Consider the following 53,756-nt stretch of genomic DNA (forward strand, 5'->3'; position numbering starts at 1 on the left):
TTACTCCATCATGGTCAATGAAAGTGAAATAGTCCCGAAGTTTAGACTTAGTTAAATGAAGACTCAGTGTTGTCAAAATCATGAAGCAAATATTGTAGATCAAGCTACAGGAATGAGGACTAATACAATCCCCCTGGCACCATCTGTTGCTTTCTGAGGCCACCTCAGACGCGTTCTGAAACCTGACTACTTGAGCTTCCCCATTAGGTCCTCTGCCATAGTGGGGCAGTCGCCCACTCTTTGATGGTGGAGCTTGGAGACAGTTCAACACACTTTCAGACTCACACTAGCCAGTTGGGGGGGCAGTTACTCCTCCCCAGGAAGCAGCTTCACTCCTGAGGCATCTCTGCCCTACCTCTTCCAACCTCCAGGGGGCACTAAGTGCTCTGTTCTGGAACAGCAATAGGGCAGCCTGTCACCACCAGAGGCAGAAAAGTGAGGCTGTTTTCTCTTATAGGAGTTTCCAGGGATGGTACAATCAGGGTTCCTTCTCTTCCCGTCCCATCCTGTGCTGACCTACTTAGCAGGCAACTCATCCACAGGTTCCCCAGAGGTGTTTAAGATATCCTGGCAAGCAGAGACAAAGATGAATCAAAAGCAGGGTTTATTTTTCTACCAAATCCCCAATCCATGTTCCAGCCAATGGATGAAGGGTTAATCAAGCCCCACATAGACTCTTAGTATAAACAACTAGAACTTTCTACAAGGAAAAAGAGTTCTGCTTTTAAAAAAAAAGTTACTAGGCATTTGGGAGATGAAAAATTTTCACAGAATGGTCTGTGCTCTCTTTTGTGTATTCAAATATCCCCTCCCCCCACTGCCCTGTCTGCAGATGGGTCCTGCTAACAGCTGCGCAGCTGCGCCAACAGTCCTCTCTGCATGTAACCCTGGTTTTGTGACCTAGTACCACGGTATGCTTCCGATTTACACTGCTCTAAGAATGGCTGAAAAGATCTGAATTAAATTCTTCACACCTTGAGCGCCTATTATTTGCTGGGCACAGACTGGGTGGTGGGCAGTGGTTCTGCTGGTTTGGAGAAACATCAACGGTGCTAGAGAGTTGAGTTTTCCTCCCAAGGGGCAGGAGGGTGTGTGCTGGGGATTAAGAGGACCAGTTTCTCCTTTACTTCCACCACTTGCGGCAGGTACGGAACTCAGGCCCTGGAAGCAGATGCTGTGTCTCTTCTGACAGATGCTGCCAAGGAAGAACCAAAAGCAGTTTCTAAACAGCTGAGGAATTTTTTCCGCAATCCACATAGTGATGTGTCTCCAAGGAGCTCTCAGTCATGTGGCCAATGTATGAAATCTTCACTGAAGTTCTAGGAAAAAGAAACCAAGAATTCTGTTTTTGAGTAGAAATAAGAAAAATTGCTCAAATAATGTCTTGCACACTCAGTCAACAATATCCAAGTGTATATATCCAATATCCAATACACGTATCTTCATGGTTATGCAAGAAAACCTTTCTACATACACAGACATGCTGTGCCATCTACTGATTTTCTAAATAAGCCTTAATTCTTGACTGCGGACGATTTTGCCCCACCGCGGACCTGACACTGTCTGGATACATCCTGGTTTGTTACAACCGAGGAGAGGAGGAGGTGAGTGTGACTGGCACCTGGTGCGCAGAGGCCAGGGAGCTGCTAGGGATCTTACAACGCACAGGAAAGCACCCTACAACAAATAACTGTCTGTGTCAAAATGTCAACCGTGCCGAGGCTGGGAAACTTTGCTCTACACCCTCACATTTCATGCGTCCACAGCAGATCCCTGTCACCTGCAAATGTAACAGTCATGGTTCTAGGAGTGCCCCTAGAGGTCTGTGACGTGTTATTTGTGTGGCTGGAAAGTCAGTCTGGCCAAAGAGTTGATAAAGCTTTTTGTTCTTTACTAGTCTCATTAGGATTCTAAGGGGATCACAAAACCAGACCCTGTTTCATGGAAAACATTCTCAAACATCTCAATTCTGGAACAATTCAATTCTTGATCAAGTTGTTCATGGAAAAAATATATTGGCTGTCCAACAAAAATTCAGTTTTCGATTCTCCACCTCACAATCTTTTTATACTGATACCTGTATGATCAGTCACACACACGTCTCTCAGGCAATAAATAAAGGAGATGTGGTTTTCAAACAAATCGGCTCCTTAAACAGTTTTCTGGAATGGATTAAGCTTGAGAACTGAGGTTCCATTGTATATCTAACTTCACTGTGACTCTGGTGATTTGTGAAGGGGGTTTGGACCCTGCCTGTAGAGGACACCAAGGGTTTACTGTATCTGGGCCTGGAGGCAGCGGGCGCCCCCTCTCTGGCTGTGTGCCCCTGTGGGTCCCGCAGGATCTCCTGTGCAGAGATGGCAAGCTCACATAGCCTGACGGTCCAGGCTCAAACACAAAGGCCATGGAACAGGGAGAGTGACATACCTCATGAAGATCACTATGTTGTGCACCTTGATATCAGGCAATGTGCAGAAGAAGCTACCAAACAGCAAATATGGAAATAGTTTAGTTCCAAAAAAAAAAAAAAGGAGAAATCAGCAGGAGATTGCTGAATTAAACTGTTAAATGGAGGAGCAATCAGCCTGTTTGGGACACCTCCCCCTCGCCACACCGAGTCTCCTGACCTCAGCACTGCCATGGCTCCCTGGTCCCCAAACCCCGGTGCCCTCTCCTCTCCCACACCATGATTCTTTCTGTTCTTTCACACCCATCATATAAATGCTGGAGCTTAGAAATGTTTCTAGTGGCTTAATGCTCTCTTTCAGATATGTCAGCACTTCAGTCCCATTATCAAAACACACATTTGCCAAATAAGGCTCAAGAGAGCCAAAGCTAGGAAACCTAAAGGTCAAAGGCTGGAACTTCAGGCAGGATCAGCCCGTCAACTGAGTACAATTCCACATCCCCTTCATCCAGTGGAGAGTACACATAGAGAGAATGGTGTCCTTACTACACATAGGAAAATGGTCCTCCCATCTCCGCCTGCACAGTATAATTGACCTGAAAAGAAAACACCAGAGTTGGTCTGTGGCCAGGTAGGAGTGACATTACTATCATTAGCATCCAAAGACCTGGGAGCATTCTTCCATCACACACAAAACATTTCCCCCAGATGGTCTCTCATACAGACTGCAGGCCTCTAAAAAATTCTTCTAACCTCTTCCCTTTTGAGAGGCCAGTGGACCTCAGACTATCATTCTGCCTCTACTTGATTTGTACCAAGTTGCTTTCTTTTACATGTTCTTTTGTTCCCCTCATACTTAAGTGCTAGTTGATTTACCCCCCTTTTTTTCTCATAATTACAGAGCCCATCAGCTCTTTCTCATCAACCAGTTCTTATAAGGGGAAATGAAAGGAAAAGGAAAGTAAAGAGGCAATGGCATTCCCACAGCCCCCTCTCTACTCTTAGGCCTATGGGGCGAGGATCCTAAAAACCCCCCAGCCTACCAGTTGCTCGCTCCGAGGTGGAATGAGGGAGGTGTTAGTTGTCACATATGACCCAACCACTGTATTCATGTACTGAACTTGGCTGGACAGGCTGGTCACTGCCACAGAGTAGAAGTTGGAGTTCCTGATTTTCAGGGTGGCCTGCATCAGGGCAAGTGAGGAAACGTGTAAGTTTCCTAGACCCAAGATTGGCAGGTGCACAACCCTGGAAGGGAGGCCATAAGTCTTACCTTGATGGCAAGGATTACAAGGGAGTCCCGATTATTAAATGTGACTTTCAGCACTCTGATGCCATCATCATCCACAAGGACTGAATGTGGGAACAGGAAGAAAGCCACCAAACCAAATGCCAGGAGACACAGTAGGACAGACAGGAGGACATACTGTTTACTGCAAATGACAGAGCACATGACCAACTCGGGTAGTCAGATATCAAAGTTCAATCAGGTATGGTTAACTGCAAAACCGGGAATGACGGGGAGGGACAGGAAAGTACAAAAGGCTAGGAACCATCAACCAGGCAGGAGTGAGTGGAATGGCAGAAGCCCCCGCTGTTTGCAGTCTGGTAAGGGGAGGTGACGAGAGGAGATGTGTGGACAGAAACATCTCCTAACCTCCCAGGACACTTCCCTTCTCCAATTCATTCCAACTCAATTCCTTCACTTGGTTCTCAGAATGTTCCTAGCTTCAAGTTTCCTCCCCCAGATAGTGATGGGGGAAAAGACATCCTTCTTGAGTAAATAGTATTAAGGAAATGGAGCAATTTACATGAACAAATCAAAGTTTTCCGAAAGTTAACTGGTATTCATATGTATAAAAAGGGACTAGGAATAGAAGTAGGTATTAATAGAAGACAGGCAGGTAACTCACGTTCTCTGAGGGCGCAATCTCTGATCACTGTGAGGGATCAAAGCCACCAACTCATTTACTTGCTCTAGAAAAGAACCAAACAATTATTTTGGTCAAATAAATGCTGTATATTGGTAGTACTTTCATTCACATTGCACATCAGCCTGCCACAACATATACTTGTTTGGAATTAGACATTTTGAAAATAGTCGTTTCACATTTTGGGTCTAATAAACAATAAACAAGCAAATCTATAGAGAGTGCCACAAATTATAAAATATCTTGTTCTGGCTTTCTTGTATGGCCTTGGGGAAGGCATTGCCTCTCTAGGCCACTGTCTCCTCATCTCTATTATGAAAGCTTTGGAGTAGGTGGTTCTTACAGCCCTAAACCTTTGTGACTTTCTATCTAAACTGTTATAACTTCTGGAGGACTGACTTCGTGATAGATGATTCTGCACCTAATCCAGGCTCCACTTCTGAGCATTTGTTTTTCTCTCCCCACTTGATATACATATTTTCCAGATCTTGGGTTGTTAATGATTCACCATCTGCTTCCTTTGAACAGAAGCTTTCTAGGTGGTCCCCCACCTCCCACCAACCAAAGCTGCGCCAGGTCTTTTAAGTGACAGGAATAAAGAAATGTGCTGGTCCACAAATCTACAGCAAACTGTTAAAGAGATAAACAGAGGCTCAAAACAGAGTCACCTGTACTGAAGCCCATGACAGTAAACCTAAACTTAATACCTGACCTAACTGGAGTTTCAATCTTCTCTAGAAATGTAATCCTAATCAGTCAGCCTGGAAATTTTTGGTCACTACCAATGATGTAATCTGTCCTGTGGACCCTCCCCACCCAGCCAAGGACAATCCCTTTTGCCTAAAACAATTCTTTCCTTTTGCTAACAACTTTCATGTCCCACCCAAGTTTCTGCCTATAAAAGCCTTCCACACTGAAGACTTCCTTGGGGCTCCTCTATGTCTGCTAAATGGGATGCTGTTAAATTTATGAATCACTCACTAAAGCCAATTAGATCTTCAAATTTACTCGACTGAATTTTTGTTCTTTAATAAGACCAAATGTTCCAAACCAAGGAACCAACAAAAGAGTGGAAGTGAAGAAAAGAAAGGCTTTCAAATATAAGGGAACCAAGAGAAATTGTGGAACCTGTCCAAATTTATCAAGTCAGCTGAGCTGGCTCCTGTTCAGGGCACTATCTATGACAACGATATTGTGCTAGAATAAGAGAGCCCTGTTTCAAAGACAGAAACCCTGTGGGTACCTGGGAACTCTCTCTGGGAAATCATCCTTCCCATGACTAAAGATCCTCACCTGTTGGAATGTAGCCTGTCCCTTGGCACGTGAGACAGGTGATGCTGTCCCGCCCGGTGAATTCCACATATGGGAACTGGGCAATGGCTTCTTCCTGCTCCCGTTCATCCAGTGTATCCTCTCTGTCATCTTTCTTTCGCTTGTAGGAAAAAGGGCGAGTGAAGGCGGAATGCTGGGATCCCATGGCCGAGATGTGCCACCTGTGTCATGTCCTAGGATGCGGAGTCAAGTGAGTTCATGTTAGTGGCCGCACTGCACAAGGAGCGAAGAATTAACAGCAGTGAGAAAAGTGAAAACACAGAAGTGACTCAACTGCCTCTCCGAGTGTCATCCCAAAGACCCGCACAACTTCCACTAGGACTTCGTTTTGTAGCACTGCTCCCCATCCCCCTCCTACGGTAGGAGGAACAGGGCCGCTTCCGCCAACCTGCCCAGGTTCTCACCGCCCCAGGACTTGGGACATCCCAGCCCCCACCTGGTCCAGCTTTGCCCCTTCCTGTCCACTATTCGCAAACTCTGCGACCTCCTCAAGAAACAACAGACACCAAACTGGTAGCAGGCCTTAGAGATCCTCCCACTCGCCTCTCAGCCCCGGGAGGCGGACTCAGGTCACGCCCCCCCCCCCCCCCCCCCCCCCCGCGCCCCCGGCAAAAAGCGACGCCCCGAGCCCACCACACTCGCCCGGGGAGGAGCGAAAGCCGGAATCCCTGGACCTGCAAGGCGCGAGCCCCCAGCAGCTCCTTTCTGGCCGCAGCCCCGTCCGTCCCCGCCACCTGCCCACTTCAGCGCATTTACCTGCCTCTAGAGTCCTCGGAGCTGCCCGCACTCGGTGCGCACGCGCCAAATGGCCAGCTATCCGGGGACGCCTGCGCGCGCGCGCGTGCGCTCTTCGCAGCCCGGCAGTCGGCGCCACTAGAGGGCGGCAGAGTGCGGGAGAGGCAAACGCGCAGAGAGAGCAACGCTCCGCGGTTCCTCAGAAACGCTGGGAAAGGCTCCAGTCAAATTTCCGGAGCAGAATGTCTCTAAAACCGGGGAGGAGTAAGGAGGCTCCCGCGGTCACAGCTATTCTCAATTTTTTCTTTTTTGAGCACAGGAGCTGTGTAGACACGCTGAAGGTACAAAGCTGCAGAAGACACCAAACCGTCCCTCGTCCTGCCCTCCACACGCAAAAAAAGCACACGCTTAGGGATTCAAGTGTGGTTTCTCTGTAGGTGCTGTCACCTTGAGCTTAGCCTGCAGCAGAAGGAAGCAAGGGTGGACACTAGTCAGGTGAAGTGGCTCAATGCTTGGGGAGAGGACAGACTCTCAACTGAGTGAATGAGAGTCCTGCTTGGCAATGGACAGCGAGGCTGGATCCCTCCAGGTCTTTGCCTCCTCCATCTCTCTCTCATGCTCCTGAGGGTCAGTAATGGAAAACTACTAAGAGGAAACATTAGGAGTAAGGGGAATTCTGACTAATAGGATTCTTGATGAAGACAGGCAGGAATGGTCAGACATCCCTTGGCAGACGGTGGAAACTGAGGAACCCGATTAGGTTTGAAGGTAATCAGATAGCGAGGGTTGGGAATTCTTGCTAAAACTGGGTTTTACAGTAAGTGCACAGAGGAGCCTAGGAGAAGGGTCAGGAACCTGACTAAAGTTTGGCCAAGCAAGAAATCTTTGTCAGAAGCAACAGGGCCATTGCTCCTCCTTTTTCTACCTCTGCCCACACATTCTCTTTCCTGAAATCTGGTCTTCACCTTTCTCCTTGAAAGCGCTATACCAGCTAATATTCCTTATCTGTACAAAATGATTTTTGGGGAGACAGTAATATGCTCAAGTAAAAATATATTTCCCAGCCTTTCTTACCAATTCAAGCCAATAAGATGTAAGCAGAAGTTGTGTGTGACTTCCAGGAAAGCTTCTTAAAAGGGATGGAGAATCAACAAGTCCTTTGACCTTCCCCGTCCTGGTTGAAATTTGGATTTGATGCTGGAGGTGGGGCAGCCATCTTGTAACCATGAGGCAAGAAGTGCATGTTAAGAAAGGCTGGGTAGAAGGATAAAAGGAACCTGGGTTCCTGATGGCGTTTGGAGCCACGTTCCTGGACTCCCTATCTTGTGACTTCTTATTACATGAGAAAAATAACCACCCCCTCAAAATTGTGGGGTTATTTGGTTGTCTCTTTCTCACAGTGGAATGCAGTCCTGAAGGAGACAGGTACAGAGTAAAGGGGAAAGCCTGAATTTTAACACAAGCAGTCTACTTTAACCACACACCATGGGAGACCACACAAGAATAGGGGTTCCTATTCTTGTTTAATGTCTTCCCTTAGGGTACATGTCTCTAGAGAGAGGAAGTCCCCTTGCTTGATTGAGGCCTGTTTCCTGTTCAGTTTTATCGTCCTGAATTCACTTTTGATAGGGAATTTGTGTAGAGAATCTCGGGAATGAGCCTATCCTTTAGTAACACAGATGTCGCTGCACATTGTGGCCTCTTCCGGAACCCTGCCAAGGACAGGGTACAATCAGCCTAATGTCCGTACTGTGGGCGGACATTACAGAGAGTTGTCCAGGCTGTCCCAGAAGCAGGGAAGGTGAGGAGACGGCAGTCTGATTCATACCAGCGTAAGAGGAAGAGCAGGCCAGAGGAAAGTCAAGGGCCATGGTTGTTTTGGAAGAAAGAGGAAGAGGCTTAGAGCTGGGGCCTGTGGGGAGGAAAATATGGAGCTTTGGTTGGTGGGGACTAAAAAGAGGCCCTGGGGGCTTAACCAGCAGAACCTTTGAGGCTTTCTGACAGTCTGCTTCCAAAAGTGAGTCTAGGACAGATGTACTGTGCTCTCTGGTGTGGCTCTTATTTTTCCTTGTCTCCCCAGCACCCTACTGGACACCTGGTGTGTACTAGGCCCTCAGTAAATTCTTGCAGACTGACTCAGCCTGGAGGCTGGCCAGCATGGCCCGGGGGAGTAGCCCCAGCATCCACCTGAGCCATCCAGAAGGCAGTTTTAATTGGGTACCACATTCCTAAAGAGGCACCCATCACTTCTCACCTATGCCTGGCTTCCAGCTTTATCTCATCATCCTGATTATGAGCAGCGAGGTTACTGCAGACATGAGCTCACTGGGGCTCTCCGGGTGGGCTGGGGCACAGTGGGGCCAGCAGGGGGTCCCTGCACCACCAGTATCCTCAGTTTCTCCATATGCACTATGTCCCCCTGGCCCTACAAGTCAAGCGGAGTAAAGACCTTAAAGGGCTGCTGTACTGATGGGCTCTGAGGGGTCAAGTACTTAGCTCTGCACCCTCCCTGCTCACACACAGGACAGGACTGGGCGGGGAATGTCTAGGACTTTGTTAACCTCCCTCTGCACTGACAGGGAAACTGAGGGCTTTGAGTTGGAAGCTCTGTTCATGTTCTTCATTCTGCCCCCTTTATTATTCCACAGTTGGGAAAACATGCTTGACGTGAAATGACACCCAATAAATGAAAGAATCAGGACTAGAACCAAACATTTCCTTGTTTGGTATACTTTCCAAAGAGATCAGAGACTCACCAGAGCTTGGAGAGGTAGGGGCGGAGCTAGGTCTTAGCCCCACTGCAGCAGCCACTGTGGTATAACAGGTAGATGTTAGGGCCACACAACCCTTTTTATGTAATGGATTCCGTGTTTATTCTAATGTGAATCAGAGATCTCAGTGTGCAAAGCTCTGGACCATGTGTTGTCCAGATAAAGATGAAACAGTCACATGCTCTGAAGCTCCAGGTTTAGTTCTTTAAAGGGAAGACTAAAGAGAGAAGGGGGAGAAGCTGGTCCCTTGCATTGAAGAATCCCTTACAGCAGTACAGCATTTTGTCACTTACCTGGTACTTCCTTTGCTGTGAAGTGGCTCTCATTTCCGTGTTACACAGAGACACAATCAGGGAAGCAGAATGCCCCAGCTCTAGCGATAAGGTCAGAACTGGATCTGGGTTTTCTGCTCCCAAGTCCTGTCTCTCTTTACTATGCCATTTCCTATGAAGAAAGGTCACAGGAAGAAAGTTTACTGAGCCTTTCTAGGAAGAGGAGTGGCACACAGGGTGCTCATATAGGTGGGGGCTGTCCCTGCGTGCTGTGCCCACAGCAGCTGTAGGCAGGTGGCTCTGCTCAGAGAGATCACCTGTGAAGGAGAACATGGTGGGGGTGCAGGGGCTTTATTGTTCAAGGAGCTGACAATTCACCACAGCCTGGTAAAGGGAAGCCCTGAAGCCACTGTCAATCAAAGTGGTCTGCAAGGCTGGGGCCTCCTCAACTCCTTCCTGAGGGGCACAAAGGAAGCTGATTGTGGGTTTCACAGTTACTTGGCTCAGGGATGCGCCCTGGAACAGCCCATGCAGTGTTCTGAGTGCTGGCTGCAGCAGGCAGTAGGAGTCTTCCTGCATAAACCCAGGTGGACAAAAGATGTTCTATTTTTTAAAAATGGAAACCAGATGAGATCGGGTCCATTTAAATCCAACTCAGAGCCCTATCCTGACCAGCTGGCAGGGAATTTAATCTTCTCAATGATCAAGGCTGCCTTCCCTTCCCCAAGGTCACTCAAGAGTCCTAGCGACTTCCTTCCTAGAGCCCAGGAAGTTAGGGGAGGAAGGGCCTCTTAGCCCACCCGTCATACTCTCTTCTCTTTGTCCAACACCCCGCAGGCCTCTGGTCTGGGTGTAGTTTCTGCTACCTCAGGGCCCAGGAATCTTTGCCCAGGCTGGCAGAGCTGGTGCCCAGAGCACAGGGCAGCCATTCCCCTCACCATGCCAAGGACGGGTCTCCGCCCTCATGGCCTGCCAGAAGGCTCCGTACTGGAGGTCCCCTCCTCACCTGACCAGGCTCCATCTCTCCCTGCTCTCCTCATGTTTTCCTTCCTCTCTTCAATGGCAACTCAGCAATACCTTGTATTGCTTCTCCAACAAACCAAACCACTGATGAAAGATGGTTCAAGTGAGTCTTAAAGTAGCCTTTTAAGAAATATTTCTACCCCACAGCAATCGAAGTAACTCAAAGGGCTGTTATGTCCTTGGAATAGGGGACGGAAGAATAGGGGAAACTCAAACACAAGCTAACAACCAAAGAACACCTAAACCAGGCTCACATAGGGGAACTTGCAGACTGGGGAGACTAATACCTGGCCCTAAACACTATAAACAACTGCCCCCAGGCTCTGTGTGATGGTTGTTGGGGACTTGGTCCTTAATAATTGCCCCAAATCCATGCACTGCTGGTTACCTGAGATGAACGCACACTCTAAGTCACATCAGTATGCCTACCATACACATGGTCGGGGGGAGGGTGTCCTCCCCTCACCAACTGCCCCCCTAAATGTCCCTGCCTAAAAGTTCTGGACCACCTCCTGAGGGGAAATCTGCGAGGAGGGGGCATCCTCAGGGCAGGTGTTGCAGGAAGGCTACCTGTGCTGGAGAATTTGGGAAGCTATGCCTGACAGCTAGGCCAGGGGTGGGCTTGCTGGATTTTAACTCTGAAGTAAATGTTTGATGAAATCCAGGCAACAGTCAGCCAGTCTTTGTGGTCGACCTCCCCCAGCACTGCCTTTCTCACCCTCTGTGCCAGCATCAGGCACAAACCAGGTGGCTGAACAGATCCACATGTGCCTGTCTTCAGAAACCGCCGCGAAACTCCTGTCTGTGTCTGCTGCAGCGCTGGGCGCTGTGCCTGGGGCCTCCGCCAGGGGAGCCTCTGCTTCACCCCACGCAGCCTCTGCCTGAGATCCAGCCAGACAAATGGAAGAGGGACAAGCACTGAACAAAGGAACACCCTGTACAGAGCACGCTGTGAAAACAGGGGAGGATGACAGGAGTGAGGGACCCGCAGGGCAGAGCCTGAGGACAGAAGGCAGTGCTGAACTCCAAGAGGCTTTCAGGAAAACAAAGTCCAAATCTAGCCCCATCCCAAAGTCAACAGCCTGAAATAGCTCTTGGTGTCTCCTGTCCGTCCACAGTCACTGTTAAATTCAGGCCCCCTACGTTGTTTGCCTGGGCAAAGGCAGTAGCTTTTTGAGTAGGCTTTTTGGTTTAAAAAATTATAATTTACTGAGTATCTGTTTTGTTTCAGGTACTGCAGTAGGTACTTCCTGAACATTATCTCATGGAGTCGTCTCAACAGCCCTCCAGCCTGGGTGTCAACCCCCCCCTTGGGTGCAGCATCTGTGGCTCAGAGAAGTGAAGTACCCAGTGTCTCACAGCTGGGATACAAACGCTATGTCATTTCCAGCCACGAGCCTTTCCTCCACACTCCTCTGGTCTAGTGGTCTAGCCTCGTGGTCCTTTCCTAAAATGCAAATGTGGTCATATCATTCTGTCTCTTAAAACCTTCAGTGCCTTCTCGCAGGCTGCAGGAAAAGACTCAACCCCCTCCCCAGCCTGCAAGGCCCTTTCCCACTGTCCCGCTGCCCTCTTCCCACTAACCACACACTCTTACCACACAAGACTATTTGCAGCTCTCTCCAGTACTTCCTGTGCGTGCTTGCTGTGTCCTCTGTGCACAGGGTATTCTTTTCTCCCTGCTCCACCCGATTCCACAGCCCATTTCCTGTGCCCAGAGAGATCCTACACAACTATCCAAGCCCAGTCCAGATGACACTCCGAAATCTTCCATGCAAACCTGTCTCCTGCTGCCCCTGCACCCCCCACGCACTGCTCAGCGGCAGAGCCGCTATCCTCGTGCCTGTCTTTGTCTGCTCCTCTGAACTCTTCTCTAGCATCTGTGCTTTCCCCAGTCCATTGTCATTGTCTGTGAACCTGCCTGGATGTCCCGTTAGATTGTAAACCCCCTTGAGGGCTGGTGTGCTGTCCCTGGAGACCAAAGGAGAGCCTGGCAAAGAGTAGGAGCTTCATAAATATTTTATTGAGTGAGGGAGCTGAGTGAATGAATGGGAACACCTTGGGGCTGGGACAGTGTCCTAGTGACAGGACACAGTATGTGTTCCCATCTCATGGTATGTTCCTGGCCCCCAGTGGACGTGCAGTGAGCGTGAATGAATAGAGACAGAAGGAGTACAGAGGGTGGAGGGGAGGAGAGGAAGGGAAGATTGGAATCGGACAGCAGTGCAGGCCTGGGCGCAGCTCTGTTTCTCCACCAGGGGGCGCTGGAGGCCCTGGAGTTGTGGCATTCAGATTGGTAGTTGTCTTCTCCCTGAGGCTCAGGCCTAAAACCCACAGAGGTGTGGGTTGGTTGTTCCTCTCCATGGAAGGATTCAGGAGGCAGCCAGGATCCGAGGGAAAGAGCCCACCCAAAGCTAGGTTACTGCAGCAGCAGGCACGGGACTGGCCTCACTTGCCCTTGCCTGGTGGGATAGAAAGGAGCCAGCGCCCTGTTTCGTGATCAGGGTTCATCCAGGTATTGCCCACTTTGGGACAGATAAGTCCTTGCCGCCGAAGGCTCTGGCTAGAGTTGAATACACCTGGAGTTGGGAAGAGGCTGAAAGCCCTTTCCATCATGGGGCGAGGAAGTTGGCACAAATTCCTGGACACCGGTAACTCATTAGAACTCACAGCTTTGTCTCCTCACTCCACCCCACGCCAGTCGAGGCCAGCCCAAACTTCCCGGAGGTTGGGGCCTAGGAGACGTCAGAGGTTGGGGCCTAGGAGACATCAGGAGCAGGACATAGTCCCTGCCCTCCAGGAGCACCCCCTTCCGGCAGCCCTGCGCCTGTGTCCTCCCGGTGGCTGCTGGGGCCAGGCAGCCTGCATGGGAAGCCTGGCTCAGCATCTCACTTGTGACCTTGGACACTGTTTTTAACCCCTTCTTTACCTCAGTTTCTTCAATATATAATGCTGTTAGGATGATGAAATAAGTTATTCCATGAGAGCCACTTAGAACTGTGCCTGTCAAGCAGCAAACATTCAATAAACAGAAGTTATCATCACAAAAATGGTTCTCTAGCAGCAGGTCCTTAGGAGCTTGCAGGTAAAGACATGCAGGACACCAGCTGGACCTGTATCCTGACAGTATTGCCACCATCTTTGGATTAGCCTTGAGCTTCTACCAGCTGGTTATTCTATGGCAAATCCTTAGCTGTGCAGAAGAAGTCTCAGTAGTCTGAGCTCACGGGGCTTTTGGACCCGAAAGGGAGCACACCAAACAGATCCATGGGCAGGAAGGTATCGGAGGGAGGAGAGAAAGCAGCTCAGGGTGCTGGGAGATGGAGCGTGGACAGTGCTGGCCCTGGCCTGGCTATGGATCCTTTCCCCTGGGCGCAGGGTTACTGTGAGAACAGTCTTTTTTTTTTTTTGGCATCCTTTTTAAAAATATTTTATTGTTTATGCTATTACAGTTGTCCCAGTTTTTCACCTTTTACCCGCCTCCACCCAGCCTCTCCCCCCACCTCCCTCAGGCAGTTCCCATGTCATTGTCCATGTCCGTAGGTCATGCATATACATTCTTTGGCTAATCCCTTCACCTTCTTTCAACCAGTCCCCACCTCCCCCCTTTACTCTTAAAGCTGTCAGTCCATCCCATGTTTCTATGCCTCTGATTCTACTTTGCTGGTTAGTTTATATTGTTCATTAGATTCCATATATAAGTGAGATCATATGATAAGGGATACAGTAGTACCTTCCTTACAGGGTTGATAGGGCTTTAAATGAGTTCATGACCCTGTATGTAGGAAACACTTTCTAAGCATGTGCTATTATTGTCGTTGGAGTGTTTGTGCCTGTCTGTGTCTTGTTTCTTAACGAGGCTCATAACTTCTTGGGGAGAAGATCAGTCTCTTTCTTAAACCGGTTTGTGTCCCCCTGTGGTCTCAGCTCAGGGCCTGGCTGTGGGGAGTCCTCGCTGACCCTCTGTGGAATGATGATGGGACCCGAGTGCCCTTCTCTGCTGTCCCTGCTTCGGTCCCCTGCAGAGCAGGGCTGTCTCCGTGGCCGTGGTCCGTCCTCCCACAGCCCCGCCTGAACTCCAGCAATTTCCCCTGGCAGCTCCCACGTTCTGGACTAACTTTAGGGTTGGTTTCCAGCTGTGGTTGGATTTTTCTGTTTGAAAAATATTTTAAGCGGCTGGTGGGGAAGAGGTGGAGAGGTGGGAAAAGAATAATAAATAAGCTAGTGAAAGGAAGATTGTCTAAATGGCTTGGAGCTGTTGTGGCCTACAGCTTGGCTCTGGGTCATGCCAAGGACAGGGGAGGTATCAGGTGGTCAAAGGTGGGGAGGGGACACATTGGTGGCTTCAGACCAAGGAGAACGGTTGCCCTCATAGGCACCTCCTGTGCACGTTCCACTTTATGCCCTGCATGGATGTGAGGATGCAAGATTTAAATGGATGCAAAAGAGTTAGTTTTGCAACAAGCAGGACTGAGATTAGACACTGAAAAGAATTTCATATCAGAACCTCTCCCAGGATCCCACCTTTATGTCACCCAAGACTCTATTTTTCTCCAGAACTCAACTTCCTTCTTCGCTGTCGTTACATAATACCTCAGACAGCCTACCCCCCAGCTGCGCGTCCAGACCAACACAGTCCCCAGCACCTCAGGTTTCATCAGCTTCCTCTTCCCTTTGAGTTCTACTCTGCCACTGAGGCCCTTAGGCTTTTTTGGAAATCTTCACCTCAGTCACCTCCCTGGGCAAGGGTGGGTCCTGAAGAGGGGGAGGCCTCCCCAGCTGGAACAGGCAGTGCCCAGGCTGACAGCCAGGGCCAGAGGCCCGAGGGCCACCCCACAGGCCGCCATGGAAGGTTCCTGCTGCCCCTGTGCGGGCTGGGGAGGACTGTAGAGACAGAGACGCACAGAAAACCAGGGAAGGGAGAGAAACTAAATCACAGAGTCCAACAGAAGCTGACTCAGAAAGAGACAGGGAGCAAGGCAGATGTGGGGGGAGGGAGCAGACTGTCATCAGGCAGTGCCCCTGGCCAGGGCCACATGGAAATTCCTGTGGCCTCTGATGGCAGGGTGGGCTCAGCCCTGAAGGCTGCCTGGTGCCTGCGGGGCCAGGGCCCAGCATGGGGTCTCAGGCCTGGGCCGACAGGAAAGCCCTGCCCTCCACACCCAGTTCTCCTGAGGGCTCCCTCCACTGGAGTCAGAGGTGGCAATAGGGTGGTGCCTGGAAAGGCTATGGGTGCCAGCGAGTGCCTCACAGTCTAGGGGAGCCAGCAGCGGGGGGCGGGGAGCAGAGAAGGCTGGGAAGTGGGGAGCCGACCTTCCAGGCACAAGGTGGGATGCCAGTGCAACAGGTAAGTGCTGGGCCTGAGGACCAACAGAGGGGCTGCGCTGTTGAGGGTTAAGGGATGGTGGGCGGGGCTGTAAAGGAGGTGGTTGGGGCTCAGGGAGCTTTGCAGGCGTGAGTACACACTAGCCAGGAGGTCGGGGTGGAAGGCGTGCCTGCAGCTCTCAGCAGTCTGTGGTGGGGAAGGAACTGTGGGGCCGGGGAAAGCTCGCTCCGTTTTGAGTGGGTTGACAGCTTTCTCCAAGGCCTCCCCCATAGCTACCTGTACCTCTTAGGCACCTCTGCCCTCCAAGGCCCCCGCCAGCAAGGAGAACAGCACTGGTCTGCATTTATAACTGAAATCTCTACTTATTACCTGATCCTTGCCACTGGCTAACTTGGACCACAGCAAAATTTAAGAGGCCCAGAAGCTACTCAGAGGGTGGGGAGATGGGAATTGGCACCTCCTAATACCATTTTACATTTATATGGAACATGAACATTTCGAAAGCATTTTTTTCTTACTTTGAAACAGAACATATATAAAAATATATATTACAGTTTAACAAATAATTATAAATCAAACACTCATGTTTCTATTGCCCAGGTCAAGAAATCCTGCCAGCACCCCAAAATTTCCTGTATCTTTCCCTGATCACAACCTCGTTTCTCCTCCCTGGAAGTAACTAGCATCCTGACTTTTGCGATCGTCATTTCCTTGTTTGTCTTCCAAAGCATTTAGTCTCTTAGATATTATCATCTCTGAGTTTCACAGTAACCTTATTATTCCCATTTCACACATGAGGAAACTGAGGCTCAGGAAGGTTAAGTAACTAGTTCAAGGACACCCAACCTGTATGCATCAGAACGAGAACCATATTTGGATAGGCTGATTGCCCCCAGGAAAGTTTCTCAGTCAAACCAAGGTCCACAGGAAGTGCAGGGGCAGCCCCAGCATTGGAGACAGGTACTCCAGTGCCCCAGAGAAGGCGGAGGCATCTTCATAACCAGGCCAGGTACTCCCCTCCTGGATGGGTTGACTCTTGACTCCCGAGGCTCCTGCTTTCTGAGCACCTGGAAGGAAATGATAGAGCAACTGGAGGTCTGGGAAGCAAGAGGAGCTGGGAGCTGATGTGGGATGGGACCTATGCCTGGAGAGGAGCTTCGGGCCCTGCCTGACACATGCCGAGGGCACTCAGGACTGTGGGGATGTGCACGTGCCAGGTGTGCGCCCAAGTGGTTGCCAGATTTACCAGGTGTGCCCTCCTTGGTGGGCCAGGTATGTGTGGTGTGAGCATGTGTGTGCGCACGTGCACCTGGCTTGTCCTTGTGCACATCCAGCTCTGCCTGCACCCTCGGATCACTCTGAAGCACTCCCCCACCCGCATTTTTTCCTTTTCATTCTAATATTATACCTGCTCGTTATAAAAAAAAAAATCAAATACAAGAATCCGTCCTCTAATTCTAATCCAAATGATCCCAGACATAATTTCCAAATGCAGTAGTTTTAGGTTTAACTTTTTTTTTTTAACCAAAGAGTATCAGAATCTAATTATTTTTCACCTTCTTTTTTACCTTAATATACCTTTGCCATCTTTCCTGTCAGTATGTATGGGTTTATTTCACTTTTTTTTTTTTTTAACAGCTGAAAAGTACTCCATTCAATAGATGTACCATCATGAGTTTAACTGGGTGGCCGCCTGTGCGTCCAGCTCCCCTCGTCCCCGAGGAGCTGAGAGAGCAGGGTGCAAGGGGAGCAGGGAGGCAAGGAGACGGCTCCTCAACGGTCAGCCCTGCCCTGGGAGGTAGCCCAGTCCCAGCTGCCCTTTGATCTCCTGCAAACAGATTCTCCTACTACCCCACCCACCCAAAGTCCACCCTGTCTTCTCCTGTCCTCTGTCCCCTTCCCTTGCTTCTCCAGCCCCCTTCCCCTTCTCCCTCCTGGCCCTGGGCGTCTGTGCAGCCGCTGCAGGTGTGGAGAGGCTGCTGGGTGAGCTCCTGGCCCCTGAGGCGACCTGATCTTAGAGGGGTGGGAGCAGTCGGGCTGAGGGACCCAGAGTTCAGGGGGCTCTGAGCAGACAGCCTGCATGGGCCAAGTCGGCCCCAGGAGAAGGCGCTATGCCCATGGTGAGGCTGGCGCTGCCTCGCTCCCAGACGGCAGCTCCCTGCTTCCCAGAGGGCACGTGTGATGGGAGCCATGCCAGGGAGGCGCGGTGCCCCGCCTCTGCCCCTGCCCCGGTGTCATGGAAAATCCGAAGCCTTGATCTTTGTTCTGGATTGCTCCTCCCCGATTTTAACTACTGGAAACTTTTGACTTCTTTGTTCCCATCAGCTTGGGTGGGAGGTGTCGAGGGGGGACAGTGGGAGGGGGCTCAGTCAGCAGCTCAGGTGCAGAGCTCAGTGCTTCTGAGGATCAACCTGCCCCCTTCTCTCTCTCTTTCACACTCACATAGTTGACTTACAAACAGACTGCGCTTCTGTGGGAGGTTGGGCAGAGGGAGCAGGGTGGGCACAGCCTTCGTGGTCCTTCCTGGCTAAGCTGCCTCCCCTCACCCAGGATTGGCCTCCGGTTGTCCAGGGCCATGGTTGCCCTTGTTCCAAATGCCCCTAATGTCCCAGTGGCAAGTGGTTCCCAGCTCTTCTCATTCCTCAGGGCAGGTCCAGAGTGTCTGTGCACCACGAGATCCAATTAGAAGTTTACGGCAAGGAGACCAGTTTGCCAGTCTCTTCCCTCCCCACTGCCTTGTCCGCTGCCCTCCCCCCTCCCCTCTCCCTCACGGCCAGAGTTCACGGAAACTTCTCAGGTCAGTGGTTCTCACCTTCCTTTCCTCCTCAGCAGAGAGGGGCACAAACCCCCATTCTCTGGAGCCTGGCACCTCCCTCCCTCAGGGACCGCATGCTGTGGGAGAGGAGCGGGTGGGCCTGGGGGCTAAACCCACAGAGAGTGTCCTCCTCAGGTCCCACCTCATCTCTCAGCATCGCTGCTGGATGAGCAGACGTGCCTCTTGCTTCCTGCCACCTTAGAGGTGAGCCTGGGGAGGGAGAGATGAAGCAGAGAGAGATGGGAGAGACTGCAGCTCAAGGCAAGGAAGGACAGAGGTGCTGAAGCAAAAAGGGAGAAAGCCCAGATCATCATTCAGCAGCTTCTGTACTCGAAAACCAACCTATCCCTCATCAATTCATAGATTCTGTTAGAAGATCAGCACCTGTTCTGAGGAGCCTATAATGTAACTGTGTGCGGTGCTGTGTGTTGGGGAGATGTGCGCATTGGAGGGCGGTTATGAGCCCAGAAGAGGGAGAGCGGAGAGGGGCTGGCACGGTCAAGGCCTGCCTCCCGGAGGGGTGGTAGGTGAGTGAAGCCTGGGCCAGCTGGCGTGGTTGGTCAGGGCGAGGGTGGCAAGCAGGGCGGAGGGAGGTAGGGCAGCCCATCTGGAATCCTGCGCTCAGGCCTAGTCTGCCTGGCTGGGGCTGGGTGGGGTTCTGCCCTGTCTGTCTGTCTGTCTGTCTGGTGTGCTGGCCTGGAGTCTGGGGCAGGCAGTGGCTGTGTGGTGAGGCAATCACGCTCCCTGGCTGGGTGCTGAGTGCCCGACCTGCCCTTGATGATGCTCTGTCTACCAGGAACCTGGCTGGGCCAGAGCAAGACTGTGAAAAGCAGTGCTCACCCCTGCAGGCCAGAAAGGGGTGCTGCGGCCTGAGGGGCTCCTGGCCAGGCCTCTCCACCACCCACATCCGACTCGCCTCGCTGCCCAAGCGGGACAGATTATTTTTGTTCCTTCAGACTCTGCCAGTGCCTTTGCCCCCTTTCCATGAGTTATTCAGTTACTAGTGTCAGTTTTCTATTTCCAGAGCAAGGCAAGCCCTCCCCGCTCGGCTTCCTCCACCGCAAGCCTCAGTAGGCATTTCCCTTCCATCCCGCCCTGGACAGGCTGGGTGCCTGGGGCCAGGTTCAAGGGCAGGGTCACCCTGGTTGCATCTGAGGAAGGGTTAACTCCTCTCTCCTTCACACCATCATTCTCTTGCTTCCTCCTAGATCATTACCATCAGCAGAGGAACACGCTCTAATTCTCATCTTTAAAAAAATTCCCTCTTTAAGACCCAGGGCCCCTTTCATAGGCACAGTCTCACCCGAGTGGGGACACTTGTGCTTGCTACTTCCTCCCCAGATTTTCCCTGTTCACCCCTCCCCCTGGGTCTCCTGCCCCAACACCGTCTCCACTGCACCCGTCCGTATTAAAGTCGCCAGAGCCCATGAACATTTCTCGGCCTCCCTCGTCCCTTCTCTCAGCAGTGTAAACTCTGCCGACCCCCACTCTTAAGGGCCCCCTTCCCTGTGCCCCCCACACGGTGCTCTCCTGGTTTCCTCCTTGCCCTGCTGGTGGCTCCCTCTCAGTCTTCTTGGCAGGTTCCTCTTCAATGCAACTCTAATGCCAGTGCCCTTGGACTTGGTCCTGGGCTTCTATCTCTACGTTCCCATGGCTGCAGACACCACTCTTATGGTGGCAAGTCAATGTTTCTGACCCTAGCCGATGCCTCCTCTTTGCGCACTGACTCCCAGGAACAGTTCCCACTTGGTATTTCTACTTGAGGTATCTCAGGCATTTTGAATTTAACCTGTCCCAACAAGAGCTCTTGACTTTCATCCTTTTACCCTCCAGTCTTGCTTACATCACCTCTACCTTCTTAGTTGCTGAAGACTGCGGTCCTTGATTCCCCCTTATCTTTCACATCCAATTTATATCATGTCTAGCAAATCCTACCTCCAAATGTACTTCTACTTCCACCGCTTCTCTCAGTTGCCACCACCACCCTGTTGTCCCTACACTGCCATCCTGTCTTAACTGGAATCTTCGGTGGCCTTGTCATGGGTCTCTCTGCTTCCAACTCGGGCTCCTCTATTTCAATGTCCATGAAGCATTAACACTCATTGTTTAGACCCTAAAACCCTTTCCCCATAAGTCTTTCAGAGTGTATGTGTGTGTGTTCATAATGTTACTGAGTGGTTCTGGGCTTTTCCCATTTCCCCAGCTTCATCGCGTGCCTTCTCCACTGGCCAGGCGTGTGGGTCTTCTTCCAGTTCCTAACAGTCAAACTTATTTTCCCACCTCAGAGCCTAGAATTTCCCCCCCACCCTTCAGGTTGGCCTGAGTATCATCTCTTCAGAGAGGGTTTCCTCACTGTCTTGTCAAAAATTGGCGCTCCTCTTTTAATTTCTATTTCAGCCCTTTATTTGGTTTATTGGCATACTAGCACTTACTACATTTGTAATCATTTTATTCATTTGTTTACTTACTTTTACTTTTGTTGAATGTAAGCTCTGTGTGGGCAGGACTATGACATTTTTACCATCCTACCCCCAATGCTTAGCAGAGGGCTTGGTGTTTGGTGCACATGCAATGAGACTTTATTTGTTTATTGCATACCAAAGTCTCATTGCGTGTCTACCAACATGAGTAAATGAAGGGATAGACTCAGCTGCTAAAGTCAGCCAGGTTCTGGTGGTGCTGGAAGAAAGGTATGGAGGAAAGGAAGATGATGGTTGGTAGAAAGACACTCCCTAAATAGGGTTTCCAGGTTTAGTACATAAAAATACAGGATGCTCAGTTAAATTCAAATTTCACATAAACAACAAATTATTTTTTAGTATAAGCATATCCGGAATTAAAATTTAATTGGGCATCCTGTATTTTAACTGGCCGCTAGACAGGCAAGTGGGGAGAGTGAGGTGAGGGGTGGAGTCTAATGGGATAAGGGGCTGAGGGACAGCAGGCAGAACCAGAGGAGACGCAAGATGTGGTCATGAGACCCAATCAGGCAACAGCAGGGTATGTCCGTGGTGCACCAGTGCGCGGCGCTGTGACTGGGATGGGAGTTGGGGATGCGGGGCTGGTGGTGGTCGGAATTCAGGTCCTTGCCCTTCTAAGGTCACAGGTAAGAACTGCCAGACTCTTCATTTTCCATGACTTCTGATTTGTTGTCAAATTTAGAGTGTTTCAACATACACTTAACAGGATGCCGTAGGACATGCTAGGCACTGGGCCAGGTATTGAGGGCACAGAGATGAGTAAGACTTGTCTCTTCTTTTCAGTGCCTGGTGCCTGAGCACTGGATGACATGACCCACCCCTGGGAAGCAAGCTGTCACCAGCACCCACTGTCCCCAAACTCGGGCCTGGGCACCTGCCTTGCTTTAACTCATTTCATCCTCCAACCACAAGAGAAGGTATTTTAAAGAAAGATTTTATTTATTTATTTTTAGGGAGAGGGGAAGGGAGGGAGAAAGAGAGGGAGAGAAACATCAATGTGAGAGAAAAACATTGACTGGTTGCCTCTTGAATGCGCCCTGACCAGGGACTGAACCCACAACCCAGGCATATGCCCTGATGGGAAATGGAACCAGCAATCTTTTGCTTTGCGCAATGACACCCAACCAACTGAGCCACACCTGCCAGAGCAAGAGAAATGGCACTTTTGCTGTTATTTCGTAAACAAAGAGATAACTGTTCAGGTGATTCTGTACGTTAGCAAACATCCCACAGGAAGTAGGAGGTGGAGCTGGATGCAAACCTGGTGTTTGGATCCCTTGGAGCAGAACTCTTCCCCTCAGAGGCTCTCAGCTGTCAGACCCAGGGCAGAGCTGGGGGCCGCAGGAGGCGAGTGGGGCAGGACTCCCCGCCGCTACCCCCGTGCCCTGCGTCAAGGGCCAGAGCACGAACTCCCTAACAGACTCTTTACGTGCAGGCCCTTCGCACCCAGGCCCAGAGGGGTTGCCCGGACGCATGGGAGGGCAGGCCATTGTACACGTCCTGGTCTCACCAGCCTCCTCCACTGACATTAAACATATTGTCTAGTGACTTCAGTCCCCCCAGAGCTTTTAAGCTCTTGGGAATACAAGCAGTATGTAAGAAGGGGCCGGGGAAGTGCTAACCCCACCTACCCCCTCCCACCCTGACAGCCCCTGTCCCTTCTAACTCCAGGGCTACCGCTGGGCTCACATTCCTTTGCTTGGAGACCCCATGTCTCCTAGAGTCTCAGATCAGGCTGGGCTCCAAGAGGGCATCCTTGTCCCTCTTCTTCCTTCAGGAAGTCCAGTCCCTCCCCGACTTTGACAAGCAGAACTCCTGTGGCATCAGAAATCCCTGGGAAGGAGAGGCCTCATGGTCCATCTCGCTCATCTCTCCAGAGTCTCCTGTGCCTAAGGAGTAGAAACTTCCATCCACCTTTGTCCCTTTTAGTGGTGTTTGTGACAACCTGCTATAGCCTATGCCTCTGAGAACCAAGATGACTTTGGAACTTGCTGTTCAACTAATTCTATTTCGGTTTTTCAAGTTTCCCGTGGCTCGATATCTTTATTTTCCGTGTCTCTTTGTTGCTTCCCAATTAATTAATTTTCAAAGTGATGTAGCTTGAGTGTGGGGAATCTTCTTGAGTCTTTCATGGGATTGACATGTGGGATTTCTTAGAGTTGGATCCAACACTTAATGAGGGAGTCTAGACACACACTTTACACATTTTCTTAATTACATTTGGTCTAATTCTTAGGGCTGCTCCCCACACGTGCATGTACCTACGCAGTCACACATACGTACAGTTGTACATACATGTTCTTTCACCCATGCTTACACATACATTCAAACACTTACACCAGCACCTGGATGCCATCCAGCTGTCCACCCTGTAACAGAAGACACTGGTGTTAGGAGAGGGCCCATTGTCACTGGCAGTCTGTGGAAAAATTCATCCTTGGACCCTTTGTTGAACAAGCATCTTGATGGAGCATTTGGGTTGAGGAAGGCAGTCCCTGAGTGGGACGGACTTGGGCTCAGACAAAGAGACAATGAGCATAGGAATTTGTGGGTGAGGGCTGTTTAGCTTAGCAGGCACTTGCATGAGGAAGGAGCCGTAACACAATAGGAGGCTTGAGCCCAAGTAGAAGACAATTCCCCATGGTGGGAATGTGGGGAAAGGGAATAGCTGAAAGACTCTTAAGGACAAAGATTCTAGTAATCAACATTACTATTTATTTTATTGTGCGGTGAAGAACTGTCCCTCGGTTACTTTAATATCTACAGGGAAAGTCTACTGCATTTACTGACCTTGATAACTGATGTTTTGAATAAATCATGGTAAATGGACTGAACTAGATGTTTGATTCAATGCAGATGGAGAGTGGAAATGTTCATAGGAGGCAAGACTTTGAAAGAGAGAAAATTCCACAGAAGAAAGAACTGAGAGCCAGAAGTGACTGGGAAGGTGGGGGAAGAGAAACACAAGCTCAACCCCATTCCCACCCCAAACATTTCTAGAGATATTAGGAGAAACCTGTGGCATGAATATTTGAGTTCATATTACCTCATTTCAAAGAACAAAATGACCCAAGCTGAATTACATGTAAATGCACATATTAAAATACATGTGTATTCACAACCACGTGAGCATTTCTTTCCCCTTTATATAATGTGAATGAGGCAATGATTTGTCAAGTATCAGGTTAACTTTAGAAATGAAGATAGCCAAACCAGAATATTTAGGTTCAGAAAATCTACCACTGGCTTGAATTATTGGTTTGGCCATCTAGACTTAGCAAATTAACCAGAAAATTGCCGAAGTCCTGCACTTATGCTGGACAGACAGCTTTAGGGCGGCCCACTTCCTTGCAGATACTTAGATATCGCCGCACACATTATTATTAGGCCTATCCCTCCACATATTATTACCTCTAATATGTATTTATAACCAACTCAATGATTGTCCCAGATTATCTAGGACCAATCTTTCCTACAAGGCTGGTTTTCTACAGCTGTCTGTCATGTGACTGAACCATGGACATAAAACACTGAGAAAGTAGGACATACTAAACAAAGGCCATGATTGCTTCTGTTCTTATTATTGTTTTCATTTCCTATTAATATGTGCTCAGAAAATTCAATGAAGTTAACTATTAGCCTAAATTGCACATACCTGGCAAAGAAAGCCTGCTTTTAAAACAGAATCCCCAATAAATAGCAGTAAATATGAAACTAAAAGAAGAAAAGAAAGAAAGAAAGAAGAAAGAAAAAGAAAGAAAGGAAGGAAGGAAGGAAGGAAGAAGGAAAGTAGAGGGCAGGTATAATGAAGGCTTTTGAGACAAAAGAGAGATTTGGGTTTTCACCTCATTTCTGCTAGAGACTTGTTTTGAAAATTTGTTGGCATCATCATTTACACTATGATAAACCAGGTCCAGGTGCTCTTTTGACAAGTCCCTTCCAGCTCTAAAATACTGAGATTCTGGCCCCCTCGCCCCCTCCCTCCCCCCACCCCGTCCCTGCTCCTGCCCACGACTGTGTAACTCAAGTAGATCATCAGGTGTTATGAGGAGTGGAAATAGTGCTTCTCAAATTTTAATGTGCGTATTAAATGTGAGTCACTTGGGGATCTTGTTAAAATGCAGATTCTGATTCAATAGGTCTCTATTTGAGATTCTTTATTTCTAACAAGCTGACAGGTTGGCTGAAACTGCTAGTGCGAGGACTACACTTGAAGGAAAAAAGGCGTAAAATATTCTGGGTTTGGACTGAGAAGTCCAGGTCCGTCCATCCTTTCTTGTCTTTGCTGAGAACCAGTTTCCTCTTTTTGCAAAATAAAAACAGTCATAAACACACACTTCCAAAGGATGTTGTGAGGCTATCGGAGATAGCCCACCCTGTATCATAAAGCACCTCGCAGTGATTGTTGCTACTGTTTTGGGGTTGCCCGGCTTTACTTTCAAAGACTCTTGGGAGCTGCTGACCTGGTAGGTGGACTGATGGAGTGATAATCGTGCATCCTCGCGTCCGGTACACAGAGCGTTCACCGGAAGCTGTTATTTGCAGAGCCAGTTGCTCTGTGTATTTCCCTCCGCCCTCTGATTGCAGGTCTGCTTGTGCTGGGGTCCTGACCCAGGGACACCGCATGGCTTCCAGCTGTGCTGGGGCTCTGGAAGTTGTTCCTCCTCCTCCCAGTTTGTGGGCTGGCCCTGGGCAGAACTCTGCACTGGGCAATTTTTCCTCCTTCTTTCCCCCTCAGGCAGCCAGTACCCTCACGCCCTCCTGCCCTCCTGCCCTCAACTCATTCCACCCAACCCGCCCCCATCTAACCTCAGGTCAGGAAAGTGCATGATATTCAAATTCATGGAGTTGGCAATGGCTGATAAGGCTTAGGGGTGACCTCTCCTTGAAGGACAATGCCAAGATGAGGGTTAGAACCACAAAGGAATGTTTCAGGCTGCAGTGCCCGGAAGGGGCGGCATTTTTGGAAGTGGTTAGGAGCTTCCTTGCTACCCCTGAAATCCTAGACCTCAGTGTCCTGCATCTGTCTGCCTTGCCCTTTTCCATTTCCAGCTAGGAACATTCCAACCTTGCTGTTCCCGAGCTTGCTTCTGACCCACCTGGGTGTTTGTGAAAGCTGAGATCAACTCCTTTGATTTCATAGACTGATGCAAAAATCTGGCAGGCCTGGGTTTCTTGGCCACGTGAAAACTTGGGCCCAGCTGTCACTATCAACCAGCGGTTCTCAGTCTGCCTCCCCCAGGACAGCCTTGGCCGTGTGGAGGCTCTGCGTGGGATACAGTCTTTCTCAAGTGCTCTGGGCAATGAATACCAGCCCCTACGCCGGCTCCAGGCCCAGCTGTGGCTCTGCCCTTTCTCTCCTGTTCAGGTCAATCTCATCCAAATAAGGGAGAAGAATATATAAGGATAGCCTTGAATTGCTCGGATTATTATTTTTTAAAGAATATTATTTCTAAATTTTGGTGCTTTGTTTAATATTAGGAACAAATAGTGATGTGTAGATACTCTGTTGAGAACTCTGTCCACAGACTGTTTGCTCCAATACTGGGGCCAGAGACTGTCTACCTAAGAAGGGGATTTGATTTTATACAGCAGATTCACTGAATATCTATTATGTACCAAGCTGCCAACCTTTGAAGATACAAAGGTAAATAAGACATGGGCAGTCTGGGGCCAGCTGGGAAGAGCGGGAGAGATTGGTCTCTTCTAAGGACATGATATTCTCTCAGGTTTTTATCATGTTATATGGCTTCCAGCTGCCATTAAGGCTGTTTTGGCTACCTCTTTCCTCCTTTCTTCTTCCTAAGTGAATCTTGTTATTTTATTTTTCTTTTTACATTTGTCAGGTTAGTAATCTCTTTGGAAACCAGCTTTTGAGTTTGTTTCCTGATTCATCAATTTTTGCTTTTATTTTGTTTCTACTTTCTTTGAATATCCTCTTGATTTTTTTATTGAATATATAGCTCATTAACATTGAATCTTATTTTCTTTTTTAAGTATATTTTATTGATTCTGCTATTACAGTTGTCCCATTTTTTTCTTCCCTTTATCCCCCTCCATCCTGTACTCCTCTCCCCTCCAGCATTCCCCCCCCGCTTAGTTCATGTCCTTGGGTCGTACATACAAGCTCTTTGGTTTCTCCATTTCCTATACTATTCTTAACCTTCCCTGTCTATTTTGCACCTACCAATTATGCTTCTTGTTCCCTGTACCTTTCCCCCCATTCTCCCTCCACCCTCTCACTGCTGATAACCCTCCATGTGATCTCCATTTTCTGTGATTCTGTTCCTGTTCTAGTTGTTAACTTAGTTTGTTTTTGTTTTTTAGGTTCAGTTGTTGATGGTTGTGAGTTTGCTGTCATTTTACTGTTCATAGTTTTGATCTTTTTTTCTTAGATAAGTCCCTATATCATTTCATATAATAAGGGCTTGGTGATGATGAACTCCTTTAACTTGACCTTATCAGGGAAGCACTTTATCTGCCCTTCCATTCTAAATGATAGCTTTGTTGGATTGAGTAATCTTAGATGTAGGTCCTTACTCTTCATGACTCTGACTACTTCTTTCCAGCCTCTTCTTGCCTAAAGGTTTCTTTTGAGAAATCAGCTGACAGTCTTATGGGAACTCCTTTGTAGGTAACTCTCTTCCCTTGCTGCTTTTAAGATTCTCTCCTTATCTTTAATCTTGGGTAATTTAATTGTCATGTGTCTCCATATGGTTCTTCTTGGGTCCAACCTCTTTGGGACTTTCCGAGCTTCCTGGACTTGCATGTCTATTTCATTCACCAGAATGGGTAAGTTTTCCTTCATTATTTTTTCAAATAACCTTTCAATTTTTTGCTCTTCTTCTTTTTCTTCTGTCATCCCTATGATTCCGATGTTGGAATGTTTAAAGTTGTTGAAGAGCCTCTTCTCATTTTCTTGAATTCTTGTTTCTTCATTCTGTGCCAGGTGAACATTTATTTCTTCCTTCTGTTCCAAATTGTTGATTTGAGATTTCCTTCTCTTTGCTGATGGTTCCCTTTGTATTTTTCTTTATTTCATTTTGTATAACCTTCACTTCTTTATTTTGTACTGTACTCAATCATTTCTGTGAGCACTTGATTACCACTGTTTTGAACTCTGCATCTGATAGGCTGACGATCTCCTTGTCACTTAGTTCTTTTTCTGGAGTTTTGACCTGCTCTTTCATTTAGGCCATATTTCTTTGTCTCAGCTCACCTGTTACATTGTAAGGGGCAGAGCCTTAGGTATTCACCAGGATGGGGCAACCCACTTCGCTGTGTTGCAGCGCTGTATGTGGGGGAAAGGTCAGAGAGGGAACAATGCTGCTTGCTCAGCTCTTGCCCCACTTTTAGTCACTTCTCCTCTTTACCCACAAGCAAATTGCACCTTTTTTGGTGCTGATTCCCAGGTGGGTGGGTTTGTGTATTTCTAGGACCCAATGGGTCCCTCCAACAGACTCTCCTGTGAGGCTGGGAGTTTCTCCTGCCATTGCAACCCCCACAGGTTTTTACAGCTAGAAACTTTGAGACTTTAGTTTCCCACATTGGAACCCTAGGTTGTGCGGTCTGTCTCACTCCCCAGTTGTTCCTCCCAGCTTGTCCACACACGAATGTGGGACCACCCAGTCCACCAGCCACAGCCTCACCTGCCGGGACTGCCAGCCACCACTTTACCGCATGTCCTCTCCACCCCGGCAGCTTGTCTCCACCCCTCCTACTAGTCTGGATGAATGTTTCTTCCTTAATTTCTTAGTTGTCTGACTTCCATACAGTTCAATTTTCTGGCAGTCCTGGTTGTTTTTTGTTTTTAAATTGGTTGTTGTCCTTCTTTGGTTGTGTGAGGTGGCAAAGTGTATCTACATATACCTCCTTCTTGGCTGAAAGTCCAATCTTATTTTCTAATCAATAGATTTTAAATTATACACTTCCTAATAAACACTGCTTTCACTGTGTCCACAAATTTCCATATGTACTTCATTATTTGGTTATAATTTTCATAATTATAATTATTTTTCTTTAACCTATAAGTTATTTAAGAGAGCACTTAAAGTTTGCCAAATAAAATTTCATTTATCTTTTTGAGGTTGAATTGTTATTTTACTTCATGTGGTCACAGAACCTATACCAATATTTTTGGTCTTTTTTTGAGATTTGTTTTATGGTCTGCTTTTGTAAATATTGTATCACATGTTCTTGAAAGGAATACATATTTTCCAGTTTCAGGGCACAAGCTTTTATATATGTCCTTCAGGTCAATATGCAACAATAAGTTCTATTAAAATGACTTACGCTCTTATTCAGTTTTGACTCCTTAAGCTTTGAGTTCCTGAAAAAGATAAGACAGTCTCCCACTCTTGGGCATCATGCTGGGGGAAGACCAAGATAGATTCTACTTCCAAGGTCCATATGGCTCAGTAATAAAACATCACACTAGCTCATATCCAAGAAATGGTGAATGCTGCCGAGAAGCAGGCACTTGAGTTACGCAATCCCATGGCAGAGGGCCAGAGTTGTCTCTTCATTTTTAGGAAAACTTGACACAATGTTTATGTTTTCTTCAAATGCCTTATTGAGGTATAATTGACATATGATAAGTGACACCTATATAAAGTATACAATTTGAAAAGTTTTGAGATATATGTGTGAAGCCATCAGTGCAAGTAAGGTAATGAACACATCCATCACTCCCAAAAGTTTGCTTGTGTCTCATTTTAATCCTGTTTCTCCCCATCCTCCATTCCATCCCTAGGCAACAACTGGTCTACTTTCTGCAACTATGAATTAATGTGCATGTTCTAGAATATTAGAAATGGAATCATATATTATGTACTCTTTTTAAAAATCTGGCTTCTTTCACTCTGTATAATTGAAATTCATATATTTGCTTGCATGGCTCAATGGTTAATTCCTTTCTATTGTTGAGTAGTATTCATTGTATGCATTTTACCACAATTTGTTTATTCATTCACATATTAATAAACATTAGATTGTTTCCAGTTTTTAGCTCTTATAAACATAGCTGCTGAACGTTTATGTAAAAAAAAAAAATTCCCACCCTAATAGTGGATTTGTTGATTTCTTTTTGTAATTTTGTCAATGTTTGCTTCACGTATTTCAAGACTATATTGCTAAATGCATGCAGATGTAGTTATTACTATATATTCGTGGTATAATATCTTTAAGTAATGACCCTCTTTATCCCTGTAATTCTTGTATTTTTTTCTTGCTTTAAAGTCTATTTGGTCTGACATTAATGTTGCTACAGAAACTTTCTTTTTATATCCTTTTACTTTCAACTTTTTTGTGTGATTCTGAGTTATGATAAAATAAAAATCAACTTTTAAAAATCCAGTCTGAGAGTCTCTGTCCTGTAGCAGACCTATGCTATTCATTATTATGATATACATTTACTTTTTTAGTATCCCTGGGTTTTAAGCAGGAGGTATCCAGAGCAATTGAGAATGACATTGCCATTCCCAGGAAAATGAACGTGAATTGTTTTCTCACAATTCTCTTCAGTCCTAGCTCTGGAAGTTACTTTATCCTGCATTTATTTTACCCCCTTATTTTCCATTTAAGGCACAGTCCTCTTCACAGCCACCTGCATCTATGAGCCCTGAATCTCCCCTCTGCCCCGACTGCTTGGCTGAAACAATCCATAGGAGGGTGTTTGACTTGGGGTGTCCATACTGTTCAGTACGTGGGAGGGATGTACAAATGGGCTGACGCAGGGCAGCACAATGAGTACCACTGGCATCTGCAAGTCTCAGCCAAACCCCCTGCTCTCCCAGGCTTTGTCCACCTGGATCTTCTCTGTCTTCCTCTTCTTGTGTCACTGAGGTTTCTCATAGTTCCCTCCTCAACTCTTCTTCCTTGTACACATAGGCGCACACACATGTGCCTGCAGATTCCTATGCTCGCTCCAGTGTTAATAGGCCAGGGGGAATTTTGCTCCGATGAGTCCCATTATCAGGAGTATCTCTGCTTTTATTGACGTTAGCAAAGCAAATATTTGTGTTTGGGGGTGAGAGTATGCAAAGGGGAACTGTAGGTAGAGGCACCGATCTAGTGACTAAATGGTACTAGCGGATTTACGAAGCACACATATTTACTCATATTTATTGTGAGCCCCATGTTTCCTGCCCACACAGGGTTGGGATTGGAGTGTCCAGGTTATCTCCCCATCCACCTGGAGGCTAGACCTCTGAAGGCTGAGCTGAGTGGAGAGGTGGGATCATTTCTGAAATTCCTTCCCTAGTGGATTAGGGGTTGGAAACTGTAGGCATGCGAGTGTCTGTGGTCTAGAGAAAGCCCTGAAAGGTAGGAGACAAGGGCCTTGATGTGCTGCTTGGGGCCCTGATGTGCAGGAGCACATGGGGACTCTGCAGGGGAAGCAATGTGGGCAAGTCAACAGAGTCCCCAAGAGCAAAAGAGCACCTAACCTTTGCCTAATGCCATACGACCTTTCAGCCTGGCAAGCGGGGACTCTCTTAGAGCCTACTCAGGTGCCAGGTGAAGGACTGGGACCCAGGGGGACAGGGGCGACAGAGCCTGGGGTTGGGAATGATGAAGGGCCATTGCCACCATGCAATCTTCACTGAACTGTTAGATTCTGAAGACCAACTCATCCGAGACCCTACTGGGGGTGGGTCAGCAATGGTTTCCATTGCTTGAATTCCTTCCTGTTGGTGGGAAACAATGGAAGGGGCCAGGTTTTCTTAGTAACAAGAGGTTTCTCAGAAACTACAACCTATGTTTAGGAACCAAAATATAGTTTCGCACAAATCAGTGACCCAAATGGTACATTGAAGCAATTTCTAGGCAATGTCTTCTGGCCAGTCATCTTAGTTTTCAGTACTGAAGGATGGGATAAAAAGCAATAACCCATGTGAGTGGGCACATCTGTACAACACCTGCTGCTGCTTAAGCTAAGAGATCAAAGCTTCTTCATGTGCTGATCCCAGGTGAGTTCTCTGGCCCCTACATCTACAACAGGATCAGGAGCATATTCTCACTTGGTAACCTCCTCCCTTACTTTGGTTTGTCCCAAGCACAGCCAGATATAAACAAGCCATCTAGCATCAGCTGGTCAGGACTGACCTGGATGGCAGAGCTAGATAAGGACAGCATTCTCGGTTCTGGGCACGGGGTAGCAAAAACATTAGGTTGGGGCAGCGGCCCACTGCATGGGGTGGTATGTGCCTACATTTTAGGATCCCTTGATCACCCTGGATCTCAGGTTTTCTCCAGGCAGCTCTGCGCAAACCCAGACCATTTCGAAGGACTCTGTGTAGATAACACACCTGTGCCATTCGCTTGTTCAGCTGAGACAGACTCTAGGTTTTTCTGTAGCATCTCGGGGATGGGGAAGTGCTCTCTGCCCTCCTTTACTTGTTTTGGGCCCTATCTCCTCTGGTGGCAGTAGGGAGGGGAGCTGTTGGGAGCAGTGGGTACACCAAGTTCCCAGAAAGCACCAGGGTGTCAGCCCCGCTCAGAGCTCTGGAAGAAAGTATCTCAGCAGCGGGTGTGTGGGTGGGTCCCTTCCTCCCCGACACCCGGCAGTTAGAGTAATTGGCCCCATTACTGATTACTGTCACGGCAGGTGAGGTGTGTAATTGTGCTAGGGTGTGTGTGTGTCATGGGGTGGGAGGGGTGTGTAAGGACGGGTGTTGAACCTCACAAAGTGAGGTTAGGAAATTGAAAGCTGGCTTATTGTTGGAGAGAGCACTCTTGCACCTGGTGCCTCCAGAAGGAAGAATCTGCTCCAGGGGACTCGGGGCCTGGAGTTGAGGGTTAGGGTGAGGATGGAGGTACTGATGGTACCCAGAGATCCCCAACTTTGGGTTGCTTGCTTACAGTGAGTTTCTCTTGTTTATAGTGAAGCCAATAAACTCTAAGACCTGTCTGGCCCTCATATCAAACCAGGGAGGATCTGATGATGGCCCAGCCCATCCCCCACCCATCTTTCTAGTCTGCGCTTAACGTACAAAGTCTGGCTGAGGGCTTCATGCCAAGCTCATGGGCTCTGGGAGTCCCTGGGGAGCCATGGAGGGTCCGGGCAGCAGGGGCTATGACGCCGCTGTTTGTGTCTCGCCTGTAGTCTCAGATACCACAGGGCAGCATGGTCTTGGGCTCAACTTCCACCCTCCTCCCTGACCATGCTGACCTGGACCTCCCACCCCCATCTTGGCCTGGTCTCCCTGTGTCTGGGAACCCAAGGAAGAGGGCCCGATTGTGCAAGTTTGGGACCAGACCTCTTCTGTGGGGGCTTTCTCTGGGCTCAAGAGGGAATTTAGGCCAAGCAGTAGAGTCAACAGGCTGTGTTCCTGGGAAGAACTGCCCTGACCAGCAGCTTGAGGTTGAGGGAGAGGGCCCAGTGTCCAGACCCAGAGACTGTGGGCCAGGCCACACAGAATCATCTTCAGGGAGGCGACACTGCACTCAGCCCAAGGGCGAGTCCTCACTTGTGCCTAATGCCTTCCCTGGCTCTTCATGTGGGGCTTCCATCTGCCTTACCTTAGCTCACAGTCATTGACCTGGTCCTTAAAGTCCCACAGGGCTGCAAAAGCCTGCCTGTGTGAGCCTTGCAGCCAGGCCAGCTGTGCAACTAGGCCAGAAGGGAGAGACAATACTTAACCTTTCTGAGCCAATCATCGAGAAGGAGCAGGGGGGTGTCCAAACTGGGCAAGGAAGCTGGGTGGTGTGTGTAGTGGGGTTTGGGTCACTCAAGGTCTCCATCTGTCCCATAGTACTGACTGTGGCTCTTCACCAGAATTAATTTTTAAGTCTCTGGTTGGTCAGAAAATTTTCTCGGCTCATTCTAAGACTAAGAAAGGTATTTTCTTGGGAAAAAAATGTCCTTACTTAAAGCTGAATAGAACAGTGTGATTCTTGCTGTTCTAGTAAATTTATCAAGCCCCTATAATTTTCTTGACCCAAAAGATAACAAGCTGTGCTCTTAAAGGAGGACTTGACCACATCCTTCCCCTGTGCAACCTCTTTGCTGCCCCTCTCCCTCCAAAACACAGCCTTATAGCCCTGGCAGAAATGGTCAGTCAGCCCACAACTCTAAGCATGGTTTCCCACCACTCTGAGTATGTAGACCCTAAATAGTTCAGGCTGTGATCTCTGGGAAGCCCCTATTGTCCTCAGGCTAGAAGCTCCCACAATGACATTCGATACCCCTGTGTTCTTTCCCCACACTCTCTTCTGCTATGGGAGGTGATTATGCTCATAGAGGGTCCCAGAACTGGAGGGCTGAGATGTAAGTTTTGCTGTCATGGGATCACTCCCCATTTCAGATCATCTCTCCTCTGGGCCCCACCAGCAAGGGGATATAGAGAGGGTCCCAGGGTTAAGAGTCATTGTGTTTGAGCCCGTACATGGCCCAGGTCATGGTAAAGTCAACACCATGGCAAGGCCAATGAGTCTCTCACTTCCCTCATACACGGATCATTCTCTGGTCCTCACTCCTACCTGGGGTGTCCCATTTAGGCAGTAATGTTAGAAGTATGGGCAGAGTACCAGACCCATTCTCAGAGGCTGATCCCCCTGGACTACATCTCCCTAGGTCCCCTTGCCAACTGGCTTTCAACGAGGTCCAATCATGGGAGGCACTTTCAGGGGATCAGAGGGTGACAGGAGAGAGAGCCTGGGTATTTCTCTCTGCTCCTCCTTGCTTCAGAGTAATCCTGTGGCAATAGGTTCATGCCTCCATGACTGAGGTTCCTTCCAGGTGCCCATGCTCCATGGTTCCAGCTCTCACTGGGCTCTGGTTACTATTTTCCCCTTATCCCTCAGGCCATTGAGGTGGAAGTGGTAAAGATTTACTTTCATCCCCATGCTCCATTTTTTTTTTCCCTTTACCTTGCCCACATCTGTCGATTGACCTTTCCTCAAAGTCTCTTCATTTGAATCATCTAGGGTAAGTTGTATTTCCTGCTAGGGCCTGACGGATACACCTCAGCCTTCATTTCCCAAATAGACAGCACTTTTCTGAATAATAGGACCCTTGGGTCAATGCTCAGGGCCTCACTGCCCTTACCTCTAAGGTTCCTGCCTAAATGAGACACTCCAGGTCTGGTCCACTCTGTTCCTTCCATTTGGAGGAGTTGACTCTGCTCCCTCTCACCATCAGCCAGTCCCTTCCTGGGGGCCTGGTGTTGGACATGCCTGACTCAGACAGAAGGACATTGTCAAGGCGATGGCCACACAGCTATGTCTTCTTCCTGCCATCACCTGGTAGGACTCTTGGGCATCCATCTGCATGAAGGGGACCAGTGCCAAGAGTGAGGAGCAGGAATGATGCAGGTAGATATTAAATAAAGAAAGACAGAAGCATAAAGAACTGTAGGAACATCCCAGATGCTTGTCAAATCCGAGAAGTGTTGTATTTCCATGCTGGGCAGGTGGTGATGTAACTGTTAAGGGGAAAGGGAGGTAGAATGTGGCACTCAAGAGAAAACCCAAACTCCTCCACATGCATAAAACTCAGTGACTTTTCCTGTCTGGCTCAAACTCACCTTTGTGGACTTTCCATGCCACTCCTTCGCACTAATGCACCCCCAGTTTCCCAGCAGTGTGCTTGTCCCCAAAGTCTAACTGAACATCACTGTGCTCGTGCTTTGTCCTTTAAATAGGAACACCAATTTGTATGGCTTTTCCATTGCTGTGTAGCAAGTATTGCATACATCATGGTTTAAAATAACACCTACTTATGATCTCCTAGTTCTGTGAGTCAGAAGTCCAGGTGGGTTCTCAGTTGAGGGTCTCAAAAGGCCCAAAATCCAGGTGTCGGCCAGGGTGGGCTCTTATCTGGAGGCTCTGGGAAAAATTGGCTTTCAGGCTCACTCATCCTATTGACAAACTTCATTTCTTTGTGGCTGCAGGACTGAGGTTCTTGTTTCCTGCTCGCCCTCAGCTGGGGATCTCTCTCAGCTCCCTAAATCCACCCCTGCGCCTGCTCATGTGGTCCCTCCCTCTGCAAAGCAGCGATGGCATATTGAGCCCTTTTCTCTGACTTCGTCTTCTGCTACCTGCTAGATAAAAACCTCTGTTTTGAAAGGGCTCCTGTGATTAGATTAGGCCCACATGGATTATTTCTCTTTTTGCCATATAATCAGAGGAGCTGCACCAGGGGTGGAGGTCATGGGTCCATCTTAAGATTCTGCTCATCCCTGTTTCTCTCCTTCGTTCAATCGTTGACACTGCTATGAAGCCGCCCAGGTCTCTTCACTCAGAATTGACAGCTCTCCTAGCACTTCACTGACATACCATTTGACCTCTTACCACTTTGTATCATTGGCCAGTTTGAGAATAGGAACCATGTCTTGCTCACCTTTGTAGCTTTTATTGCACCAATGCCTCCTCCTTAGTAGGTAGTCAAGAAACATTTGTTCAAAGTCAGGGAAGAGGGAGGAGGGACAGGTAGAGGCTATAAGGACAGAATGATAAGCGCCTGAAAGGTCACCTGGTTTGAAGGAGCACATTTCTGTAAAGATACTGAAGATTTTTTTTTAAAGTTTGCTCCACCTCCTCCCTACCCCACCCCCCCTTCCTTTTTCTTCAAACTTGACTTGGAAAAAGTTTCAGACTCAGCACTTGTTTATTACCCCCAGAAGGCAAGAACTGATGTTTTATACCCTTGTTTCCTACCAGAGTACATTCTCTATTCATCTAAGAAGTTTGTCCTGAGTGGTGTTAAGTCCAGTGGTCATTCTCTCACAAGAATGTCCTAGAGGACAGGTCACAAAGGACAAAGCCTGGGAGGTCTGGGAATTTTTCCAATTTCAGACAGATAGGAACACAGTGAGGTCTTTGAGTTTAACACCAAGGTTTTAAAGGGAAGAAGAACAATCCAATCCTTTTCTATTTGGAGAATCATACATTTCAGCAATAGGGTATCAGATTTTCTGCATGTGTCCCACCAGCTGAGGAGAGGAGGCTATGATCCTTTGGTTTCTTTAGCAATAAGATGTGACTTGCCACGCACCTCACTTAAAGCAAGTAGCTCCAAACCCAGCGGAGGAGCCAGACCCCAGTTCCTCCTGCAGGACTCCCATGCCAGTCCTTTCTGGTTTTCTTGCATCTTTCCTATTTCCTCTTCATCTTACCCCAGACCCAGGTACCAGCACAGAGAGAGACAATTCAGTGAAGGAAATGCATCCTTTTGATGCAGTGACATTCAAACAGTAACAAACGTAACACATGTATGTGGTAAAAACCCACGCTGATCAGACAGATTAAACTAAAAAACCTTCTCTCTACACATCCCTCACCCACCCTAAGTCCCTCTTTCCAAAGACTGCCACTGTTGACAATTTCTTATAACTCCTTCCAGAAAAATTTCTTTTATGCTACTTGGATTTTAAGGTTAATCATAATACTTCTGCAGCTAATACACAGTTTACGTGGGGCCTGATTTCCATAAAGATCATTTTCTCTCCTCTGAACTATTAAGCCAATTCAGAAGTGTTTAGGAAAATCATGTTTTCAAGCAAAGTATTGAACCTGCTTACAGTTCATCCAAGATGAAGATGAGGTCTAACTTTAATTTCTCCGGAGGGGAGCTTTTTCTCTACCTCCCCACCACCACGGCCTGATTTCCCATTTCATCTGTCTCCTACCCAAATAAAAGCAGCCAAAAAGTTCAGAAAGACGTTTTCAAGGCCATTTCAGTATTTTCTCTCTAGAAGATAGAAAGTGGACAAAACCCTCTCTCTGGCGTTTTCCTGGTCTGCTCTGACTACAGCCCCTGATAGATGCAGAAAGACATTTACTGAAATGTTCAAATAAGGAAGGGACAGCCATAATGCTGGGAAGGCATAAGAACCCTTGCCAGTTACAAAATAACAACCTTGCTAGTTACGTTCCCATTTACCTGTCATTCATTCAAATACTGATTGAGTTTCTACAGCATACCAGGCATTAGTTTATGCACCAGTGCTATGGCAATGAATGAGATAGACATTCATTTTAATAGAGGGAGCAGATAATACACAAAGTCAAACTGTGAAATATTGTTATGAAAAATAATGTGGTGGAGATCTCTTTTTTATATGGCATGGTCAGGGAAAACCCTCTCTGGGTATGTGACATTTAAACCAAGACCTTAACGATCGAAAGAAGCCAGCTATATGAAGATCTTGGGGGAGGCTTTCTGGCAGAGGTTCTAGCAGATGCAAGGGTGCTCAGGCTGGAGTGAGCTTCTGTAAGTTTGGGGTCTGAAAGATGGAAGGCAAGTGCCCTGGACTACAGGAGAACAAGGCGAGAGCTGAGACGTAGGGAGGGACCAGATCCCTCAGGACTTTGTCATTCTCAGAACGGTATTTACTTTACCCAGCATTCCCCAGCCTTATTTGATCAGAGAACTTTTTTCCCCCTCCGTATAAAATTATCTATTAATACCAGTATGCAAGAGATTATAGAACCAGTATGCTAGAGATTATAGTTTGCAAAACCTGGCCTGAAAGTGCTATCCCTCTCGGAATGTTTGCGTCCTCTTGGGGGAATTTGTGTTCTAACAGGGGTTTATTCTAACAGAATAAAGCTCTGAAGTAGAGTTGCAGACTTCAATAAGCAAATGGGAGAGCATTTTCTTTTCTTTCCTCTTTTGATTTTTATTTTAATACTGAGAGATGCCCTGGTTGTCAGAAGTTGTTTTAAAAGTTTATAAAATGTTATGCATGTAAATTATTGGTTTTGTAAGCTTTAAATATTTTAATGCCAATGTTTCTTGAAGGTTGGCTTTTAAAATTACATCCTAAAAAGTTTTGAAATCAGTATGATTGAACAACAGAAAGAGAGGAGGGAGGGACAAACTGATTAAGATTCTTTTGTGTGGAAAAGAGAAGAAAAGGAATGGAGAGTTTTCAGCTATCATCACAGAGTTCAAGATAAAGGCCAGTTATCCCTTATCCTCCCTGAGGAATGAGTAAGCAAAGGCAGGAGCCCAGTACAGGGAACTGAAATCAGAGATCAGAAAGAACCTCAAGGCTAGCAGAAGAATGTGGCACTGCAAGAAATTACTGAGAAATAGTATAGAATGTTCTGGCAGCTCAAGAGCCTGGGGGGATTTTAGGTTAACTTCCTGGAAATTTGTTTGAATGCCAAGGCAGTGGAGATGACAGTGGGAGGGTAGGGAATTTGGGGAAAGGACTGTTTCAGAGCCTAGGAAAGTTAACAAGAAATAATCTCACCATGAGTAAGGACTCAGCTTCCAACGCAAATCAATAATATTAAGATTAAAAAAAAACAACAAAAGAATAAAACCTGACATTATTGAGTACTTGCTACATTTCAGACAACATGCTATGTTTTTTTGTGTGCATTATTTAATTTAATGTTCACGACACCTTTATGAAGTAGGGAAAAAAATCCATATTATATAAATTAAGAAGCCAGGGGTTCATATGGTTATATAACTAGCTCAAGGTCATGCAATTATTAAAGGGCAGGCCCAAGGTTCAAATGAAGATCAGTTTGAGTCCAGAACCATAATATTAATCACTGTTCTCTCCTGCCAAAACATGGAGGTAGAACATTGGTTATTAACTTGCTGAATTTGAAGGTAAGATGGGGGAAAGGAATTTTTAAATCTTAAATCAGGGTACAGACCTCTAAACATTTTTTTTTCTCCTTCTTGAAGGAAAGGAATACAAAGAGCAGAATAATAAGAAGACTGAGATGCTGTGAGTGGGCAAGATTCCTGCAAATCATGGCAATCAGAATTTGACATGAAACATAGAGGCCTTCAGCATCGGATAACCGGATGGATTTGTAAAATAGAGCCCCGGGCTGGGGAATATGAAAAAATGTCCAAACATGAACAAATCCAGCCCCAGTGGGAATTGAGGGGAGCAGACCTGATTGTGTGTGCCCAGGAAAGACTGGGAAGTTCACAGGGCAATTACCTCTGAAGACCACACCGACAATTTCCTGAAATGATTAGATGGAAAATGAAAATACTTTCAACACAAATTTAAAATGAAAAACTAGGTGGACTGGATAATGGAATCAGACTTAGTGAGAAGAAGAAAGAGATTCTACCTACTGACTGCTCCCAGCTCACTCTCACCATTGCAATACGTCTACATAGTTCGCCCATCAGCACATCTTTCAATGAGCTACACCATCATTATTAACTAACGGGCATGCCTATAATACACAAATATTGTGATCACACACACAGGTAAATTCTGATACTAGTACATGTTGCAATGAATACCCATATACCTAGATTAAGAAAGAGAACAGCACCAATACCTCAGAAGCCCGCTGTATGCTTCTCCCCTGACAGTTAAATGTTATTTTAAGTTTTGTGTTAATTATTTTCTTGTCTTTTCTTATAGTTTTTTCTACCTGTATATATATCTCTAATTATTATATAATCTAAGTTTGCATGTTTTGGACATTAAATAAATGAAACCATTCAATATATATTCTGTCATTTGCCTCTTTTGCTCAATATCATACTTTTAAGATCAGACCATATGGATATGTATTATTGTACTGCATTTTTTCCACTGATTTATGGTGTTTGATTTTTGAAACATACCACAATTTACTTATTATACCACTGATGAATATTTGTTGGGTTGTAGGGTGTGAGTATGTTAAACTTCACTAGGTAGTGATAAGCTGTTCTCATTGGTGGTTCCAATATTACCCCTTCAGCGGGGGATGAGAATTCTGATTCTTTGTATCTTTGCTGAAAATTGAGTGGACTTACTTTTTAATGTGGGAAGTGTGAAGTGGTATTTTATTGTTGTTTTAGTTTGTATTTCCCTGATTACTAATGAAGTTGGACTTTTTCTTTCCATATGTTTATGGACCATTTGTGTTTCTTCTACTGTGAAATACCTATTCAAGTCTTCTCATCTTTTTTATGTGATAGTTTGTATTTTTCTTATTGACTCATAGCTGTTCTTTATGTATATCTTTATATTGATCCTTTGTGGTTATCTGTGTGGTAAATATCTTGTTACACTGTTTGGCTTATCTTTTCACACTTTTGGTGGTTTCTTTTAATGAACAGAAGTTCTCCATTCTAATATAAATTTGTTAATCTTTTTCTTTTAGTTTACCCCTTTTGTTTCTTGTTTAAGAAATTTCCCTTTGAAAACATTCAATAAACCTTTAAAACAGATTTTATTTATTATTTTTACAGAGAGGAGAAGGAAAGGGGAGAGAGAGAAAGAGAGAGAGAGAGAGAGAGAGAGAGAGAGAGAGAAACATTGATCAGTTGCCTCTTGCAGACCTGGCCCACAACCCGGGCATGTTCCCTGCTGGGAATCAAACCAGTGACCCTTTGGTTTGCAAGATCATGCCCAAACCACTGAGCCACACCAATCAGGGAACATTCAATAACTTTTAATTTTAGAATAGTTTTCGATTTATAGGAAAGTTGAAAGAATATTACAGATCATTTTCATATACCCAAGTCCAGTTTCCCCTACTGTTAACATTTTACATGGCTACAATACATTTGTCACAGGTAAGGAACCAATATTGGTACATTATGATTATCTAAAACCCATATTTTATTTTATTTATTTTTTAAGTTATATTTTATTGATTATGCTATTACAGTTGTCCTGATTTTTCCCCCTTTGCTCCCCTCCACCCAGCACCCCCCACTCCCTCAGGCAATCCCCCACCATTGTTCATGTCCATGGGTCATGCATATAAGTTCTTTTGCTACTCCGTTTCCTGTACTGTACTTTACATCTCCATGGTAAACCCCATGTTTTTATTCAGATTTCCTCAGCTTCTCTGTTCCAGCATCCTATCCAGGTTACCATGTTACATTTAGTCACCAAATCTCCATAGGTTCCTCTAGACTATGGCAGTTTCTCAGACTTCCCTTGTCTTTAGTGATCTTGACCATTTTAAGGAGTACTGGTAAAGTATTTTATAGAATGTCTTTTGATTTAAGTTTGTATGATTTTTTTTTCATGGTTAGACAGGAGTTACTCTCTTTCAGAAAGAGGGCCAGGGAGGTAAAGTGCCATTTCATAATATTATATTAAGGGTATGTGCTAGTAACATCACTGAAGAGGTTAATCTCAATCATTTGGGTGAGGTAGCATTTGTCAGGTTTCTCCACTGTAAAGTTACATTCCTCACCCTTCTCCATACTTTACTCTTGACAAGAAGGTCATAATGGGCCTACCATACTTAACGAGTAGGGAGTTATGCTCCAACTCCTTGAAGGGAGAGTATTTATAAATTATTTGGAATCCTTCTGTATGGGAGAGTTGTCTAGTCTCCCTTACTTATTCACTTATTCAATCGCTAATTAATATTTATTTATCCTTGATATTTATTTATGGAATGTCAATGGTAGAAGCTAAGTTTCTCACTATTGAAGAGGAAGGTTGCAGGTAAGCAAGGAGACAAGGCTGGAACAAACCATGTGATTCCAGTTGAGAGCTGGAGACCTTCATATGAACTCATGGTTAGCCTAATATATGGACACTTAATATGGATAGGTATAGAAATAATTATAGATTTGTTTATGCACATATACTGTATATACACATATATTTTGTAGCTCTGTCTGCTGAGATGATCTACAATACCCCAACAGTAAGGAGCACACCCAACACCCAATTCTTAATTTCTGATACCATTCTCTAGTGACAGGAACCAGGGATCTTGGAGAAATGTCTGATTATAGGACCAGGCAGGAAATATACAAGATGAGCATGGAGCATCTGATAGGGAGAGAAAGTAAGGAAGTGCTGAAAAACCTCACAATGATGGTGGCATGCCAGAAGGACATAGAAGCCTTCGGAGCGCCCTATGGCCAAAGTTGGAACAATTTGCTCAACAAATAAGTTAAACTATTGGGTTATAACCCAAAGTACGTAAAAAAATCCCTTCTTAATGTCAGAGTCTTATCAATAGTCTCCTATATTACCTTCAAAGAGTTTTTTAGGTTTGCATTTCTCCATTTAAGCCTTTAACCAACTTGTATTTGGTTTATGTATACTGTTTGAGGTAGAGATCCAATTTAATCTTTTTCCATATGGATAACTGGTTGTTTCAGCCCTCTGTACTGAACAGTCTATTCTTTCCCCGCTAACATGCAATACTCATTCTGTTACAAAGAGGACTCTGTATGTGAGTGTGTCTGTGTTTCAATTCTGATTCATGGGTCTAATTGCCTGTCTCGATCTCCCAGAATATTAATTCTTAGAATTTTAAACTGTGACTTGATATTGAGTAGAGTGAGTAACCCATCTTGTTCTTTTTTTTTTAATTAGGAGTATTTTGTCTGTGTTTGGCACTGGATTTTCCAAATAAATTTTAGAACTAGCTTACACATTTCCAAAAAACACTCTTTTGGATTTTTATTGGGATTGGGATTGGCATTGAATTCATAATTCAATTTGTAAATAATTGACATCATCATTATATTGAGTCACCTTTGCCAAGAACAAGTAGAAAGATATGCCATGTATCTCCTTACTTATTTGATATTCCTTAATACATTTGTGTAGAGTTTTATATTTTTCTCCTGAAAGAATTTAAACACCTGTCATCCTGAATGTGCCCGATCTCGTCTGATCTCCGAAGCTAAGCAGGGTCAGGCCTGGTTAGTACTTGGGCAGAAGAATTTAAACATCTTTTGTTGGATTTTATTCCCAGGAACTTTATATTTTTATGTTACAAATTGCTTTTTTACACTCTTAATTTTTCTATCAGATAGTTGATGGTATCTAGAAAAACAATTCATTTAATGTACTAACCTTGTATCCAGCAATTATCCTCAACTATTATTAACTCTAGTGCATATGTATAAGTGATTTTGGGTTTTCTACATAGATAATCACATCACCTATGGATAATGACAGTTTAACTTCTTCCTTTCTAGACCTCATGACTTCTACTTATATTTCTCAACTTAACATCAACTAGATAGTAGTTCCAGTATAAGGTTGAATGGAACTTCTAATAAGGGGCAGTCTTATCTTATGCTAGATCTTAATAGAAATGTTTCAAAGCATTATTGCTAAGTATGCTGTTTTCTACAATACATGTTTTACTAGTTTATAGAAGTTCCCATCTACCCCAAGTTAGAAAATATTTTTAAAAAAAATCAAGAATGAATGTTGCATATTATTGAACACTTTTTTTTAGTATCTATTTAGACAATCATGTGGTTCTTTTCCCTTTAAACCATTAGTGTATTACACATTGCTGCATTTGGCTTGCTAACATTTTGACTAAGATATTTCTGTTTGTGTTAATGGGTGATAATAGCTTGCAATATTCCTTTCTTATACTGTCCTTGTCTGGTTTTAATGTCAAAGTTATACTAGTCTCATAAAATAAGTTGAGGAATGTCCTTTATTGTCTGCAAGTGTTTGTGTAAGATCGAAATAAGGGGGTCCTTTGACTGTCTGCTAGAGCTCACTGAGTGCATGACCTCTTGTGCCCCACCTCACACCACTTTCCCTCCAGCAATTGCAGTGACCATCAGCTTCGCACAGGTGTGAAGGTGCAGGTGCCACCGGATCAGAGCAGCCTGGAACACTGAACACATAGTGGGCAGCTACCCTGGACAGCTACCCTGGAGGGCAGCCTGCACCTGAGTGAAAAATAAACGTCAGTGTGTCAAGCTACTCAAGTTTTAATGTTGTAACCACGGCATAATTTAGCCTATCCTCTTTGGTATGATTTCCATTTTAATTGAATTATGGTCCAAGGACACAATTGGTTTGAAAGCAATCCTCTAACCTGGTGGCAGCTCGCCTCCGCTGCCTCATCCATCTCATGACCTGTCCTAGGGTTTCTCCACCACCGCTGTGTGAGGGGAGCCTGGAGAAACCCCTAGCGTGCAAGGGTTTACCAATCTGGAATTTCAAGAAAGTTAGCACTGCTTTGTTCAATGGGGGATGGAAAGTGGTGGGTAAATCCTTTCCTTTTCCATCCCCCCAGGCAGACGATTCAACCCTGCTAAGGTACATTCCACCCAGCAGGGTTGAGCCCTCTTTGTCCATAGTGGTGACACCATCGTGTTGGCTGTCCCTCCTTTCCTGTTTCATTTTTCCTGGTTCCCCATTCCCAAAATTAAACATTTCCTTTTCCAAAATAAACCTCTTACACCCAAGCTCTTGACTCAGGCTCTGCTTTCTGGAGGAACCCAGGCTGTGACACTTCCCTGTGATTAAGCTGTTTGGTCTGGTGTTTCCTTTGTGGGAACATTTTTAACTGTGAAGTCATTTCTTAAAAAATAAACTGTTCTGGTTTCTATTTCTTCTTAATCAGTTTTGGCAAATTGTATTTTTCTAGGAATTTATATATTTCTTCTAAAACTTCAAATTATTGATAGAAAGTTGTTTATAATATTTCCTTAACTATTTTATTTCCACAACATCTCTAATTAGACCCCCTGTAATTGTTAATTGTTTCTTTGCACCTTCTTTCTTTTCTCTTGATTACTCTTGCAATAGGTTTGTCTATATTATAGTTGTTTCAAGAACCAACTTTTGCCTTAGTTGATTTTTCTCTAATGCATCTTTTTCAACTAAGTTTCTACTTTATTTTTTCTTTTCTTATACTTTTTTAAGGCCGTTTTGCTCCCCCCTAACTTTTTCAACAGATGCTTAAGCAGATTAATTCTGAACGTAAACATTTCTAATGTAAGCATTTGTAACTATAATACATGGATACTGAAGCCAGACTGAATGCAATCCTGGCTCTGGGGCTTGCCTGCTGTGTGGCTTCATTTGCTTCTCTGTGCTTCAGTTTCATCATTTACACTTGTCTCAAGGGTCATTATAAAAATTAAATGAGTAAAATACGTAGAGCACATAAAACAATACCTGCCATGTAGTAAACACTGAGTAAATGTTAGAATGATATATTTCCCTCTAAGTACTATTTTAGCTACATCCGTAAGTTTAGATACATAATATTGTTATTCTTAAGTTCTTAATATTTTCTCTTTTCCACTATAACTTATTCTTCAGAAGTATGTTTTACAATTTCCACTTTCTGACCATTTTGTTATTGATTACTGTGGTGTTCTTCAGTATTTCCAGTTGTCCTCCCTTCCTGGACCTATGGGAGGATTGCACTTCGCTGACCCCTGAAGTTGGTCACAGCCAAGTGACTTTCTTTGGCCCATGAAATGCGAGTGGAAGCATTTACGAAAGCAGCATGCTAATTGCCATGCTTTCCCCCTTCCCACAGGGATTAGGGGAACTCACGTGGAGACGCAGGTGCCACCCGCCCGGAGCAGTCTGGAACACTGGGCTCCACACCGCAGGCAGCTTGCTACCCTGGACAGCTACCCTGGAGGGCTGTCAGCACCTGGAGGGAAAAATAACGGTCAAGCGACCTAAGCTGCGAAGTTGTAACTTGAGACTAGCTTTCTGGGGTACTGTGGGGCCAATTTCCATAAACATTCCATATAGTGCTGGAAAAGAATATTTATTCTCTGATTGTTGTGTGCAATGCTCCTTCAATGAATATTAGATCAAACTTGTTAACTGTCTTCTCAATCTTCCTTAATTTTTCCCCTTGACCTATTACTTCTTGAGAGGGATGTGTTCAAATCTCCCACTACGATAGTGGGTTTCCCATCTTCTTCTCATCCTGTCATTTTGTGCTATATTTTTGAGGCTGTTATTAAGTCATGCAAATTTAGAGTTATTTTTTAGCTTCCTGATTGACTCTGAACAGCACATATCTGGAATTTTAAACACCCTATCTATCTTCATCTTTTACCGGAACATTTATTTATCTATAATTTATTGTGGTTATTGACATATTTTGATTTACTTCTCCTACCTCATTAAGTGCTTTGCTTTGATTTTTGTATCTGTTTCTTTAAATATACCTTTCTTGGTTTGAGGTTATTATACACTGTATATCTATTTTTGATGGTTCTCTTAGCTATTTTTATACATATTCTGACCTTGATTAAGGCTGCAGTTAATCTCTGTATTTTCCTCTTGAACAATGCAAAGATCTTAGAACATTTTACCCTAAACACCCCTGTCCAACCTAGATGCTTTTATTATCCATTCTTTTAGTTCTAGTCTGCCTCTACCACACATAAATTAGGCATTATCATTATTGTTTTAAACAGTTAGTATCTGTTAAGATTTATTTATGTATTCACCAGGATCTATTCACCATTTCAGCTTATATGTTAAATGGCCAATCTAAGATCATTCACCTTCTGCTTGAAATAAATCTCTGAGAATCTCCTTTAGTGAGATGTGTTGGTTATAAATGCTTCCGATTTTTATTGGAATATATCTCTGTTTTGTCCTCATTATTGAAAGGCAGTTTTGCTAGACATAGAATTCTAGGCCCATAGTCATTTTCTTTCAGCACCTTAAAGACACTGCTGTATCTCTTCTTCTTCTGGCCTCCATTTTTGCTGTTGAGAAGTTAGCCACAAGTTTAATTACCATTATTCTTCTGTAGGCCTTTTGTAGGTGATCTTTTTCCTTAGTAATTTTCACAATCTTCCTTTTTTTCTTTGGTGTTTAGTTTTCCATTATATTCCTAGATGTAATTTTTTAAATGTATCTTGTCATTCATTGGACTTCCAGAAAAAGTCATGTTTTCCACAGTTCTGGAAACATCACAGCCACTATCTCTTTAAATATTACCTCTTCCCTTTTCTTTTATTTTAGTCTAGAACTCTAATTAGGCACAATTAAAATTTCTCTCTCCTTTAGGTCTGTTTAACTTTTCACATTTTCCATGTCTTTATCTTTCTAGTCTACATTTTAGATACTTTATTTTCATTGTTAGCTTCCAGTTTAGTAAGTTTTTCCTCAGCCATGTCGAATCAGCTATTTAATTTATCTACTGAGTTTTAAGATTCAACACTTATTTTTTTATTCCTATAAATTCTTTATGGTTATTTGCCAAGTCTAATTAATTATTTATAGTCTCATTCTTTGTTCACTTTTCTATTTTAATGTTTCTTTAAAACTATTAAGAACTTAGTTATATTCTGTATCTAAAGATTTCAACATCTGAAGCTTTTGTGCGTCTATGTTTGCTGGTTCTCACTCAGTGTGGTTTACTTCCATGTGTGTTCTGTGATTTTAACCATGAGTTGTAATTTTCCTTGAAGTTTAATCTGTGGTGAATCTTTGCCTGGACGAGGTTGAATAAACCCTGCAGAGCCGATTTATGTTTGATCTAACCAGTTACCTGAGCAGAACCATCTGGGATCATTTTAAATCTTCTACTTGAATTTTTTTTGAATCACACAGCACACGAGTTTGGACCACAAACCCAGCTGAACACTGGCTTGCAGTTGTGAATTCTAAGGGGATATTTATTATTTTTCTTACCTTCCAGAATGATCCAGGCCAATTTACTTGCTGTCACCTTCTATGGAAATGTTTATTTCTCATTCTCCTTACACAGAGTTCTGGAATGTACCTTCGGAGGACCCAGCTTTTATGCAGAATTATCCCTCTGCCATATCTCCTCTTCCTATGCTGTGCGAAGCCATCAAAGTGAAAGCTTGAGATTCCCAGGGTTTGAAAGACTCTCTCAGGGCAAAGACCAGCTTTGGTCCTTGTTTACAAACTTGTGTTCCTACTTTTACTTTGAGTTCTGCAGATTCTTTTCTTTAATTCCAGCTTGGTAATATATTTAAGATGAAATGTCATTTAATTAAAATTGTTGTTGTTAAAATTGTTGCTTCAATTGGGAAGGTTGTTTAGGGTATGTAACCCATTGTACTGTTAGAAATAAAACATTTTTTCAAGGCTGGGGTTGAGATAAAAGTAATGCAACCTTGACACACACAATTCTTTGTCAATTGTTCTGGTTCCAACATCATTTGTCCTCAAATGCTCTCTACTTAAAGGGTGTATGCTGCTTTGGAGAAAGAAACATGGCAATAAATCTTTAATTGCTGTAGATCAAATAGCAACGAATGGCTTAATGCAGTAGATAACAAGGGATTGGAGGGGAGCCTCTTATTATCACAAAGCAGGAATTGTGTTTCTTCACATTCAGAGCTGTGACAAGGAAGTAAACCAGCTGTAGCCACAAATCACCCTCTCTATCGGTGTTGTCACAACTAATAATATCAGTCCAAAGTTTAGGCCTCATGGAATGGGGGAGAATACGGGGGAGGAAAAGGTGATATAGAGACATGTGTTTCTTGCCAGTTTCAGCTCCCAACAGTGGTGAAAATGGTTGAATTTCTCCAATGAAGAAGCAACAGTGGATATTTTGACGTTTGTCTATGGGATTTACTTTCCATTCCTGTTGAGATCCAGCATAAGGTTCAGGACAGGGAACTGGAGTACCAAGATTATTTCAAGGACATAGAACACAAATTAAGTTGCTGTGACTTATTGTTCTGAGTCTAGCATCCTTCAGAACCTTCATCCCAATCCTGTGGGGAACCAATAAGTTGTGTTTTCATGACTGGACAAGTGAACTACTTGCTTAAATGTTCTCTCTTGACCTATATTCACCAGTGTTTTGGGTTTCACTGAAGGGAAAGTCAGGGAGAATTTGGGAAAATGTTGACAACTGGAATGTTCTTCCCCTTTTGGGTAGGTCCAAGTCATAGACTCATTGATCGCTTGGCCCTTAAACTCCCCAGCACTTGACAGATGTGATTGACAGATGAGGGGTCCAGTGATGAGTAATGAGTGGAGGTATGTGAGGTAAACTGGGGAGCAGAGGGAAGCAAAAAAGGAAAGTTTTAAGAAGGAGTACTTGACTTTTTGAACAGAGAAGGAGAGTGGGTGGAGGAAGGTTAAAGGGTAAAACATTCCACTGAGATGAGATCTGTTAAGAAGGGATGGAAACCCTTAATGGTTTGAACCTCTTCACCGTGTTCTTCCTGGGCTTGGAAGCTGCTATTCAAAAGTCAGTCAAGCTGGTTATCCCTCCTTCCCATGTTCCAGGAACCCAAACTGAGTGACAGCTCTTCTTGGGAATGTAGATTGAAGGAAGGTTTTTGGTCGTGGCTGAAATAAGAATTTATAGGCATTGTCCTATTCCTATTTACCAAAAGTAGGCCACCATCCCCTTTCCTGCTGGGAGCCGTTGCTTAGAGAGTCTGTGTTGATTGTGTCTCTGGTTCAATCTGGTTGGGGGCCTGTGGCATCAGACTCTTAGCAGCTACGGTCCCAGGCACACATCACAGTGAATTCTACCTAATCTTTCTCAGGCCCTGATTAAATTAGCCAAACATTTAGTTTCTCAGACTTCAACAGATTCTCTCTCACATGCGGAGTGTGCCTCTATTTCTCCACAAAGCAGACAGAAGAGAAGATGCAAGGTGATGAAAAGAGTGAGACCTGGATTTTAAAGCAGTAGACTTGCCTCTAGTTCCTGCTTTGAAACTCAATGATTATAAACTTAGATGGGTCCCCTAAACTTGCTGCACCTTTGAATCTAAATCCTACTTCTCTCTTCCTTAGAACAAAGGTCTCCATAGGAAGATGAGCTACATGATCCACTGGGTATAGGAGGGCAGTGTCAAAGGGTTGCTTCTTAATATTTTACCTTTAAAAAATTAAGTTTTAATATGTTTAACATACAGATTGACACTGGCACCCTCACTTGACTCTCTTATCAGACAGGCAGCATCTGAGGTCTGTTGGGTGAGGTACCTGAGTAGGAAGAAATCAGGGAAGACAGTAAAGAGTTTCAAAAGTATCAAGAACATCATTTGACATACACATTATACTTATTAATGTCGATGATAAATCTCACCCTAACTGTGTAGTATGACTTGACATGTGAGCTAACAACTTTTTTTGTCAAGCGTTTTTACAATCAAAACAATTTGGAGACCACTTCTTGGTCATAGGACGTGGGGCATGTGGGTGATACAAAGCAACACCACACCACTGTCATGTAGCCCACAGTAAACTCTGCTGGACGTGGAAGTGGACACTAGAAACAGCAGTTTCAACAATGGTAACATGTTTAACGACATAGGAAATCAAGGCAAATACAACAGAGAGAGGTATTCATATCAGGCAGTATGTCTGTTCCAGGTCAGAGACCAAAGGCAAAAGAGAAGAGCTGTCAGCATACACATCTTTCCGGAGTTGGGGCCCCAGGGGAGAGTCGTTTAACACATTCCTGGGCTGCTTACAGAACGTCCTTTTCTGTTCTGGGGAACGAAGCAGGCATGGCCAGGATGAGGCTTGTGGGGCTCCTGCTCATTGGTATGAAGAAAAGGAGATCCTTGTCTCATCGTCTTCCTTCCCTGGAAACCTTCCTCTGGGAATGGAGGCTTCTTTTGGAAAGAGTCAGCCTCTCCCTTCCGACCTTTTCATCAGCGATGTGATGCTTCCGCCCACTCCCAGGATATCTATCCCGTGCCACAGAGCCTCTTATCTTACCTCACTCTCTCCCACAAGACGGTCTTCCCTGGAGGAACAAAATAAGACTTCCCCAAGGGTGAGGGGATGGGATCATTCTATTTCCTACTAGAGTCATTGTAAAACTTATAGCCACAGGAGACATAGCTGGGAAAGGACACTGAGCCTCTAGTGTATTCCTCTGGTCTCTGTGGTTGGGTTTGGGGCTCGAAAAGTCATTATTGTCTGCTCAGGTTTGGAGGGGAGCCAAGCAAATACCTGGGAGCTTGAGAGAGCTCTGGAGCTGCCTCTGTCTGGAAGTGCAGGTGGGAGTAGACACCTTCCTTCATCCGGCCCCGAGGCTCTGTTCTACCGTGCCAGCAGACACTGCGTGAGGGCCAGCAGACTGGCAGTCTAGGGCTCGAGGAGGTGGAAGCAGGTGGGAAAGACAAGAGCCAAAAATCCTGAGGATGGAGACATGAGCTGGGCTACCGGGAATGGGGCCCTGGAGCCAGACGGATTTGGATTGAAGAACCAACGGTGCCCAACTCTCTCTAGGGCAGGCTGAGACTGTGGACGTGCACTTCTCATACCTTTGTCCATGAATCCTCTCCCCCAAGCTGTCCTGTTCTGGAGGAATTAGGATTTCTGAGATGCCATAAAACTTCCTGAGGCTGAAAGAACCCCCCAAACTGGAACATGCATGGGCATGGTAAGATAACAGCAAAAACCACAAAGGCAAACACTGGGGAGGTTCATGCTGCTTCAGTGACTTAACCCTGACCATGTGGCCCTGAAGGGAGAGGCCTGTAAGGCCCTGGAGTCACCATGGAGCCACCATAGGGTTCTGAGGATGCTCTGGGTAAGCTGGGCTTGTCTATCAAAGGCTTTTCTGGGAATCTTGTATTGCAGGTGCTAAATGAGGGCATCCTCAGGTAAGGGACTTTTTCAAACTTTGGGCCACAATCTATGATGGACTACATAATCAACCTGGCGGATCCTCCAAAGAAAGAAAGAAAGACGAAAGGAAAGGAAATAGAAAATGGTAAAAAGAATTGTAGGGTGTCTCCTGTTTAATAAAACTTATATACAGGCATAGGTGTACTAGGTCATGAGAAAACCATATTTCTTAGTATGGGTTGCGGTTAAAATTTTGAAAAACACTCTTGGAGAGGCAGTTTTGTTTGGGTTGATTTCATTGTTTACAGCTTCCTTCATTTATTCATTCCACTTTCACCATCTGGAACATAAACACAGAGAAAAGCTCTAACATGGCATAGAAAAGGTAAATGAATTAACCTTTCTGGACTGGGCTTAATTATTTTTTTAAAAAGTCTTGAGAACAAAGGAACTACCTGAGAGGCCTGGTGCTTTCTGACTCTATGAATCCATGACTCTGTGTCTCTCAGAATGTTCTTTGGGAGTTGGCTGAGGGAGAGTCTTCCATTCATTCCCACTATGCCCATAACCATAAAGTTTTTAAGGGGGAAAAATGGCCCTAAAAACAGGAAAAGCAAACAGTTTGGTGGGAGGGCTCCAGGGAGAGCTCAAAGGGCGCATTTTACCTGGGGAGCAGCCTCTGGACAACTTATAAGCCTCTGTCCCTGGGGACAAGGTCTCGGGGGACCTCTGAGGGACAAGGTGATCTACTCCAGCGCTGGCACCGTGGCAAGATGCGGTGCCTCAAGGACAGTGACCAGGCTGCAGTAGAGAGGAGCGCATCAGCCGAGGGCGGGCGGCGGGCTGACGGCAGGCCTGCCCAGGCCGCCTGCAGGCGCCTGGACCCTGACGGGGAGACCGAAAGGCTCTGCCTTTCCCCAGATTTTGTGAGATGAAATGCACTGAGGTGGCCTCGGCCTGGCTTCTCTGGAACCTTTTCTGTCAGGCAGGTCACACCTGGAAGGACTCTTTTGTTTCTATACAGACCATTGAGTCTATAGCACTATATAAAACATAGTATCCTGAGCATAGCAAGTGCCTAGAAGATGGTCCCTGAAGTAATTTTTCAGAGACAAAAACTGATTAAATAAAACAACAGCACAATCTGAACGTTCTATAAGGACTACCCTTCCCAGGAACAAGTGAGAATACAAGACATGTTAACTTTTAGGAAGTTTAACATCATAGGTTCTGGTACATGTATCATATAGCTGTCAAGCTAGAGGAGTTTAAAGCTATTAATTCTAGTACAGGAAGGCTGTCTGTTGTCAAGGTCCTGCAGGGAATAGGGTATGGATAGCAAGTTCCCTTCCCAGTCCCTGGCAAGGAAGAAGCAAGATCAGGGGACAATTTGTGATGACAACAAAACCGGGAGAAGTGAATCTCATGTATTTTGCTT

At 45.7% G+C, this 53,756-nt stretch overlaps 1 protein-coding gene across 2 annotated transcripts; it reads right to left on the reverse strand.

Annotated features, from left to right (window-relative positions):
- Window positions 1–601: 601 nt before the first annotated feature.
- Window positions 602–6,482, reverse strand: TMEM106C (transmembrane protein 106C). 2 transcript variants are annotated; one of them, XM_054590876.1, is made up of 8 exons: window positions 6,427–6,482; window positions 5,632–5,883; window positions 4,321–4,384; window positions 3,681–3,840; window positions 3,451–3,591; window positions 2,954–3,003; window positions 2,428–2,481; window positions 602–1,319 (listed from the first exon to the last, which is right to left on the reverse strand). In XM_054590876.1, exons 2-8 carry the CDS (start codon window positions 5,813–5,815, stop codon window positions 1,223–1,225), a joined length of 750 nt encoding a protein of 249 aa, XP_054446851.1. In that variant the 5' UTR covers window positions 5,816–5,883; window positions 6,427–6,482; the 3' UTR covers window positions 602–1,222. The 2 variants fall into 2 exon arrangements, with proteins under 2 accessions (XP_054446851.1, XP_054446852.1); XM_054590877.1 differs by having other exon boundaries at window positions 5,632–5,843; window positions 6,427–6,473.
- Window positions 6,483–53,756: the final 47,274 nt, after the last annotated feature.

This window comes from Pteronotus mesoamericanus, unplaced genomic scaffold (assembly GCF_021234165.1).
Source record: "Pteronotus mesoamericanus isolate MK-2021 breed Mesoamerican mustached bat unplaced genomic scaffold, CSHL_Meso_final scaffold_21, whole genome shotgun sequence".
NCBI classification, from domain to species: Eukaryota; Metazoa; Chordata; class Mammalia; order Chiroptera; family Mormoopidae; genus Pteronotus; species Pteronotus mesoamericanus.

Bases quoted from the DNA above. Each gene is read 5' to 3' on its own strand.
- TMEM106C (XM_054590876.1), bottom strand. From the start codon at position 5,815: ATGGGATCCCAGCATTCCGCCTTCACTCGCCCTTTTTCCTACAAGCGA. The intron at 2,482-2,953 runs GTAAGGACACCA...GCTGTTTGGTAG, and splicing joins GGACCATTTTCCTATGTGTA to CTTCTTCTGCACATTGCCTG. The intron at 1,320-2,427 runs GTATGTCACTCT...TCTTTTTCCTAG, and splicing joins AACATAGTGATCTTCATGAG to AACTTCAGTGAAGATTTCAT.